The sequence below is a fragment of the Phaseolus vulgaris genome, chromosome 2 (assembly GCF_000499845.2).
Source record: "Phaseolus vulgaris cultivar G19833 chromosome 2, P. vulgaris v2.0, whole genome shotgun sequence".
NCBI classification, from domain to species: Eukaryota; Viridiplantae; Streptophyta; class Magnoliopsida; order Fabales; family Fabaceae; genus Phaseolus; species Phaseolus vulgaris.
In genome coordinates, this window is record NC_023758.2 from 30,059,343 (window position 1) to 30,131,431 (window position 72,089).

The window sequence follows — 72,089 nt, forward strand, 5'->3', positions numbered from 1 at the left end:
TTATTTGTAAACTAAATCACTATCTTCACCACCATTGCAATAAAATCATTACAACAATTAATTTAAAAAGATAATAATAATTAAGTTTAATACTTTCTATAAATTAAAAAAGTTAATGTTATTTAAAATAATTTTTATTATAAATACAAATTAATAAAATAATTTATAAATTTATATATGAAATTATTTATAAATATTTTAATTATTAATTACTTTAGATTCTAAATTAGTCTTGTGATTAATTTAAAAATTAAAATACTTAGTAACTAAAATCTTGTTAATTAATATTAGATAACAATTTAAAAATTATTTTATAAAATTTTATTAATGATATAAACTATTTTAGATACTAATAATTTTTTAATTTTAAAAAATAATATTTAATTTAATAAATAATATTTAATTAAGAAATATTAATTATTTTTTGTTTTTAAAATGTAGTGAAATTAGATCTGTGTTTTTTCATTAGAAGTCTAACTTTTTTATATGGTAAAAAACTAATAAATTCTATCATTATTAATGGTGAAAAATCTATTTTGTCGGATAATAAAAATGAAGGGATATACTTTTTAATAAAAAAATAACGGAAACAAATTATTTAAATCAAAACTCTATTTTATATTTATAAAACTAATGTGATCATTAAAAATTAAAATGAAATAGAAAACAGTTTTTTTAGTTTAACATAGTATGTCACAAATTTAATTTTAATTTAAATATCAATGGGAATTAATCAAATTTAAGATATAATATTTGAAATGTATGAAAAATATAATTAAAAATTAAATGAAATACTCTAACTCACTTAATCTGCCTACTTAATCCATTAATATTGTCATACATGTTCAAATCAATTTATAGTTTTATAAATTTAGAAAAGATAAATTTATATACATAATACAAAAAATAAGTAATAGAAAATTATTAGATAGAAATCAATTTTGGAGACTAAAAATAATTATTTATTATATTGACTAAATTATATACTATTTTAGAGAAAAAAAATTATTTGTTTCTAAATTACTTTCTATTATTGATAAATAGTTTCTAAATCGGTATCAAATTAGCTACCAATATTTTAACTACCACAAGTTTTAATTACCAATTATTTAAATTCTAAACTTTGTAGCAAAAAAATTTGTGACTAATTAGATATCAATTTAAAAACTATTTATTAATAATAGAAACTAATTTAGAAATTAATAACTTTTTAGTCTCTAAAATAATATCTAATTTAGACAATATATCAATTAATTATTTTTTATCTATAAAATTAGTTTTTATTTAAAAGATTTACTAGTAGTGATGGAAATGAGTTGAAAATTTTAATATGTGTATATATAATTTTAGGTGATCTTTAACAATTTAACTTGTGAATCCATTTAAAAAAAAAAAAAAAACTTGTGAATCCATTTCTAAAAGTGATGAGTTACATTTTTCATCCTATATTTACATGCTGTTAACCTAATCCTGCTTGACACGAATTTAGAGCATGTTAACTCTAATCGATTTTCTTTGTATTTGATAATTTATTTATATATTTGACTAAAATATATTCCAATCAAAATTTCGAGAATGAATAAAAAATTATTCTTTTAATTAATTTCTTAATGTGATTATTTTAAATTGATTCCTTTAAAATTTTTGAAAAAAAGCTAACAATATTAGGACTTAGTTGAATGTATTTTATTTTTTAGACTATTTTGTCAAACAATTTTACACTACATCTTTGAAAAGAAAAGAAAAATTGCTTGACTAAAAATAGACTTTTATTTTTGTTCAACTAACTCGTACCACTACCCCACTTCATAAAATAATTGCATATAATTATTTTAAAACCATGTGATTATTTACCCAACTCATCCCCAGACACGAAGAGAAATAACCGGGAAAAAGTGTAAAAGGGATTTATTTGTGGTAACTGCCACTTTCAAATGTTATTAGATTCTGAAAACGATTTCAGAAAATCAAATAAAATAAATAAATAAAAGCTAACACCACCAAATGCAATAAACCAAGAGATTTTTTTTTTTAAGTATTATTAATATAGTCCCACATCAATTAAGAATTGAAGTAAAAAACAATTTATATATACTTTTTACTCATGTCAAATACCTTTTAAAAACATGAACAAAATTTTCATAGGTCTTATTAGAAAAAAAAGAGACACACGTATATATTTTGAATGGTGTAATGTTTGATGTATTATATAGGAATATTGAAGTAATGGGCCCTGAAATGATAGCAAGTTTAGACATAGAATAGGGAGGCTAAAACTGGAGACATATATAATATAATGGCCTACAAAGTTAAGGTTGATAGAGCACACCGACATCACTCACCACGAACTTGTTACAAATTTCGTAGGGAAGCAAAGTACCGAATCATTTGGAGGAAGAAGTTTGAGAAGAAAAGCAATGATTTAATGGAACAGTGGAATTGCATACTTTTGGGTATCACAATGCCAAAATAAACTGGTTTAAATGGTTGTGCCCACTGTTCTGTACGATAAAACACTATCACACTGTTCCACTTCAAATCAGATACTATCCCATACATGCTACAGAGCTACACTTATATTTCCTTCGTTACTTGGGAATTTAATTTACAGTCAACGGAGGATGATTTTGAGTTGAAGTTATGAAGAGCATGCAAAAAGGAATAGTACTATTCTGGACAACAAGTAGTAGGGGTGCTAAAATAATTTTTACACCATTAACTTAAACCCATTCCAAAGCAACGTCAGAGGTAATGATTCATAGACCCATTTCATGAATTGAGTTTGTTTTTATCCACTAATATTGTTGAATAGTAAGTAGGAGGTGAAGCTAAATTTTGTTTGAATTATGTTTTTGGGCAGTTGAGAATGAGCTTAAATGGTTACTTTGCATGCTTTTCCTAAAATAATTGCTTTGCTTTGGTTCCACTTTTTGCTTGCAGCTTTAATTTCACCTAAAGATGGAACTGTAATAAAGCGTAATCTTACGAAATGACATTCCCGCGTGCAAATCAAATATATAAGTGGGTCATCTACACTTGCTTTATGCACAGTTAACTTGATTCCTAGATTAAGACATTCACTGTTTATACTTATATCACATTTCATAACTCCCATTCAAAAAGTAAACAACATCATTTACACAGCACTTCATTCACTTAAACCATAAATTCTTTTAAGACATTACTCACTATCAACTTTCCTTTCATGCTTTACATCTGTTATAAACTACATGTTAGAAATTTCATGTTTCTCATCTCTTAATCTTTTATATAGATTTTATAGCATCATGAGTTCGATAATACATATAATTAGGTCATCTACCTATATTCATATCAGACAATAATGTATTAGCACAAATCAAAAGATCTTGAGTAAATGGTAATATCAAAACCCAAAACAAAAGAAATATGATGAATGTATATATATAACAGAGAATACACTAAAGAAAAAACACATCACTTACTAATCGAGATTGAGAGTCCATTCACTCTTAACAACACTAAATATTTTAGGTTTGAGATCGCCGATACTCTTATCTGAAACAGTTTTATTTATAATTTTTAAATAGCCTTCGAGAAGTATGATTTAACTTAATTATTGACTTTAACGAAGGTGTCTCCATTGTGGTGAATCCTATACACTTTTCTTCTTTCATTTCTGCCTTTAGTATGATAAGAAAATGAGTTTGGGGTTGAATTAAAAATGGAAGAAAGCATGGATTACGGGCCTGTGAATTAATCTAAGGCCATAGTAGATTGTGGTCCACCTGAGGTATAGGCCAGGACCCAATTTCTTGAGATAATAAATTTGTATTAAGCTTGAAAGACACATCACCACCAAGCCCTAAACACCGGCCTATAGATACATGTGTTTTTTCCACTGAGAGAGAGAAGCACTTCAATTTTCAAACACCACCAACATTTATTTAGGTAAGAAAATTGATTAGAGGATTAAACCGGGCGTGTAGGAGGGGAAACAAAGGAAAAAGAAACAAGTAATGATTAGTGAGTGCCCCACTAGGGAAATTTTGAAGGATTCACTCTTAATTAAACGTCTTTTTCACATTGAGAACTAATTATATTTATACATAGTTGTAGAAAATTAAGAAAAATATTGTTTTACTTTCAACTTTGCCTCTCTGTTCTCCATTATTTACATGTGAGAAGAAGATAGCTGTATACCATTGGAATTTGGACGAGGAAAGACTTGAATGAATGTATAAATTCTTGTACTAATTGGAATCGAACAAATTATGGTTAGTATTTGATGAGTCATGTTAATTGATTTTAGTAATCGATCGACTGAATGAATCTTCATTCAAAGTAGTTACGATAAACAGTTTAAGACAGTTGTAAGAATTTTTTAAGAATTTAGAATACATTCTACCAAATTCAGATAACACTCCTGTAAATCAAGAACTTTTCTAAAAAATGAGCTAATGCTAAAATATGATAAATTTGACTCATTACAACAAACTACAAATGTGTAAGGTACGATTTTAATACCTTCTTAATTTATATTTCGTATACTAAGTACTTACTTGATTGTTTGAATATTTTTTTCAGATCAATATACAAGACTTAGAATAAAAAATAAGAAAACAACCTAACAACCAACTCGTTAACAATTCAACAACCAATTTCAGATATTATTTAAATTTATTTTATCTATACAATTCTTAATAGCTATATCTAACTTTTTTTTTTTTTTTTGGATCTCTTGACCTTGATCAACAAGTTTTACAACCTTTGGAATCATCGAGACCTAGATTGAAAACAAAAACAATGAATAGGACGATGAAGATTATGTCATCTCCTTCGAAATACCAAAAACATTTTCTGAGACTATAGCGTTCGAGTGAGTGTAGTTTATTTGGAATAATTTTTCTTAAAATTGGGTTAGACAAGTCAATTTGAAATTGAACTATAACTTTTCTAGCTCAATTTATCCCTTACCAGATTAAGGGTCAAAAAAACCCTGCATATGGATCAATAATATTTTTACAGCCTACACAGAATGGATCCATCATTTCTTACACTATAAAAAATAAATATTATTAATATAAATTACCTTTTATATGATAAGATAATAAAATAATTTCACTTAATTAAGTTTTAAGTTATTATAAATTTAGACATCTTTAATTAATTTTTAATTACAAATTTTCGTTCTATTGAATATTAAAAGTATTTTTTTGTTTTTATTTAAATATTTTTTCATTTAATTATGTTGCCAACTAGATAATATAACGGTTACTTCCGTCTTCTCGTTTCTAAAAATAAATAAGTGATTGCGTGACGACAAAAATTAAGAAATAAGATACTTAGACAAAAAATGAAAAAAATATTTTAAACACTTAATTAATATATATATATATATATTAAATTAAAATACTTAAATTTATAAGATACTGAAAATTTAATTAAATATATATTTTTAATGTTGTGCAGAGGTGTCTATTCTTTTATTTTTTTTTCAATAATAATATAAATAATCGCCAAAATATTTATCAGACATTAAATAATGATTAATGTATTAATGGTGGTACTTGTATATAGTAAAAGATCTATTTTATTAGTGAGAACTTAAATCATCTTTAAAATTATTTTTTCAATTCTGCTTTAATCTTTCAATAACTTTTACCTATTATCGCTAAAAAAATTTAAAAAATGAAAAGATTTAACAAAAGATTAAATATTATCTTATGAAATAAATTTTATAAAATTTAGTTAAATTTAATTTTTTTAATATGATATAAAGTTATTATATAGTAGTGTTTGCTGGAAGTTGAAACTTGTGTCATCCATTACTAAATTCTCCTAATTTAATGTGAGATGTCCAATACTAAATGTAAAAGTGTATTGATCTATTATATTTATTTTATAGAATAACTCCAATAAATTGATTGAACCTCAAAATATTATGTACAACTATTTATTTATTTCTCATAATATTTAATATTAATGAATAACTCAATACCCATTGTGACACCATCCTATGAATCGTGTGAATGAAACCCAGCAGAGTTTCAAGATTATTGCCATCTGCAACAAAGAAGAAACAAATCAAATCTCAAAATTCAATGAAATTGTACGCTTAACCAATACTAATTAAATGGTAACAATGAACAAAATTACTAATTAAAGTATGAGATACCACTAATCAAGTTTTGAATTCGTATGAACTTCACGGTGGTAAATCACTACATGATCCTGAAATGCTTCCAACAATGAAACTTTGATGAAGATCGAGTGATGATTTATTTATATGAGATTTTCTAAATCTCAAATAAGAGTTTAAAGAGATATGAGAGGGATTAAATGAGTACAAATGTATTGAGTTGAATTGAGTAATTTCTGAAATTATATTTATAAGTTTTTGGTGTTGTTAAAATATAAAATATTTAATTAATTTATATATGTTGTCGAATATCAAGTCAATTTCAACATAGAAGTTAGTTTTTAAAGGTGTCCTATTTATTCAGACATGGAGGTACTTAATGTCTATTATTGCAAGTGAATATTATATTCTTAGTATTTTTTTATACTGGATATCTCTAATATGGATATTATATTCTTATTATTTTTTAATTTTGGATAGTACACATATTTTACTTTAATAAAAAATATCATAACATCTAAGTTAAAATAACTCCACAAAATTTAACAAAATCATATATCGATAAATGAAAAAATGTATAAAAAAAATAAAAAAATATGAGAGAAACCAAACTCATATAAAAGAAACAAACAATAATCCAAAATAAAAGACTATACAAATTTAAAGTCTAAGCTCGTGTTTGGATTGGGGGGTGGCACTGTAGTCACAGACGAAAGTGGGGTGTCACCCCGTTTGGATCTGTTGATGGTGGAGGGTGTGGGTGAGGGTGAGGGGAAAGTTGGGCCGAATGAGAGAGCATTCAGAAGTGAAGAGAAAGGAGAGGGAGAGGGAGTGAGTGTCAAGTAGGATGAGTGCAATGTCATTTGTGCCTTCACTAGATTTTTTGACGTATTTGGACATTGGACATGAAGCATGCATGCGCATAACACTGTGAAGAGAAGCTTTTCAGCAAGCACAGGAGATTCCTGACCATTGTTCAGGATTCTCTTTGACCAACTTCAAAGCTCAATGAATGCATAGCCAAGTTGGTGAGAGAGTGGATGAGCGTAATAAAGAGGTGCAGCAGTATATATGTGGTTCCCAACCTCACAAACCTCACACAGTTGAGGCAATTCAGTTCTTCACAAAGCACATACCTAGAGAGCTTGGAGATGGTCATGAGTAAGCATAGTGATAGGAGATTGCACTTGGTTCTTTGTTTGTGACCTCAGGTGAGCTGTGTGTGAGTTTATTTTCATTATTAACTGATTATCACTGAAAATGAACGTATGCCATAATCGATTATGTGAAAAAAAAAGAGTTGATAATTGATGAATATATATTTATTCACACACAATAGCCTTAATCATAGATTATTGGACTATAATAATAAATAAATTCATTGTTTTAATTAATATTCATATAATTGGTAATTAATATTATCTTTGGTAATTTTGTGTTTTTAGGGTAAATTATCTGAAGCATCTACCTTTGTGAATGAGCCAAACATGCAAAAGTCCAAGTTGCTTATTTGAATAAAAACAAAAAAACAAATTCTGAGGAGAAGAAAGAGAAAATAAAAGCTACAAGATTCCAGAAACAGAATTGGAAGCAAATCTTCTGTAAAATAAAAAGAATTATGGAAAGTGGAAACTGTTTAGAAAATCTTAAGTGCAATATTTTCCCAAGATCCTTGGAGCAGAAAAGTCTATAAAAGGACACAAGCATGAAGGAGAAAGGGAGAGAGCTTCATAGGGTTTTCTTAGTTTCTTTTCTTCTTTGTAATTCTTTTGTTTTGCCTCCGCATGGAAGGTTAAACCTTTTTGGTTGATTCTTTTGTAATTCCCCATTAAGTTCTGAGGTTTTTATTCAATAAAAGTTTCATTTTTCAATTTTTTATAACAATTGTTTTTATTGTCTAATCTTCTGGAAAACTAGTTTTTGTGAGAGGTTGTACTTGAACGCATGATTGAGAGTCTTCCTTATCTTAAACTTTGGTTTCTTAGTTAGTTCTCATTGTTCTAATTAATTTCTTGGCGCATGATTCAAGAGAGAGGATATAAGCATTCCTATGGAGTATACGCATGGAACAAAATGTCTATTGATTAAACCAGTAGACGCATGCTTTACTGGTGAGTTTCAGTTGAATCAGATCGGCGCATGTTCAATCTGGTTTAGCTCTGTTGGAGGATTGAAAAAATATTAATCTTTAGAGAACCTGTGAAGAATTCAATGGTGGAAGAACTTGGGATCAACCACTTTTTTATTTTCTATTTCAATCTTTTTTATATTTTTCTTGTAGATAGATTTTGAATTCGGTTAACTGAATCACTATTGGATTCGTTGGGAGACAACTTAGGGTCATCTCTCTGGTGTTAGACAACTCTACGCTAGATTCATATTAATTTGACAGCAAAACGACAACTATAAATAATCGAGCATAAACATTTGGATAATCGATTATGATTTTAATTTCCCAGATTTTTTATTTTCTGTTTTTTGAAGTAATTTTTGCATGATTTTTTTGGATTGTGTTTTTTTTTTAAATTGTGTTTGGATGTTTAGTTTTATTTTGAATTTAATTTGTTTAAATTATTTTAAAGTACTTGTTAATTAGTTTTTGTTAATTAGTTTTTAATTTTAGATGTGAATGTTTAGGAAAATTGATTATCTAAGATTTATATTGTTAATGTAAAAATTTCATGAAATTTAAATATAGAATTTTTGTAACATGAATTGAATTGAATTTATAGATTGAAATTAGAGATCTAAATCTGTTATTTTAAAATATTGTTATTAAAAAAATTATAAAAATTGTTACAGTAATTTAAAACAGAAAAATCAAATATACAGAAGATTTTTTTAACATTGTTAAATAAATTTATGAATGTATACATAGTAATTTTTTTTTTAACTTTGAAGCTGTTAATAAAATAATTTTTTTGATTTAAACTTACAGAATAGACTATTTTTTAGAAATTATTATTTTTACAGAATGTAAATATAATTTTTAAAACAAATATTGTATTAATTAAAAAAACAGAAAAAGATTACATAATAAATTAGAATTTTTAATAATATGTGTACATAGTTATTATTTTTTGAACATTTAATTCTTTATAAAGAAATATATTTATTTATTTGAAATGATTATTTTTACATAATGTAAATAGAAATTTTGAATGCTATATTTTATATTTTTTTTGATATTTTACATACATTGTCATAGTTTACATAAATGGTTAATGTTATTATGAAAAAATTAAAACAAATATTGTAGTAATTAAAAAGAACAGAAAAAGATTACAGATTTTTTAATAAATTCGATTTTTTAATAATATGCGTAGATAGTTAATATTTTTTTAACATTTAATGCTTCATAAAAAAACATTTATTTTATAATTCATTTTAATTTTATATTAATTTTTAAGTTATAATTGAAACTTACAATTATTTTAATTATCAAAATTATGTACAAAATTAATAATTTTTTTTATACATATGGATAAAAGTATACTTTATTATATATAACATAAAGTAATTGAAATTAAATAATATAATATTAATTATTTTAATTAATTTAAATATTCTTTAAACTAATTAATATTTCATTTTTCCCATTTATATATATAGAAGAATAAATTTATAATCTTACCATTTACACTATTCAAAATATATTAAAATACTTTCACAACTATCACATCATTCACACTTTTCAATAAACTTTCTTTACACATCCACTCTAACATCCCTCAATCCAAACATCCTCAACTTTCAACTTTCTCCACACTTTTTTCATATTTTCACTCCCACACCCTCAACTTTCCACTCACGAGTTGATAAGTGTTACAACAAAATATAAACTAATGTAAAACACTAAACCAAATAAATATATTTTCAATCCTAATATTCACAATGTTATGACCTTCACTTTTATATATATATATACTACAAGAAAATCATCAAATAGAAACTAATTTTTAGAGATCAAAATAATTAGTTGAAATAGTAACTAAATTGGAGACCATTTTAAAAACTAAAAAAAATTGATTTCTAAATTAGTAACTAATTATTTTTTGTCTCTAAAATTGGTTTTTATTTCATAATTTTTTTATAGTAATATATATATATATATATATATATATATATAATCACAAATTTATTTGAGTCATCTATCTTAAAGAACTTAATAAAAAGTTTGAGGACTCAAAAAATTTAACAAATAAAAAGTAGAATCACACTTCTACCCAATACAAGAAAATTATTAATTAAAAACTAGTTTAAGATAAAAAAATAATTAGTGATTATATTACTAAAATAAATATTATTTTATAGACTAAAAAATTATTGATATCTAAAGTAGTTTTTATTATTATAAAAAATTATAAATTAATTTTTAAATTGGTATCTAATTATTTAATTAATTTAATTAGCTAACATTTTTAGAACCTAAAATAGTTGATAACTAATTAGATACCAATTTTAGAATTTAAAGTAATTGATAGCTAATTAGATACTAATTTAAAATCTAGTTTATAAATTTTTATTAATAATAAAAACTACTTTAAATATTAATAATATTTTAATCTATAAAATAATATTTAATTTAATCAATATATAATTAATTATTTTTAATTATAAAATTATTTTATTTAATAATTATACTGTATTGACCATATACATGTAAATCTAAAGTGAATAAATAGAATAGTAACTACAAACTCTGCATATGAAGATTTATTAATATTAAAATAAAAAGTGGAACTTTTAATATATTCTTCATTGTTTCCTCTAAAAGTCACTATAATATAATCAAGACAATCTCTAACATTACCATCACTATTGACAAATAAATTAACTTATTAGTAATTAGTTCGTCAATTTAATAACTATATATAGAAGAGAGAAAAGTAAAATTTCATTTAAGAGTGGAGTTGATTGTAGAAATTAAATTACGTATAAAGTTAAGGGAGGGATATCTATTATTTTTTAATATGAATTGTAATTTTAACTTGAGATCTTCCTGTCTAGTTAAGTAATTAATAAGTAGAAAGCTTTATTAAAAAATATATTGAAGTTGTATTAGAAATTTTAGAAAAGTGGATCCAAGTAAATAACTTTCACTTTTAAATTTTTTTACTAGGTATTTTTCTGTAATTTATATATTTAATCTCTTGCAAACGTAACAACTATGATTGAATTGAAGTTTGAAAAACATTTTTCTGAATTTTATGATTATATGGTAATGTCACATTCGAGGATTACATAAAATAACGTAACGTGCAACATGAAACACGATTGTTCTAACACAACTTTCATCCATTCAATTTATTTCTTATATAAATAATTTTAAAATTAAAATTAATAAAATTTCATGGTTACCTAACATTTGTCTAGTTTGTCTGAAAAAAAATGTCCAACAATAAATTAAACTGGGCAAAATATAATCTGTCCATTGAAATTCTTAAAATATTAAATACAGATTTTTGTATTATTTTGTCACTCTAAACTTTTGAACTTTAAAGATATATATTTTAGGTGTTTCAAAAATTTATACATATTGATCTTTAATGGTAATAACACTAGATGGAAAAAAATTGTACAGATGATGGTCTTAATAGTGTTGATTATTATATTTAATAAAAAAAGTGTGATAAAGTTGTCATGTATATAAGTTTATTTTTGTCGTTAGTACTAATGAAATCTAAAAGGTATGTTTAAATTTCAAAGGAATCAAAATAATATAATTTTTTATAAAAGTATTTAGTGTAATTAAATTTTAATATCTCGATTAGAGATTAAGATATTTCATTTTATAGTATATAAGCGGGTGTAACTTCATAAGCTGATTTGGTTTAAACTTAAAGTTCACTTTTTAATATGATATAAGATCCATTTAAAGTCGAACTTAACTAGAGATTTTGTTAGTCTTACCAAACCATCTACTATCGGATCGTTATTGGATCATATATAAATATATAGTCTCATACACAAACAGTCACTCTCCGCGTGAGAAAATGTGTTAGAAAATTCACATAGATTAAGTGCAAACATTACCTTATAAGTCGATTTAAGTGCAAAAATTACCTTGTAAGTCGATTTTATGAGTTAGATTTGAAATTATTTTTCAATATTCATATAAATTATTTTTTTAAGAATTAATATTAAACAAGCAGTAAAAAAATAATTATTATAAAAATATTAAAAATAACCATTTATCTAAAAATATATAAACTAAAAACACTCTTTTCGCAAGAATAAATATGACAGACAATGCCATTATTAGAATTTAGAACACACATGAAGGGGTTGGAGAATAATTTATTAACGTCTGGAGCAGCAGCACCTAGAAGCATTAAATATTCATAATTATTTGTAGTAACAACTATTTTTAATTTTATTGTTCTTTGATTATTATTCCACTACAACAGAATTGATAACCGATAACAGTTTTAAAACTTACTTAGCAACTGTTAAAACTATGGTCATAAAACTACATAGTGAATTTGTAGGCTATGATGAGTTTATATGTCTATTTGTTGGTTGCGGCTCAACCCAACATGTAAATTCGTTTTTGAGCTAAACTCGATTTGGTGAACTTGATATTAAGCACGTAAAATAAAATAAAATAAAAAGCACCATACTATTAAAATCACAAATGATAATAGAATGTTAAAAAAAAATGTTAACTCTTAGTAATTAACAAATAGGTTGAGAATCATGTTGCCCCAACAGGAAGAAAATGTTCTGTAGGAAGTGTAAGAGAAAAAAAAAAATAATGTAACATGAATACTTTTTTTGTGTTGTTAAATTTAAATGAAAATCACAGGAACTTATATGTAATCGAGAACTATGTTTAATCAATTATCTTTTTTAAACCTATTATTTGATTACTTATTTTTAAAATTTATCTCAATTTATTACAAGAAAAATATTATAATAAGTTATTTATAAATATTTTCATCCATATAATTTTGCACTTTATATGCATATAAATGATTTCAAGTTAACTATTAATAATAAATTAGTTGTATTATAAATAAAAAACATTATAGTATATTTATTTTCAATTTAATTTTTATAAATAATTTAATTCTTATGTTTTTAAAATAAAATAGCTTTTTTTTTCAAAAAAAAAGGTTCTTATACTGATAATCATTTAAATTAAAATCTGTTTCTTGTTTGATTCTTTTGAAAATATCAGTCATGCCAATGTGATAATATCCAAATTTTATATAATTTTTCAGTTATATGTTTTTTTCTAGTTATAATTGTTTTGTAAGTTTTTTTTATTTATTTCAGAAACTAATAAAATTTATTTTAAATAATAAAGATTCTCACATGATAAATAAAAACTTCAAATAAAATCTAAGGTCATTGTTTAACAAAATTTACAACCAGAGCAAATCACATTTCTTATATAAGGAATGAAGTTAGTGTAAACATTTCCAAAAATGCTTATGACCAGTTAAACAAATTTTAATTATTTTTAAGAAAATGATTCCGATATTCATGTTTTCCAAGAGTCTACATATGAGGTAGTGACAGAATTGTCATTCTACTACATATAAGCTCATAATGGACCTACTCTTTACAAAGCAGAATTGAACAACTGCACAACAAAAATAAATCTTTTCCACTGCATAGCAACTGCAAAACATATCAATTGCAGAATAAATCATAATCAACTGCATAACAAAATAAATCTTTCCATAATATTGAAATTTACTGTATTTTTCACCTACTACTTCAAATCTAAAATCATCATCTACTGAAATATTTCAAAACAAGCTCCTGGATTGTAAAACAACACCCACTAGTAATCCACTGCCAAGAGTAGAGCTTAAAATATTTCAACCATTTTCCACTTCCCTCCGAATGTTGAAAACATTTGAGAATTTTGGGCCAACCCTATTGACCACCAAACAATAGAAAACTATATAACATGCCACCTGATTCTATTATCTGAATCACAATTAAGAAATCCCAAACTTCTATTGCTCCATCAACTCAAGCACTAAACTCACCTGGAGAAGAATTCACATTCAAAATACAAGTGAACTAGAGTTTTGACTTCCTTATAAGGTACCTCTAGACATGACTTCAATGGTTGGAGTAATACCTCTATATGCTTGTTCTTAAGGGAGAAATCAATCTTGAGCTAGCTTCCAAATACAAGATTGAACCTTGAGTAAGTGTCATAGAACCTTATCCAGCCTAAATTTCGATAATAGAACCTTATATGCGATTTAACCAAGTAAGTGTGTCTATGTAATAAATAAATCATTTTCATGAAAGTTGAAACTTTATAAAATGAACTCAAATTTAAACCATTCATTGACGCTGGCTTCATATATTGGAGCTTATTGCGGAAAATCCTTATTACTATATGACTTTAGAGGAGTTTTACAGTGTAATTACAAGATAGAATACTGACATAAAGTCTCCATAAGATTCAAGTTTTGATATGACCATCCTAAATCATCCTCTGAATGTTGTCAGTAAAATTAACCATAGTTTCAAGACTGTTATCATCTGCAACAATGAAGCACCAAATTAAAATCACAGATTTTCAGAGTTGAGACACATTATATGCACAAAACTAATATTCAAATGCGTCCTGGCACCAGTCATAGTTAGTTACAATGAAAGATCTACAATTTAAAGTAGGAGACACCACTAACCAAGTTTGGGGACTGTATGCCCTCTGGGGTGATGAATCACAACAGGATTCTGGAATGCTCCCAACAAAGCAACGCTCTCTTCCTTCATGAAATCTTTCTCCCCTTCACCACATAATAAGAATAGAAGATACAATACAACTTTCAAAGTTAAATGTAAAGGAAAATTTGCTTAAGCAGAATCACATATGAGGGACTTGAAATTACCAATAATGTGAAGAGATAAGCAATCAATTGGTTTTGAAAATGCATTAGAAGCCAATTTAGGCATTCCAAACTTGTTTCCACCAAACTTGGCACCAGATATCACAATCAAAAACTTGATCTTGTCTACCTTCCCAAGTGCTACACCCTATAAAAGTCATCATTCCCTTTAGTGAAATCAAATGCAGTTTTAACTAATTTAGCCTACTTAGAGCATCTCTAATGCCGCTGTTTACAAAAGTTGCTTAAAATGAATAGCATTGCTCAACAAAAATTGACATATAAGAAACATAAACTATTTTTATTTTAAAAAAATGTACATTTTCAAGTTAACAATCATCGTCAAGACAAAGAAACAAAGCTATACACCCATTTAAAAACTTTAGCATTAGAGTTAAAACTCAAGTATTCATTCTTTGACAATTTAAGAAATAAAACCGTATAAGCAAACCATGCTTCATGCTTCGTAGATACTCATTGAAAACTCAAATATTCATTCATTCTTTCACCAAAAGGGCATCATCAAGGAAGGAAAGATGAACTTAATATATAAAAGAGAAAGTGTAAACAGTAATAAGATGAGTTTCTTGTTCAGTACCTGCGCTTGCATTCCTGGCAATGCAGCCGCTAAAATTGCTCCCTGAGAGACAACATTCCTTATGTGTCAAAATTGTATAAACAAAAGATTACAAAAAGTTCACAAATAACATTGTAGCAGCAAAGTCCGCACCTGAGAGAAACCCAATACACCATCGAAAGGACCATTTTTGAGCATGTAATCTTCTATGTATGCTAAACAGGCTTCGAAGTTTCTATACTCAGAGAAGTCCTGTACATGAAAAGATAAACGTTAGCAGCATACTAGGATAATGTCGGTGGTGGGGATTACTAAGATGGACAGTCTTGTCTCTACAACAACCTCATTGGCTTGGAACCATTCATAGTAAGGAGGATCGAAAATGCCTTCAACGTCAGATCTTCCCTGCGCGGGAAATTGGCCATCGAGGAACACGAGGTCCAATTTTTGTATCACTGGTTCTGGCCATCTTAAGACTAGCTGCTTGAGGATTTCGCCACTGGTTCTGAATCCGTGGAGACACAGGATTCTGGGTTTTCTCTGGGTTTGGTCTTCTTCCATAATGCTCAAACTTTGACAGCAGATTATTGCTCAGGGTGCTTTCATGAAATCAAAATGAAAATTAGTACCAATTTCTTTAGATTTGGGCAAAATGTAAGGGCCGGCGCCGCCGAACCCATCATTTAATAAAATTGTAAAACATTGTAATTTTTAGATTTCATCTTATAAAATCAACTCAATCTAAATAAATAAATATATTTCAAATTTAAATTATATTATTATAATTAATTTTAATTTGAAATATAATAATTTAATATAGAAATTATAATGCATATATATGTTTAAATAAAATAACATTATTTTTATATTTTAAATAATTATTATTATTTTATAAAAAGATTATGTATAAGGCTATTTATAGGCCGAACCTGTTTAAATATATTACAAAAATAATTCAGTTTAATTTATATTATAATTTTTTGTAATTGAACCGTTTGATTATGTAGTTTTTTCATGTGTTAGCTACAAGACACTAGTCTATTTCAGCACAAATAAAAATAATTTATATATCACTCAAAGGATAGTTCTCGTAATTTATTCTCATGAAAGGTGTTTCCGTCTGTTGACTCGAACAATAGTCTTTGTCCCTCCTAACTCCGTCTGAGAATTGAACTTTCTTGATCGAAGAATCTCTCACCTGCAAAGACAAAGGGCGTCTTGACGGTCGTTTGCACTCCAACGCTCAAGTCAGTATAAGGGCAAAGAAAGACCAAGTGTATAAAGTAGTTTCAGTCTTAGAAATTGTGTACCTTGCTAGGATTCTTAGCACCCTTTATATAGGTTGAAACTAGGGTTTACCTTCGCTCATTTACCCATATCTAGGGTTCCTTCGAGAATGTCCCTACGCCGCTATTACATAATCTTAGCGTAATCTGATACATTGAACTTCCCTTAACTGGAGTGCAACGACTAACAGAATGGTCATCTGGGTACCAACTTGTGCACCTAATCTCTGGGGCCATCTATTACGCGGGTGTCTTAAGTATTCACGTGTCATGCATGCAGCTCCCTTCGGAAACCCTAACCCTAATGGGCCTTAGCGCCTCCAAGGACTGTTTACTCGTGTCGCGCCTGAATGCACTATACACACCACCTGCATGGATCCCTCGTGACTTAGGTTTTCCTTATATCTGTCGTTTTAACTGATAACTTAGTATAATTCTAGGGTCCACCTTACGTGGTCATATATAACTGTTCTGACCGTCAACATCCGATCTCTTCCTATTCTGGCAAGGTCTGATATCGATCTCCAACTTCGAGGTCTATGGTACTAGTGTCCGAACGCTGACCCACACCCTGATATGCGTATCTGGGACCCACCTTGTGTGGCCCATCTTTGCTATCAGGCACCGATGCGCGACGTCTGAGATCAGTCTCTGAAGTCGATGACCGATGACTGGTCGATACAAAAAGAAAAATAAATTATTAACATGTAGCATGATTAATCCGGTTATAAAAAAAAATCCCATAAATTGTTACATGCTAATATTTTTTTTAAAAATTATGAAATTGTCATGAATGTTATATCCTCATTTATTTTTTAAAAAAAATTCCTTACATAGAAGTAGGCCATTCAATTCTATATATATATTTGAAATTTGTAGTATATGTTGGTTATTAATTCAGATTTTATTATTATTAATTCTGATTTTATTACCCTTAAACTATTTTACCGTTATATTGCATTAATGGTCAGTTTACAGGCCTGTTAGTATTCTTATTTTATAGCTTCCAGTAATTGTAATTTTATTATATATATATATATATATATATATATATATATGATTGAGTAAATCAAAATGAATAAGATCAGTTTTACAATTTTGTGCAATTACGTTCAATAGTTGCTACAACCTTTTGCCTTCTCTTATTTCCTTCAATTAATTCCTACAACTGGTATCAGAGTCAGTCTGTTATCATAAACTCTACCCAATTATCAGTCCCTATCCTTGATGGAAAAAATTACAATCGGTGGTGTGTGCAGATGAAAGTTTTGTTTGATTATCATGAGTTATGGGATGTCGTTGAGAGTGGAGTGTTTGCATTAGCTGCTAATGCAACTGAGGCACAACGAGTAGCGCATCGTGATCAGAAGAAGAAGAAGGACAATAAGACTTTGTATCTCATCCATCAAGGGATGAATGACGAGACGTTTGAGCAGATAGAATGAGCAACAACTGCCAATGAGGCTTGGACAATTTTGTCAACCAATTATAAAGGTGATGATAAGATCAAAAGGCTGCGTCTTCAAACCCTAAGACGCCAATATGAATTGTTGCAGATGGAAATCACAGAGACTATTTATGTCTATATAAATAAAGTTCTTGCCTTCACAAATCAGATGAAGACCAATGGTGAAACACATTCGGAGCAGGCAAAGGTGGAAAAGATTTTGAGATCTTTAACTCCCAGATTTGAACATGTTGTTGCCGCAATTGAAGAGGCCAATGACATTTCAAAAATGACAGTAAGGTTATTGTTTGGTTCTCTACGAGCGCATGAGCAGCGGATGAATGACAATAAGATTGAAAAACCAATTGAACAGGCTTTAGAAGCACAAGCCTCAATTGGTAGCTCCTATAATAAACATGGTAGCTATTTCAGCAAAGGTCGTGGTGGCTAGAATCATGGAGGCGCTTGGCGCGGGGAACGTGGTCGCGGAGGACGAGGAGACATTTATAATAAATCAAATGTTGAGTGTTATAATTTCCATAAACGTGACCATTATGCAAATGAGTGCAGATCAAAAGGTGATAATCATGCTTCCAATTGTGCTCAAGAAGATAGTAATCACGAACAAGATGAAGAGGACCATGAAGTATTAATGACAACCACATCAAATGAAACTCCAAACAACCAGACTTGGTATTTGGATACAGGTTGCACGAATCATATGTGTGGTCAGAAGGAGCTGTTTGCAGATTTGAATGACTCATTTCGCACAAAAGTGAAATTCGGTGATGGCAAGTTCATTCCAGTGATTGGAAAAGGGCAAATTCTTATTACATTGAAGAATGGTGATCACAGGTACAACTATGATGTTTTCTATGTACCTGACATGAAAAGTAATCTATTGAGTGTGGGACAACTGGCCGAAAAGGGTTACGTGATGCACATAGTTGAAAATAAATCTCAATTTTTTATAAAAAAAAGGTAATTTGATTCTTAAAATCTTTTTATCAAAAAACTGCATGTTTCCAGTAGATATTCATATGGGTGATTTCAAGTGCCTGAATGCAATAGTGAATAATGAATCGTGGTTATGGCATTTACGCTTTGGGCACTTAAATTTTCAGAGTTTGAAAAATCTTTCCAAAAGAAATTTAGGCTTTGTTTGGATTAGGGAGTGGAAATGAGGGAGTGGATTTGAGATGATTTGAAGAGAAACTGTAAAGAAAGTTAGGGTGTTTGGATTAAGGTAAAGAGAGGGGAAAGTGTAGGGAAAGTTTATAAAAGTTTGTGAGTGATGTGATGGATGTGATTGAAATTGTATTTTTTTTAATTGATAAAAATGTAACTTTACACATTTGCCCTTATATTTAAAAAATGATAAAAAAAATTATTTTGATTGATTATTTGTGAATTACATTTTTTTTAAATTAAAATTATTTTTTCGACAATTGAAACATTATTTTTGATACCGTGTTCGAGCTAACTTCGGAAAATTATAAATTATATAAATTTTTTGGATCATATTTATGATTGATAAACATTATTGAGAACAAAGTTGTAATTGTGAATTATTTATTTTTCAATTATAGTTGTATGCAATTAAAAGATTATTTTCGGTATGGAACAAATTATTTCTCATAATGTGTTGGATGTATAATTCGATAAAGGATTTTTTTTTTTAAGAAATAAATATTAATGTGTATTAATGCAGTATTTTAGTTTATTAAAGCAAAATTCATTGATAAATTTTGTGCATAATAATAATGATTCAGAAAATCATATGAATGATACAATGAAATATGTTTCATTCAAAATAGTCATGGAAGTCCTTAATTTGTTTAGGGATTCGTGTCATTAATAAGATTACAGATTCGAAAAGAAAAACACATATGCATAATAAAGTACAACCAAATTTTTACGTAGTTTAGGGATTTGTAGTCATTATCTTGACCAGCTTTCTCATTCTTCGCTCAAGAGGCAGGCCAAAGAGTTGTTTTACCGCATTAGGATGACCACACAAGAAGTCGTAACAATTATCTAACAAATCTCCATCTTGTATGTTCATCTCCACTAACATTTCCCAGATGTCATATTCAGAGTACTGGAAAGTCGATGTACGAGGAAGTGTGCGCGTGTGTTCACGAAATATGGAGTTTCGTTCTTCTTCTGCAACAACATGGCGTCTGTTATATTGCAGATTTTCTTCCGTAGCATTAGCCACTCGCTGTGATGACAAAGCGACAACCTTAGATGAAATGGCTTGTCGCTCAGCAATATGACATAACCTATCTGACTGATCAGTACCCCTCCCAAGGATATCAGTTAATCCTTCAAACCTTGTGTTAAGCCTTTCCAGTTGCAGATCAATGACGTCCACCATAGGGGCTTTTCTTTTTGAGCCTCTAGAAGAAGAAGTACCACCTGATGGCTGGGATGACTGAGGTGGCACCAATGGGGGTGTCAAATTAGGGTCAGGGCTGTATGAATCAACATTAGGATCAGCTGAGCGAGGAGTTTCACATTGAGTAGCATCCAATCCTGGCTCCTCTAGGATGTCCTCCATATTGTGATCATTAAGATCTACATTAAAATGATGAGACTGAGTTCGATTTGAGGACTGCAATGTTGTTCTTCCACCGTGGCCAGTAGCACGATCAAGCCCCCAAAGTCTTCCATCAACTTGTAGTGCCTGATGGGATTAACACGCCATTTTGCGGTCGAGGGCTTTGCCTGTTCATTAATGAAAAGAAATACACTCATAATCATAATTAGTGGTTAATGTATGCGATAAGTGAACATCAAGTTGAATATGTTACCTTTATCAACGAATCTCACACTTCATCCTCGGCCTCGAAAATTTTCGTGCTTGGATTCCAAGCAAAACCACTCAGTCCACTAAATAGATCATGGATCTCACGCCATTTGTCCTTAAGGCTTTTCTGCCTGTTCTTCACATTATTTTTTGTAATCCCTACCAATCCAGTCTGATGTAAGGATTTAACAATGTTTGTGTAACCCTGCGTCGTCCAACTACCATCAATGCGGTTACCCATAGATGCCTCATCGATCATGGCATTCAGCAATCGGAAATCCATGTCGGTAGTCCATTTTTTGTGTTCACGGACAACTGCAGATGACTCTGAAGCAATACCCTTCCCGTGATCCATGATAAAACCTAATAAAAAAGGTTAAACTTTTGCAATAACATAAATAGTTTCATACGTAAATATTAATAAAGGTGGAATGTCAACATTAAACCATGAAATTGTTCTTACAACAATATAAATATAAGTTCACGGATGTTACATAAAATTAATTATTACAATAACCTTTCCACATTTCATTCGCTATAGTATCCCTAATTTGTGACCCGAGCCTGTAGTCATCCTCACGAGTTTGCGAGTGTGACACATCTATATCTCCTTGCATCAACTCACGGTCAACTTCTTCCAACAAAGAGTCATCATTATCCACCCCGCGAAGAAAGTTATGAAGAATACAACATGCTAAAACAATATCGGTCATAGTGTCCACAGAGTAATGAGGCTCTGTTCCGCTAATGATAATTGGAAATCGCTTTTTGAGGACACCAAATGTTCTTTCGATAACATTTCTTAGTGAGGAATGACGATGATTAAATAACTCACGGGCATTTTGTGGACCTCTTCGGGAATACTCTTTTAGATGGTATCGAACTCCGCGATATGGAGTTATAACTTGGGTTTTGAGCATAAAACCCGCATCTCCAAGGTAGTATTTGCCTACAACCATCCATTAATAATTGTTACTTATAAGTGAATTTCATGTCAAAATCACAAGCAGCAAATACGTTTTGCGTTGGCCAGTCTTTTCTTCCACGAAAACGAGGAGCATCAACTCGGGGGACTTTAACACGGACGTGAGTGCCGTCTATGGCACCCAAACAATCCTAATACACAACAACTTCACATTTATAAATAACTTGCATTGCATACAACATGAATTAAATATTTAACTATTGTTTCTCATATTCATACCTTAAAGTATGGGAAAAATCGATTGTTGTTTAAGATATGAGGTTCAACCTCAGTCCCAGCTGGTTGAATTAAGAACTCTCCATGCATCATCAATATTGCTTTCAAAACATTATGAAAGTGACGAGACACTGTTTCCCCGGACCGATGAAAGAAGAACGAAACACTTCGATTCTTGACGTTATAACCAATGATGTGTAAAAATTTAGCCACTTGTTCTTCAACTATAGATCGAAATGCATCTTTAACCATATCCGTTCCTCTTATTCGTTGACATAAATTAATAAATGCTTCCGGACTCATGCGAATAATGTCACGACATCTTTCAGTATGGACCAAGTACGACATCAATTCTTGTCGACGACGCTCTTTTTGTGGAATAAACTCCGGTATAGGATTATTTGTCTCGGTTAACACACGCAATACGTTCAATCCATATCCAATCATGCAAAGAATTGTCATTGCTGCTACTTATGTCCGCAAATTGATTTGCTCTTGTATTTGTGAAACTAGTGTGAAATCAACACCAACTACATCGGGATTCATGTCATTCGTGCTAGACATCTCGACATTTTTGAAATACATAGACCAATGGTTATCGTTATCCATGGTCACAAATCCTTGACAATCATATAAGTTTAACTATTAGGTCTAAAGAACCACCTTTTAGAGAAATAATAATACTCAATTTTTTTTACTTTTAAAAAAAATTAAAATATTATATATAAACTCTGTAAAGTGTTATAATTATAGTTGTATTACAAATTCAAAATAATATTTATAAATTTTTTTTTACTTGATTTTAGGAAAAAATAAATATTATATATAAACTCTGTAAAGTGGTATAGTTATAGTTGTATTATAAATTCAGAATAATATTTATAAAATTCTTTTACTTGATTTTAGAAAAAATAAAATCTTATATGTAGACTATCTATAAAGTAATATTTTAAAATATTTAAATACTTTGTATACTTATAATTATTTTATAAATTCGGAATAATATTTATAAAATTCTTTTACTTGATTTTAGAAAAAATAAAATCTTATATGTAGACTATCTATAAAGTAATATTTTAAAATATTTAAATACTTTGTATACTTATAATTATTTTATAAATTCAGAATAATATTTATAAAATTCTTTTACTTGATTTTAGAAAAAATAAAATCTTATATGTAGACTATCTATAAAGTAATATTTTAAAATATTTAAATACTTTATATACTTATAATTATTTTATAAATTCAAAATAAAATTTATAAAGTCTTTTAGCTGATTTTGGAAAAAAATAAATATTATATGTAAACTATCTATAAAGTAGTATTTTAAAATATTTTGTATACTTATAATTATTTTAAAGCCTGTTCAAAATAATATTTATAAAGCTTTTTACCTGATTTTAGGAAAATTTAAATATTTAAATATTTTGTATACTTATAATTATTTTATAAATTTAAACTGATATTTATAAAGTTTTTTACTTTATTTTTAGAAAAAAATAAATATCAGAAACAATTTAAATATTAATAAGTTTGTTTTAACTATCAGAAAACTCATTCAAACTTTCATTAATGCTCATTAATTCTCATCAATATACTCATCAATGTGATTAAGAAAAAACTTTGAAAACTCAAAAAGGCAGCAGCATTCTATTAATTCTATTAACATAAATAAAATAAATTACAAATTCCTTCCCTCCACATTTCATTCTCATATTTTATTCTCCAAATTCCAAATCTATGTATGAAACTTACCTCCAGAAACCTAGAGAAAACGATGCCACCGCGAACCACCAACGACCACCGAGCACCACCAGCGGAACCACCACCCACCACCAGCAACGAAACCGTCCACGTCCAACGACCACCAACAACGCCGCCTACGGAACCCCACCCACACCTTGCACCTCCGACAACCGCACACCTCCAACACTTACGAACCTCCGACAACCGCTCACTTCCAACGGTTGTGAACCTCCGACAACCGCGCATATCCACCGCGTACCTCCGACGAGCACCTCCGACAACCGCGCACATCCACTGTGTACCTCCGACGAGCACCTCCGACCGCTTCTAAGGGTACTCCCTCAACTCAAAACAAATAACCCACCTCCACTCCTCTTCCATATTTATCATCTCTCTCATTTATTCATCACCCACACACTTGAATTTATCCACCAAACAATGTACGAATCCCTGTTTGTGCTGTGTTTGTGTTGTGTTTATGCAAGGAATCTCATGCGTGAGAATGGAGAGAATATTGGAGTTGCATGGCACGGGCATAGGCAGCTATGGCACATAGGTTAGGTGAACGGATGGGTAATATGGTAAAATGAGAAAGTTTCTCTCCAAATCTTCTCATCTCATCAGGGAAGCCTTTTTCCCTTTCTTTGCTTTTCTTCGCCCCCTAATCCCCGCTAACTCCCAGATACAAACATCAGATTTATTTCCTTTTCAATCCGGGTGAACAGTAATCACCCGGATACAAACACAGCATTAGTGAATGGTTTACCCCATATTCATCACCCTGATCAATTGTGTGAGGCTTGCTTTTTGGAAAGAATCATAGGATACCATTTGTTAAGGAGCCTTGGCGTGCAAAATTTCCTTTGGAGCTTGTTCATACTGATGTTTGTGGCCCGATGAACATATCATCAGTTGGAGGTAATAAGTATTTTTTAACCTTTATTGATGATTTTTCAAGGAAAACCTGGATTTTATGTATTGAAAAGCAAGGATGAGGTATTCCACTGCTTTAAAATATTATATTTAAAGCATTTGTTGAAAGACATAGTGGCAGACAAATTAAGATGGTGTGTAATGATGGAGGGGGTGAGTACAAGTCTAATGAGTTCAAGAGGCATTGTGAGGAACTTGGGTTGCAGCATAACATAACCTGTCCCTACACACCTCAACACAACGAAGTTGTTGAGAGAAAAAATAGAACAATCATGGACACGGCGAGGAGCATGCTTAAAGCAAAAGGTATGCCAAATTATTTTTGGACTGAGGCCGTAACATGTGCGGTATATTTGATAAACAGATCACCCACTCGGAGTGTTCCTAACACAACTCTGATTGAGGCATGAAGTGGATTCAAACCCAATGTGCAGCACTTGAAGGTATTTGGGTCAATTACTTATGCTCATGTTCCCAAGGCAGCAAGATCGAAGTTGGATGATAAGGCAGAGAAGACCATTTTCATTGGATATAAGCATGGGGATACAAATTGTACAATCCAATGACAAAGAAGGTGATTGTTAGTCGTGATGTTACATTTGCCGAAGATGAGGAATGACAATGGAATGCAACAGTTGAAATTGATTCAAAAAAACGATATATTTACGTTTTGAACGATGATGTGGAAGATGGAGTCACTCTTAAAGCACCTACAGTTCAACCTGAAGCTGTAATTCAACCTGAAAATGCAACTCCAATTGCAACTATGATGGAGCGACCAAGAAGGCAACAACGACAACCTGTACACCTTCAAGACTACGAAGTAAATCTTGACGATGAAGTTGATGACAATGGAGATTTAGTTCACTTTGCTTTTGTTGCAGACTCAGAACCTGTGAGACTTGCCGATGCCATTCAACACCCCAAATAGCAAAAGCCTATGAATGAAGAATTGATGGCGATTGAGAAAAACAATATCATGACTCAAATTGGGAAGGATGTTCCAAATCATAATTAAGGGAGGATGTTGGTTATTAATTCTGATTTTATTATTATTAATTCTGATTTTATTACCTTAAACTATTTTACCGTTATATTGCATTAATGGTCAGTTTAATGGCATGTTAGTATTCCTATTTTATATAGGTTCCAGTAATTGTAATTTTATTATATAAATGATTGAGTAAATTAAAATGAATAGAATCAATTTTACAATTTCGTGCAATTACGTTCAATCAACATCTAATTTAAAAAACCATTTTTGCATAGGACGGAAAATAGTTCGCGTCCTATAAGCAAAGCTAAATTTTATTCTCACTAGTTTTAAACACTACAAAAAAAAACTTTTATTAGAAAGGGCCAAAGGCGGACACTAATCACAAAAAGCCCACGCAAAGATGCAATTAACGTGGGCTTTGCCTTCACACAACTTTGAAGCTAATATCCTTGTCGCAAAAAAACTGTCGGGTGCGTGGCGTCGCAAAATGTTGGCTTGCGTGGGCTTTGCCTACAAGTTGCCAACACAAAAAATTACAAATGTTAACTTAAGCGGGGGCTTAGCCTTGGACAGAAAATGAGGGCTTAGGCTTAGCTAGGGGGACAATAAAATTAGCGTGGGCTTAGCCTTGGATAAGGGGACAATAAAAGTAAAAATAAAGCGTGGGCTTAGCCTTGGATAGTGGGACAATAAAATTAGAATAAAGCGAGGGCTTGACCTTGGTAAAGTGACAATGAAATTAGAATGGGCTTAACCTTGGATATGTGGACACCTTTTTTTTTGTATGCACTATTTTTGGCAGCTATTGAACTCCACTTTTAAATAAAAGTTTGGATTTTAAATATTAAATATTAATATTTTTTAATTTGCTTTTTTTTTTGCAATAGCATTAAAAAGAAAAAAACATCAATGAATTGATAAGTTAAAAACTAAAAAACAAAAGTAATGAATAAATTATTATATTGATGAATAAAAAGTGTTTAAGCACCGGAAGATGGACATTAATTAGTTAGCTTGGTTATCTTAGTGATTTCATTATTCTTCTTCTTAGGTTTAAGCTTTGTTGAAATGCCTTCCATTTGCGCTGCTTACTAGTTATGTTTTATCAAAACATATGCAATGAAAAAACTATCATTTTAATACATTTAAGAAACATTGTTCTATAATAAATATTTTTATTATAGAAAGTTATGCACCCAACAGCTGGTTCTCTAGCTTAAGTTATGCTTAAGTTAGTAATTTAGCTGGATGACCACAGTTGTGAATGAGTAGTTTGATAGGCTGGTTCTCTAGCTTCCATGATCATCTTTTCTGGATTCTATGAATATATTGTTTATCAAGTTTCTCTGGACACATAACATAGTATCTAAAATTGGGGATCGTACAACAACAACAAAGGTTTAAGGATAGCTACATACACAAACATTTAAATCATATGGTATAACATCTTGGCTCTTATATGTTAAAGAGATGATTATATTCAAAATTGTATATTGATCACACAGAATCCTCTATGGAGTTACTAATTAAATTGCAGATGTCACTGCATATACCCTAAAAGAGAATAGCCATATTTACAAACTTTTTCTGTTTCACTGTAGATGAAAGAAGTCTTAGGATAGCTCCATATACAAACTTTTAATGTTTTATGTAGATGAAAGAGGCACAGGCCCAAGTCAAAAATCTGTTCAGTTTTAAATTCTAATCAATATCAAAACTAGCTGAAAAGGTATGGATTATCCTGCACACACTATATTGTCCATATCATTGGTCAACATGAAGTTTTCATCATGCATGATGTATGTATATTGCATAAGGAATAAGAGAAAACAGTGTTGAATTGATGACATAGTGCAGGAGGCCAATATAAAACAATAACTCTTGAACAACAAAACAGATCCATGCATAATCCAAATATAAAACAATACCATTTCTAATTTTTGGATTGATTTCCATAGTGAATCTAATTACACCAAAATGAAGAAGTTTGTGATTGAACATTGAAAGGCAATGACACTTGCCAAATGTTTTAAGCAAAGATAGATGTCACAACCCAGTGTGTCTGTCTTCCCAGAGGATGAAAAGAGAACATATATATCTACGTACCTCACAAAATTGCAATATTTTCCCAAAACAGAAAAATGAGAGATACTGCATGAACACACTGCCAATAAGATACTTACCCAAAATTGCAATCCTTTTTTCCTTGCTTATATCACGAACTTTTACTGCATGAACACACTCACTCATCACAACACTACCAAGAAGATAAAAACATGCACATCACAACACTACCAAGAAGATAAAAACATGCTCATCACAACACTGCCAAGAAGATAAAAACATGCAAAGAGTCATGCATGCAATGTGAGTAATACATAAATGACTCAACCTCTCCATGTCTTTCTATTGCATTGCATAAATTCTTGTCAAGGAAACTACAAACCAAACTTAAGAAATGTTTTAAGAAAACTAACAAAATGATGAACTCAAGGCAGGGGTTGATCCAAAATTTGCTACACCAAAACAAATCCAAAATTAATTCACTACTAGAAAACTAAAGATCAATAATTCTCTCCTTAATTTCAATTACACCATGTAAAAGGGTCAAATTTCACTATGAATCCAGGACTGGTAAAAGCTAAGAGAAGCCTAAATTACTTAGAAATGGACAACTTAAAAAAGAGAGTAAAAATTGCGAAAAAAAATGCATAAGGGGCAATAGAGAAAGAAGCAAGAGTTCACTGACAAGTGGCATGGCTGAACAGGGCAAGAAACATAAACTTTTAATGGCCATGATATATTTTCTTTATCTTTTTTTCACAATTAATTCAGTACTTCATATTAAGTAGTTAAAAATTCTGCCAGACAAATCCTCCCCAAATTACACGACCTCTAAACCCACAAGAACTGCCAGACTGCCAGTCAAACTACAAGGTTAGCAATGAATCCAACCAAAACTTAGAATCCAAACAAGAAGTTTAGTCAGTCACAAATAAAGACTCAAGAATGGTAAGGGTAACAAAACCTAAAGCTTCACAAATCCCCTGGGATGTGTTTCCACATCTTACCTCACATATCAGTCTGGAAAAATATGCTCTATCTACAATGTTTCAAATAAAGGGGAGACATCTTCCCTGAGCATTTTATTATTACTAACCTATGATTTGCTAAAAAGAATCAAACAAAAACAATATTCAAATTTATGTTTTTTAATCCCTGCTGAAAAAGAACTAACACAAAGTTACATATGATAGATTTTTGTCATCAAATAAATAACTACATCCAAACTCAAGTAAGCATCTCCTTCCAGTATTTAGATCTCCTACCTCACATCCGTGGCTTGTTTTTCGTGTACACTAGCAGATTTTAATCCTTAACCGGTTTTACATGCTAAAAAGAAATGAACACAAACGAATCAACACCTAGACATAAAAAATTTAAGAACTATATTTAAATTCAAATAGATATTGGTAATAAAGACCAAGAATTTAAGAAAGCATAAGATGAATTGAAGGAATAAAAAAACCAGAGAAATTCAAATAGTCAGTCCCAGTTAAAGACAAAAATATGTGTGGATGCAAAGAAGATCGATAATCATGCAACACAAATTAGGCAAGAACATTGTTCCTTTGCACGAACCAAGTTCAAGTTCAAAATTCATTTGTCAATGAAAGAAACTAATAAAGTATATCTGACAGACACATCATATATTACAAACTTCAATAATCAACAAGAACTATATTCAAATTTATATTTTTTAATCCTCAACTGGAATCATGTTGAAAACGAACTAACGCAAGCACATAAACGGTTACATATGATAGATCTAACATAAAATAAATAACTACATCCAAACTCAAGTAGACATTTGTCATGAAAGAAAGACAAAAAATGTAGGATAACAAAACCTAACGCATCAAGGATCTCCATCCAGTATTTAGATATCCTACCACACAAAGAAATCAACACCTACACATACAAATTTTAAGAACAATATTTAAATTCAAATAGATATCAATAATAAAAACCAAGAATTTAAAAAAGGATAAGATAAATTAATGAATTCAAAAACCGGTGGAGCCTTAGTTGCTCAAAACACGCACGATGAGGTAGAAGATTCAACCCTTAGGCCTTATATAACATACTCCATGATATGGTGCAGGGCATTAAGTGAAAATAATTCAAACATCGAACACAATTCAATCCTTGGAGATCAAGTAGAGAGAAATTAAACAATAGAGAGGAAACTCATCAAGAAATTAGGATATCCTGAGCTGCAGTCGTTTTAAACTCTTTTAGAGTTTAGGGTTTCAAATATCAAGTAGAAAAAATTCAATCATCGAACACCATTTAATCCTTGGAGATCAAGTAGAGAGAAATTAGGGAAACAAAACATAATACTTCACATCATGTCCTACACTACACCACACATCCATTGCGTGCTTTCCCTGTACAGCCCAAAAATTCAAGAAACGAATTAGCTGTACAGCCAAAAATTCATGAAAACGAAATAACCTCTTAATAAAAAGAAGTATAGAAAAATGATAAAAATGAAGATGCAGATGCAGATAAAGACTAAAAAAGACTTGGACAGTTACACAACCAAACACCACTGCAGACAAACACCAATAAACAAATCATAATCCAATCCTTATTTTCGGTGATCAATACCAGATAAATTAAATAATAGAAAGGAGACTAAAACAAGACTTGGATCAATTGGCCTTTCTAAACTATTATGTTTTTCATTTCATCGATAGACAAAACAAATCTCAAAACCAAGTCACCAGCAGAAAAGGGATAAAGGAATTTGATCAAAAGATTCAAAACTTGCCATCATCACAAAGAATCACATTCGGCGTAAATGAATCACAATCCAATAAAAGCACATTAATCACTTACAAATAATTTTTCTATCCCACGACGCAAACATCATGTAATTCTACAAAACCTTATAGAGAATCACAACAATAACCGAAGCAATACTAACAAAACTGATCTTGGATATATATGTAATACTAACCAATGACTAAATCTAATAACCCAGCAACCAGAAACTAAATCTAATAACCCAGCAACCAGAAACACAGTGTTAGGGTACAATCGAGATGGATTGAAAACGAAAGGAAATGCAAAACTTACGATGTTAGGGCACAATCAAGAACACGGTCGTACTCCGGTCGCAATGCTTGAATGCTCAACAGAGAGAGTACTTCGGTCGCAATGCTTGAATGCTCAACAGAGAGAGTACTCCGGTCGCAATGTGAGAATGTTGTTGATGCTGAGGAAAAGTGGAGTGAAGTGAGTATTGCATGGAGAGAATTGCTTCAGAATTGAAAAATGAAAGAAGAAAAAGAAAAGAAGGGATTAAAGTAAAGCAAAAATAAAAATTAATTATTTGTGTGTAATTTGCATGGGCTTAACCTTCTTATTATTTAAATTTAATTTTAAAACTTTTAACGTGGGCTTAACCTTCAAATATTTAAATTTTAATTATTTTTATAATTTTAGTAGCTGCCATTTCAACAACGCAACCATTATTATTATTTTTTTTTTGAAGTTTACGTGAGAATAACACACGCTTTCCTCACACCTTATTTAATTTATTTTAGGTTTAATGGATACTATATAGTGTCCACTTATGGCCTTCAATATTTGTTTGCAGCTAAATTAAGATTTCTTTGTAATGAAATAACTTTTTTTTTACCACCAAAAGGAATTTAGAAAAAACGAGAAATTGAACAATAAGATGAACGATGTGATAAAGACCAAATAAAAATATATTAAGAATAAAATCATTTTAGTGTTACTTATAAAAGAATAGTACACATCAGATTTCTCTGGTTACTGATAATAGAATTTATATAATAAATAAATTATTCATACGAGATTACATAAAACTAACTCAAATTTAACCATAGATTGATGACAGCTTCATATATTGGAGTTTTTTTACGTGAATTTTTTATTATTATTAAGACTCTTAGGACCAATCAAACAATAGAACACAGTTTGAAGAGTCTTATCATGTACGCAACGAAGTACCAAATAAAATTTTGAGATGTGTTACAACTATACCTGGTAAAAGTGGGATAGTCCAACCTCATTAAACTCTTCAAGAAAAAAATGTGATCATATAGACTACTCCATAATTTCAACAAACACCAATTTTCAGGTTTAGTTCCATTCTATATTATAACATTTCATTTTCACTTAGAAAAAATAAATTCACCTCCACACTTACAACTTTATCTACTTAAACCAATTTAATCCAACTACGTGTTAAGAATATAAGTATAAATTTGAGTCTCATTTAATAAATATAAGAAGTTGAATAACAAATAACTATGAATAAATATAAAAAGTTGAATAACAAATAACTAATCTTAAGTTTAGCACAAAACACAATTAGTTCAACTAAAAACTTACAAAAAATATTGGAAGCATCAATGGAGCTTATTGCAATAAAAAAAAATCTAAACAAAACATTGTTTTGTTAAAATGTGCATCTATTAGTTAATAAGTTTATTATAAAACTTGTATTGATTTTCATTTTCACTCAAATTATTTTATTTTTTTATATCTTTAATCATGTAACGACATGTTATATTCTTTTGTAGGATATCATATGAACCCGAGGGATAATTAAGACAAAGGTTTGGATTTCTAAAAATAATATTAATAATGCAAATAATATTAATAATCTAAATAATATTTATAAAAAAATTATACTAGACATTACAAACATCTCACTTATATTGACATTTCAAATTTCAACCACCTCTATTGAAAAAAAAAATTATTAAACAAGTAAAAAAAAATACAAACAAGTACGAGAAATTAAAACAAAATCCATACTAACCATAAAATACATCAAAACTAAACAAGAGAAACATAGTTAATTTATACCTATTATGGAAAATGTTCAAGAATATATTAAAATAATATATTAAAATACAGTCTATTATACCAAATAAAGTCTTACCTATAAAGAAAGTCTAAATTGACAGATTTATCATTACCCCTCTTAAAATATGAAAGACATACTTTTACAATAAATAAGACATTTATTTCATTTATTCTTAATAAATCATCAAGTCACATGAGTCATAGAAGGAAAAGCAAAGCAAACTAATATGATTCACACTCTTACCATAATAAATTATAAACCAATGTAAATAACATTTAATGAGGGATAAATTTTTTCAATAAATAATAATATTTTTTAATTTATTTTTAGTTATTTGTGAATCTCATTTCGATTTGATATTTAATTTGAGTGTCATATTGTCATTAACCAATATTTAATTGTTTTTTCTCTTATTCTATTATTGTGTCATTCCATTTGGAGCAATAGAGGGGCTAGTTTAGTGTATGTGTTGGCATTTGATTTGTTCCTTTTCGGTATGTTCGTACAAGGTAAAATCGTAAAAAGGAAAAATTAGAAAACTGTCTTGTTAGAGTATTGTGTTAGCATAATATTGATCTCAAAATAAGGTTATTTTGTATGTTATTGTTTTATAAATCTCAAAACAAATTTTGCAGGTTCAAGAAAAAGCTTTGGAATATGGAAATTAAATATAAATATTTATCAAAGAATAGAAAAATACTTCAAGTTAGCATGTTCCTCAATTGGAATATCGATCTCAAAATAAGTTTATTTTTGTACTTCACTATTTTATAAATCTCAAAAAAAAATTGCAGGTTCAAGAAAAAGCTTCGGAATAACAAAATTAAATTTAAATATTTATCAAAGGATAAAAAAAAAATTAAAAAAAAAATACTACGATCAAGTTCATTTTCTTGAAAACTTTACGAGCTCTAAAATAAATAAAAAATACAACTAATTATTCAGAAATTTATGAACTTGGAAATTTTTAATTTTCATTAAGAATAATTATTTTTTATGATATGTTATTTGCAATTAATTAATCTAGTAAAAAATTACAATCAAATAACGAGACTATTGATAAATTAAAAGGTATTCGTTTATTTTATTTCTGTAAATTATAGGAAAAATGAATTTGAAAATGCATTGTCTTCTGCTAAAGAAATTGCTTTTGAAATAGATACAGAGTATAAGTTATGTGAAAAACATGGTAGATCTGTTGATAATATAAGTTATGTGAAAAACATGGTAGATGTGTTGATAATGAAATTCTAAAATCTCCTAAAAAATCATTTAGATTTTATGACTTTCTATACATTCAAAGAAAACAATTAACTCCAAAGTTGATTTAAGAATTCAAAATATAAGAAAATATGAAAAATATTTGAAGAATAATTTCGTGATATTGATGGATTATATTTATTTTCAAAATTTAATATCTTAAAAGAAATGACAGAATTGAAAAATAATAACTAATTGACCTTCTAAATCATATAAAATAAATAAATTATTTTCCAAATATATATATAAGAGAGGGATTACAGGTAATAAAATAATATAAATATTCTAGTACTACCAATATAATCAAGAAATTAAGGTGAATGAGAATTTATATTTTTTTTCTCCAATCCATAAAGAAATGTTTTAAAAAAAATCATTATAAAAGATCGATCTATTATAAAGTGGATTTTAAGCTTAACTCAATCCCATAAAACTGGTTTAATCCCATAAAACTGGTTTATAGGGTTGAGGATTGCACCCACTTATATACGATGAAAGACTCTAATCTCTAGTCGATGTAGATTCCAACATCAACCTCAAATAATATTTCTTGTAATTAAGATCAAAACAGTAAACGATTACAATATCGATTGATTTCGTTGAAATGATTTTTTTAAAACTAAAAGTTACTTAATATTATCAACGAAACCCGAGGCTCACCTCTCCTTTGACCATGTTAATTCACAATCTCTTTCACTATGCCATTAAATGAGTTTGGAACAAGTTTTGTCTTTCTCACCGTCGTCATGCTTCCCAAGGACCCATTCACTTAACTCTTCGTGCGTTCCAATGCAAACAAGTCAGGGTTTTGATTTGCTTCCTACGAATCCAAAATTAGTAACTACAGAATGTTGTTTGTTGTTGACTCTACAAATTTAGGGTGGGAAAGAAAAGTTTATATCATACTACTCCACTTCATATGCTACTTCATTTGATTTTTTTATTGGTTGTTCTTTGATGAAGTTTTTCATTGCTGTTGATGTTCTTGGTGGTTCTTTGGTCAAGGTGTCTATTGCTACACGGTGTGTGGGTGAATTTGTTGGTGACTAGATTTTTTTGTTATCATGGGCTGGTGCATAGTTGTACCTTTTTTTTTTCATTGAAAATTTAATTTGTATGGGTGAAATCTAAACTATAAAGATGATGAAATTTGCTAATTCTAGAATACGTTGTGATTTTGCAACTATTTTATTTTACTTCTACTATGTGTGAATTTAGTAAGGTTGAAACCATCTTGAAATCTTTTTTATATTTATTTAAACTATGATTTGACTCTCGCTATTTGTTTATATTTTAATATTAATTAGGACTTAATCCTCTTTAAGTTAGAGTATGTTAAGGTTGCGACCTCTCTAGGTTAGAGTAAGCAAGGTCTTGATCCTCTCTCTAATTTAGAGTTAAAGTTTTCCAATTTCCAATAAACAACTCTTTTACGTTGTTAAGCCCACTCTATTAACGAGAGTCCAATCTACATTATTAGTTTCCACTTAGAGAGGACTTATGATTGTTATAGGTTGACGTAAATAAAAAAGTCATTTTCAATCCGTTCACGGTGTATGGAACACTATATGTCCACATTAATTATAATGTAACGACTTCTTTTTCAATTTTAGTCCATCTTTGACTCATGCTATAGACATTTTTCTTGTAATTTGATAACTTTGGATATTAGAATGAGAAATTTTTCTCGGTCATCATCCACTGAATTTGAGTGTTGGAGTGACTAATAACTCAATTAAGGGAAACTTCAAAATATTAATTCATAAATCACATTTATTATAGATATAAATGTAAATTTGAGAATAGGGAATTATGATTGTATTAAAAAATAAATATTATTTGTGTGTTTTTATAACATGATTGATAAAACTTACGTAACCATTTAAAATTAAAGCGAAATAGGATTAATTGAGAAATGTATCGATTAGCACATGTATGTTCTTTTCAACGGCTTTGGTGACCTAATTAGAAAACGTCAAACTATACTGGCAACCTAACTGGAAAACTTCAAACTATACAGCCATTCCATTACTTGTGGAGTAAGGCAAAAATGCCTTTGTGTTTACTTTTCTAGTATACGTGCAAGTGTACAGGTCCACTAATTTCGCATATGGTTCTTTCATTGGCTTTTTATTGAGTATAGATATGAAATATATTTGGTCCACGTCAAAAAGAAAAAGAATTGAAAGCGAAACCAAAAAGCGAAAAAAAAAGTAGAATTAGAAAATTAAATAAATGTTGAAGTTATTTGATAAAATATAAATAATTATGTTTTCTATTTCATTTCTCCTATTGCATCATATCACGTGACCTATTTATATTCATATTGATTTACTAGGATTAATAGTGTTGGAAAGGAAATATCAATTTTGTTTCTTCTACAACTTAACAATTAACTTAAATGCTTGTTTGGTATTGTTATAAATCTGAGACTTAGACTGAAAAGTGAATTGTGAACTTATGTTTATTATTAGATTAAAAAGTGAGTTGTGAACTTAGGTTTATTATTATAAATTATTTATACTTATTTTATTTGTGTAGTAAGTTACGTGTGTTTTTATTAGTTGAATGGTGTTGGTTATTAATTATGATTTCTATTATTAATACTGATTTCACCGTTATACCGTTATTGTTTCATTAATGGTTAGTTTACTTATTTCCTTCCATTAGTTTCCTACAATTGGTATCAAGAGCTAGTCTGTTATCATGAACTCTACCCAATTACTAGTCCTATGGAAAAAATTACAATCAGTGGTGTGTGCAAATGAGAGTTTTTTTTATTATTTATTATCATGAGTTATGGGATGTCGTTGAGGGTGGAGTGGTTGCATTAGCTGTTAATGCAATTGAGGCGCAACGAGTAGCGCATCATGATGACAATAAGGCTTTGTATCTCATCCATAGGGATGAATGACAAGACGTTTGAGAAAATATAAGGAGCAACAACTGCAAGTGATGCTTGAATCATTTTGTCAACCAATTATAAAGGGTGATGACAAGATCAATAGGGTGCGTCTTCAAACCCTAAGACGCCAATATGAACTGTTGCAGATGGAAACCACATAGATTATTGATGTCTATATAAATAAAGTTCTTGCCTTGACAAATCAGATGAAAAGCAATGGTGAAACACATTCGGAGCAGGCAAAGGTGGAGAAGATTTTGAGGTCTTTAACTCCCAGATTTGAACATGTTGTTGCCGCAATTGAAGAGGCCAATGACATTTAAAAAATGACAGTAGGGTTATTGTCTGGTTACCTACCAGCGCATGAGCAGCGAATGAATGACAATAATATTGAAAAACCAATTGAACAGGCTTTACAAGCACAAGACTCAATTGGTAGCTCTTATCATAAACACGGTAGTTCACGAGGCAGAGGACGGGGACATGGTGGTAGCTATTCCAGCAAAGGTCGTGGTGGCTAGAATCATGGAGGCGCTGAGCAAAATAACATTGGTTTCAATCACATTCCAAGTTCAAATAACTCTTGACGTGGAGAACGTGATCGCGGAGGATGAGGAGGCATTTATAATAAATCAAATGTGGAGTGTTATAACTGTCATAAACGCAACCATTAAGCAAATGAGTGCAGATCAAAAAGTGATAATCATGCTGCCAATTGTGCTCAAGAAGACAGTAATCACGTACAAGATGAAGAGGATCATGCATAACTAATGACAGCCACATCAAATGAAACTCCAAACAATCAGACTTGGTATTTGGATACAGGTTGCACAAATCATATGTGTGGTCAAAAGGAGTTGTTTGCATATTTGGATGACTCATTTTGCACAAAAGTGAAATTCGGTGATGGCAGGGTCGTTCCGGTGACTGGAAAAGGGCGAATTCTTATCACATTGAAGAATGGTGATCACAGGTACATATATGATGTTGTCTATGTACCTGATATGAAAAGTAATTTGTTGAGTATGTGACAACTGGCTGAGAAGGGTTATGTGATGTACATAGTTGAAAATAAATTCTCAATTTTTGATAAAAAATGTAGTTTGATTCTTAAAACCTTTTTATCAAAAAACCGTATGTTTCCAGTAGATATTCATATGGGTGACTTCAAGTGCTTGAATGCAATAGTGAATAATGAATCGTGGTTATGGCATTTACGCTTTGGGCACTTAAATTTTCAGAGTTTGGAAAATCTCTCCAAACGAAATTTAGTGAATAGTTTACCCCATATTTATCACCCTGATCAATTGTGTGAGACTTGCATTTTTGGAAAGAATCACAGGATACCATTTGTTAAGGAGCCTTGGCGTGCAAAATTTCCTTTGGAGCTTGTTCATATAGATGTTTGTGGCTCAATGAACATATCATCAGTTGGAGGTAATAAGTATTTTTTAACCTTTATTGATGATTTTTCAAGGAAAACCTGGAGTTATCTATTGAAAAGCAAGGATGAGGTATTCCACTGCTTTAAAATATCATATTTAAAGCATTTGTTGAAAGACAGAGTGGCAGACAAATTAAGATGATGCGTAGTGATGGAGGGGGTGAGTACAAGTCTAATGAGTTCAAGAGGCACTGTGAAGAACTTGGATTGCAACATAACATAACATGTCTCTACACACCTTAACACAATGGAGTTGTCGAGAGAAAGAATAGAACAATCATGGACATGGCGTGGAGCATGCATAAAGCGAAAGGTATGCCAAATTATTTTTGGGCTGAGGTCGTAACATGTGCGGTATATTTGATAAATAGATCACCCACTCGGAGTGTTCCTAACACAACTCCGATTGAGGCATGGAGCGGATTCAAACCCAATGTGCAACACTTGAAGGTATTTGGGTCTATTACTTATGCTCATGTCCCCAAAGCAGCAAGATCGAAGTTGGATGATAAGGCAGAGAAGACCATTTTCATTGGATATAAGCATGGGGGATACAAATTGTACAATCCAATGACAAAGAAGGTGATTGTTAGTTGTGATGTTACATTTGTCGAAGATGAGGAATGGCAATGGAATGCAACAGTTGAAATTGATTAAAAAAAAACGATATATTTACGTTTTGAACGATGATGTGGAAGATGGAGTCACTCTTGAAGCACCTGCAGTTCAACCAGAAGCTGCAATTCAACCTGAAGTTGCAAATCCAATTGCAACTATGATGGAGCGACCAAGAAGGCAGCAACGACAACCTGTACACCTTCAAGATTGGCGAAGTAAATCTTGATGATGAAGTTGATGACAATGGAGATTTGGTTCACTTTGTTTTTCTTGCAGATTCAGAACCCATGAGACTTGCAGATGTCATTCAACACCCCAAATGGCAGAAGGCTATGAATGAAGAATTGATGGCGATTGAGAAAAACAATATCATGACTCAAATTTGTTTTAATCCAGATATTCCAATTAAGATTTATGTTGACAATGTCTCTGCAATTAATCTTGCAGAGAATCCAGTTTTTCATCAAATAAGTAGTCACATTGATATTCGATATCACTTCCTGCGAGACCAAGTTAAGAAGAACATGATCAAATTGGAATACTACAGATCAGAAGATCAGATTGCAAATATTTTCACTAAGCCATTGAAGATCAATGCTTTCATCAAGTTAAGAAATCTGTTGGGTAGGAAGGTTGCTCCAAATCAGAATTAAGGGAGGATGTTGGTTATTAATTCTGATTTTATTATTATTAATTCTGATTTTATTATGCTTAAACTATTTTACCGTTATTATTGCATTAATGGTCAGTTAGTATTCCTATTTTATAACTTCCAGTATTTGTAATTTTATTATATATATTATATATATTATTGAGTAAATCAAAATATATGATACCAGCTCAACAGTTTTGCAATCTTGTGCAATTACCTTCAATCAGTTTCTACAACATTTTGCCTTCTCTTATTTCCTTCAATTAGTTCCTACAAATGAGAATATAATTAATATAATTATTTAATAAGAAACTTATATACCACCTCAAGTTATTTTGGAGTCAAAATATTATAGGAATGGTTATCAATGAATGATTTACTAAAAGTGGTAAATTTTCTTGAGGTTTTATGAATGTGAAACCTAAATATGTAAATTTTGATAGTCAAAAGACTAATCCCTTTAAGAATTAATATATTTCAATAAAAGTGATTGGATATGGTTTTAGTTTGGAGTCAACAACTTAAAGAGACTTGTGTCAATGTGTAATCTATTCTAATCCACATAGGTTGAACTCCTATTAAGGATACATAAATTTTTAATCTGATCAACAAGCTAAAGAGATTGTATTAAAAATATTTCAGTAGTCTAACAGTGGTTGCGAATTCACGTGATATGTGTAGCTCTCAAAGTAAATAACTTGTTTTCCAAGCTATCCAAAGAGATCAATATACTTGTCTCCCAAGAGATTTATTACTACCCATGTCATTTAGACACAAATATTTATGATATTGGTAAAATTAAAAAAAAATAACTTTACCTACAAATAGTTAAAATATTTGAAATAAGTGAAGTAAATGAATAATATAAATTTATTCAGAGATTATTTATTATGATAAACCTAATTTATTTTAAAAGAATATATGACTAATACATTTTTTACTTACTCAAATATAGTTTAATTTATTTTAAAAAAAATCCAAAAGCTAAAACTTTAGAACATAATATTTTAAATGTTTTACTTTACACGTGTAATCCTTAACTATTTAAATGTTATACAATTATTATAGATATAATAACTATTTTAAAGAAAATATTTTATTTATTTTATACATTTTTCTTACAACAACAAAATAAAAACCATAGATAAATCCCACTCTTTTAGTGTTTTTTTTTTCTTTCTCTTTTCTCAATTTGCCAATTTGCCGTCATTGTTGAAGATCTCACCCACTAATCAAAGTCATATTTGATGTGAATGTTCTCTTCAATTCAAAGTTTATCTTAATATTATGCTAAACTTAGACTTAGTCTAAACCTTACTGACTTGATTTCAACTTTTCTTTATATTTCTTCTTTTTATACATAACTTTTCAAACTTTTAATCTTACACAAAAAGCATGTCATTCTTCTCTGACAACATTTTATTTCAATTTTTCTTGATGGTGTGCTTCATTTGAAATTTCATTTTACTTTATATTTCAATTTTGCTCATAAGTTATGATTGGAGTTTATTCTAATTTTTTCCAGTGTCTTAATATTTTTCCATAGTGTGTTTGATTTTTTAATTTTCTATGCAAAAATTAGTGTTAATAATTGTGTCTAACTTTTCTTGTACTCTGTCCTTTAGTTTGAATGCTTCATCCTCTGTTCTGCTTCTAATTTTTCTTATATTTTATCCTGTGTTTTGAATGCTTAAACTTTTACACTTGTTTTAACCTGTTTTGCTATTAATTGTTGTTTACTTGTTGTGATATAAGGTTTGCGTGATTAGTTAGTTGATGGCATACAAGTAATGAAGAACTTTTAAGTAACACAGTTAGTTAATACTCAATTATTAAAATATTGCAAGACATTTCTTAAAAGTGTTTTATGTTTTATGTAATTGTATTTACCTATAATGAAGTTGATAGCGAAAGAAATATTTAATACTTTTTTTTTCTTTTTTTTTTCTTTTGGAAGGAATCGAGGGATACAAACTATATCTTCATATATGGAAAATTAATTTAGTTATATCAGTTGCTAAGTGAAGATCAAGATCATTTGTTTATTAGTGTGTACGTATTGATGTGTTTTGGGATTATTAAAATTTGACGTGTTTGATAAAGAGTGATTTATTCATAAGTAAACTATGTTTTGGGATTATTAAATTACGTATTGATACTTTTATTTTCGTGAGGGGAATGCATGTGCTGATAAGTTGACTAATTTAGGGTTCATTCATAGATAATCATTTTATTGGTATAATAGACTTCTATCTAGTATGTTCTTAGAATTCTTTATGAATAGGTATAGTCTACCTATGTATCGTTTTTGTTAACATGTGAGTTTTGGTCTAATCCTCCCATATTTTGGTATTTTTTTTCTTTTTTTTAATAATATGTTTTTCATGTGATGGCAGATGATTGTTGTTACTTGAGGTGTCAGCCTAGCTGAGATGTCAAGTTGCATAATGATGTCTAACATGGAAAATTTTATAAAAAATAAAAAAACAAAAAAAAACTATGGTTTTTGTTATTGAGAAATTGTTTTTAAGAAAGTGTTGATTACAAATTACTATTTTTTTTAAAAAAAAATTGTTTTGAACATCGTAACATCTTTTTAATGAAAAATATTTATTGCATATAGGGGCTTTTAACAAGTTTGGAATTGAGTGGAAATTGGTGTTGGTTTATGTTGCAAGTTGATGGTTGAATCATATTCATAGATAGAGTTGGTACTTTTTAATAATGTAATTTAGTATATTATTGATATTTTAAAATGATAAAGAGTGTGTGTATAATCTCAATAATATATGATTTAAATGTATTAAAAATTGAACTTTAAACATAAATCAACTTTAAAAAATCGACTCATAAGTTAAGGTTTGCACTTACTTATATATTATGAAATGTTTTTATCTTTGGTCGATGTAGGATTTTCAACATTTCCCTTCACGTCAAGATCTATCAATTCGTGTGTGAAACTATATATTTATAGGTGGTCAGATAGCAACCGACCTTATAAGTCTAACAAACTCTCATTAGGATAAACTGTAAATGACTCTAATACCATATTAAGAAGTGAATTTTAAGCTTAATTCAATTTTATAAAATCAATTCATAAGGTAATATTTACACTCACTTATATAATATGAAATGTTTTTATTTCTAGTCGATCTGAAATCTCGAACAAAATGTGAAAATATTCAATTTTACAAGTATGATTATTATAATTATTAAATAGGAGAGATATGATTATTAAGATCTCATTACTTGTATTATAAAAAAAACCCACGAACTAAATTTTGTATTGATAAAAACTTGAGGATTGTGGTTGAAAAGGCAGAACAATTGTAAGAATTATCTTTTCAAGCATAATACAAAGTATTTCTTTGTAATTGATAAAAATTTAAACTGACACATCAAATATTTAAATTATATTATTGAAAATGGGTTCATAGATGATTTAAAGAAGTATATGGTACAAGTTGAAAATTTAAGAGGTTTTAAAGCAATAATAATCATAAAATTTGGAGGAATGACGTCCATTCAAAAGTGATAGGATGAAAAAAGAAAGACATGTATGTTGTTTTAATAGACTTCCACCAACTAAATATTTAAATATCTCATCTCAAAATTCTATAACAGAGAATAAGATTAACAATTTAGAAAAGATTTTTAAAAATCTTTTATCTTTTCTTTAGAAAACATTTTTAAAAATCTTTTATCTTTTCTTTAGAAAACATTTTTAAAAATCTTTTATCTTTTCTTTAAACATGATGAGTGGTAATTGTTCTTGCCAACAATGTGGAATCACATCTTCAAGGTAGTCTCCGAACAATCTTTCGGTATTGTAGTCCTTGAGTGCTTGAAGATCACCAAGTGATGAGGGGAGCTCCACTCGTTGACAAGACTTCGACAATCAAATCAGTGAGAACATTAAATATTTCAATGTAGTATGTATTGCATAGAATAATACTTGTCTTTGTTTGGGGACTCATGACCCTTATATAGGACTCGTAGATCCTTTTTTAGGAGTTTGTAATCAGACACTTCCTTTGAACTTTTAGTTACACGATTCGATTTGTTGGACTCGATCCGACTGACCCGAAAACGTCTATTGAGTCCGATCCATTGGACCGAAAACACCCGATCCACATTATCGGGTTCTACCCCGATCTTGACTGAACGATACAGTAATATACAAATTGTAAATAAAAAATAAAAAATATAGTAATTACATTTAATCATCTATAAAAAAATTTAATACTAATATGATATTTTAAAAAGATATTTTTTTCGGAAACACTTGATGATGATGGAAGGATTGAAATTATTCTAATAGTAATGTTTAAACACAGTAAAAAAAAGTCAAGTGATATGATAATGATTGAAAATTTACTTTTAAATACAATTATCATTTTTTACTATAAGATCAATTTTTTTAATGTGATTACATATATTTTATAAATGATGTGGATTTTTATGGCCTGTACACATCATTAATGAGTGAGATAATATGTTTAATCATTTGCCATTTAATTTTTAGTACTTTCAATGAACAAATGAGATTCATATGTAAGAAATTTAGCATCGATTATGACTCATAGGACACAAAATGTATTTCATTGAGTTGAGTGTGGTATTTCAATACCTAATTAATATTTTTTTTGTCATTAGTAATTTGGTATTGATTTAAAATCGAAATTGTTGTTGACTATTAAGATTTATTTGCTTTTGTAACTATTATGTTTTCCTCTTATAAATTTTGTTTATATTTTAGATTATAAAGTTGTTGTAAAACATTGCAAAAACTTTTCTTAGTGGTTTTTATCTAGTACAATCATTTATATTTTAGTGGACTTTTATTGAATTGAATACACCCTACTCCAATAGCCTATGACGAGTCACACAAATTTCATTTGACAACAAAGAATCTATAGGGACAAAAAGTGGAACTTATAGAGAATCTTTAAATTCAAATTGATATTTTGAATAAGTGAACAAAAAGTTAAACCCATTTATTATAGCCATTGTTTCCAAAAATATTTAATAGTGAATATTTGAGCAAATAATGTAGAATGTATTATAGCTAAAGACAAACATCATATTATTGTTTGGTACACGGAAAATGTTATATTATCACAATTATCGGTATATATTAATAAATTTATTCTCAAAATTTTAACTAATAAATTTATTCCACCATTTTATACATGGACTATAATGATAGATTGTTAAATGCCCTTAAAATTTTACATCACACTTTATATAGTAAAAATATTATCATGATATCTATTACAATGAAAGAATGACATAAACAAAAATATTTTGGTATTAAAATATTAACGAAAAATAATAAATTATATGGTATTATTAGTAAAGTAAGGAACTAAAAATTATTGAAGTTTTTGTGGAATAAACTCATACGGAATAATATGTCAAAAAAATTAATTGAACTTAACAATTGTTTTTTATTAGCTATAAGAATGAAATTAATAAAGATATATATTTTAGAGATATATTAACCTTATACAAAATCATCATTATCAAACTTTCATCTTGCATTAAGTCTATAATGATATTATACTCAAAACAGATTAATCATACTAAAAACCACAACATAATCTATTAATCCAAACTTCTTAAAAATGATGTTCTTCTCATATTGAATATATAGTTTTTATTGAAGTTAATAGTAACTCATCATGATTAAAAAACATGTTGTTTAGAGTTAATTTTGTTTGATAGACAATTATATCATCTAACTATATTACTTTATTGTGTAATTCCACTATATTGATATAAGTCTCAATTTGATGTACGGGAAAAGATAGAAAAGAAAGAAATGGGAGGAGTACATTTGTTTAGTTAATTAAAAAAGCTAAATAAATATGTTTAAAAAATTGTGAAACTGTGAAGTATATGATAAGAAAATCTGAACTTGTAAATATTTATAACTAAAGTCTGCAAAAAGTATAAATATTTTAATTATTTATTTGTTAAAAGAGTGAATATGGATATCATGCTATTTAGTTAGCGAATGTTCACTGTCCATTATTAATTATTTTTATTTGAATATATTTTTTAATTAAGCAATTGAGTAAAATTATTAACGAGAAAACATTAAAAATTGATGAATTATTTATAACTTAATTTTATAAATGTATAGTTTTTATTTAGACTTGTGGAGCTAAAATTATCTTCAAAAGATTAATTTTATTTAAAGTTATATTGTGAAGAATTTTTTTAGAATGATTAATTTTTTTCTAATAATAGCTTATGAAACATTTTTATTATAATTATACATTAATATCAATATTTTATCTTATTTTATTTTATGTTTTAAAGAATAATTTTTAAATAATATTATTTTCTTAAAAGAAGGATCCACGTGTATCTATTGAAATAGGCAAGTATTTTAAATAACATTATATTTTTTTAGTAGAAATACTTCTTCATAAGATTTATTTATAAATAACAAGTCACTTTAGATATGGTTATCTCCTACTTCCATATCAATGTAGACTCTTATATGTGTGACGTCATTTATTATGAACTTGAAATGTACTATCTTAAGTGTATCCTATAGAAAACACCATCACATTCAAGTCAAATAATATAAAAATTAAGTAATAAATGAATAATACATATTTTGAGATCTTCACCATTAACTTTTATTTATATCGAGTATCGGTGGTTAAATATGACTTTAGTATTGAGTTAAGATTTTAATAATAAAAATATAGTGTAAGGGAAAATAATGTTAATATTTTAATACTTTTGCGTGTTGAAAGAAAGAAAACAAATCTAAAAATAACTATAGTTTAAACTTCGTTAATTTTAATAAAAAGCATCTTCAAAACCGTATTTAGTAGTATATATAATTGTATTATTTCCAGTTATTTATTTTATTTTGTAGATGCTTTCTAAATTTAAAGGAAGAACCCAGACTTTAACCAAAACATATTTCTATCCAAAATAAATGTATGGTTATGGGAAAAAATAGCCTACAATTGATCATACAATCCATTCATTAAATAATGGAGTACAATACAATGTGCTATAATGAACCCAACAACGTCTTGTTCTAGGTTTTGTATATTCAGTCATTGATTTCTAAATTTTTATATGAATGTTTACAATAATATTTCAAGGTCAAGTTAGTACTTCCTCCGAATAAAGAATATAAAGTAAAAAAAGTTAAGAATTCATTAATTAATACTTAGTTTGAAGAAAAAACATATAATAAAAAGTTATATATTTATTATTTTCAATTCACCTATTTATAACGGTATTCTTCTAGTTAAGAAGAATGTCTTCCAACTAAAGATTTAGTTTAGTCAAAAATAGTTATTTCCAACTAAATTGTAGTTCTGTCTCATACCATCATCTTCCTCTTTTATTTAATAATTATTTCTCTATTATAGTATTTGTCTCATTCTTAGATACATTCTTAGATTAATTACAATCTCGCATATTCAGTTAATGTTTGTCACTTTCAATAAAAAAAATAAAAAAAAATTTCATTATTTTAATAAATAGATCAATATCATAACCGTTTTCATCTATTATTGGAATCGACTTATGATCTCACAGTTCTCAAATTCCAACATAATCCAATGAGACTAATAAGATCATGAAGTAATTAATTATAGGATGTATCTTAAATTTTGACTGAAATCCATACCATTGAGGTTGATGCAAAAGTTCACATATACTATTATACCTCATCTATAGAAATGATTAATTGAGATCCAAATAGACTTAGATGCGCTTAATCATAATTTATATATTGTTTACTTTACTCTACTTATTAATTATATTATTACACCCTTAATTTCACTTTAGAGATACTTGCATCATTCAGTGGTGAGATGTTGGGATATCGAGTGTGATATCGACACCTCATATATTCCGGTACAATGCATTTGAGGAAAATAAAAACCGATCATATGTATAATTTTTTGTTTTCTTCCATGCTTGGTTGTCACTTAGGTCAATTCAGCACGAACCAACATACTCCATTTCATCTTCTCATAAATCGAAGACAATAATTCCAGGAAATGAAAATGGGGTATGTTAATAAAGAAAAAAAATAAGAGAAAATTGCACATAAATAAAATTCAATTGAGTTCTTAAATTACAATGATATTGAAAAGAGTAGAAATATATAGTTAATTTGGTGAATAAACAAAGTAGGTTGGAAAAATGCGATGAAAGCATGATAAGATAGTTGTGGTTGTCTGTGGAAATGCGAAACCCCTCTTTCTTGTTTTGTTTTGCACATATTTTACAAGCAAATCCGACAAACAGAAAGAATTGCATAAGTCCAAACCTACTGGTATTATTTAGACGTTAATAATTGCCAGCTTTTGCCAGCTCCTACTTCATCATTAAAATATAATTTAAAAAAATAGACACAGAAACAGTAGTGAAGACTTTGCTCCTCAGTCCCAAAAAATGACAACGGGATACACTGGATTTCCACACTTTCTCACATGCTCGTCTTTTTCATTTTCTGCCACGTGTATTGTAATGTAGCAAGGTCCCTCTGGTTCCAGCTGCGCAAACCTCACTCTCTTCCTTCATCATCATCATCATCATCATCTTCTACCACTACAGCCACAATAAACATGCATACCGTATTTTTTCTTTTCAAATATTATACGTATACTTTTTGATATTTTATTTCCGTTTGAGTTGAGTAGTTGTTCTCCATTTGCAACGGTTACCTAATATTATTCTCTGTTTCCATCTACCCCATTATCAACTACGTATTGCATATAAAACATTAGCGATAATGAAAGAAAGGGTCATGTATCTGCTTTCTCAATCATTAATGCAAAATTACCGAATTTAATGATGTTACCATTACGAATGGAGAAAGGGTCAAACCAAAAATAAAAAGTGCACCTTTTCAACTGGCGGACAAAGGACGAGACACGAGTGGCATCAACGCGGGTAAAGCACCCCGCGTTTTACTACCAGACGGAACCCATCAACGGGCTATAAAGGACACACGTGTGAGTTCTAGATCAACGGTCAAAACACAAGGGCACTCTAGTAATATCGTTAAACGACTTTATGAGTTGTTGAAAAGTTATGGTCTTTCCGAGGAAAGAAAAAGTAAAAAATAATAATAAAAATGGATTTTTTTTCATTATTTTCATAGTACACATTTTGTTTTCATTAATGGAATTTTAAATTGTATTATTTTTTGTTGTTAGAACAAACAGAGGGCTAGAGTGAAAATAAATTTAACGGGGAGAGGAGAGAGAGTGGGAAGCATATGAGAATAGGAAGATGGGTGGAAAAAACGCCGTACAGAGGGGTGGCGGATGACAGCGACTGCTCACTGACCCACATAACTGACACGTGTCCTGACGCAAAAGGGTGTGGAGGTAATATTGAGCAAGCATAATGGAGAAAAAGGCAAAGAAGGAACACACATTAACAAAAATCAATTGGGCAGAAGATCCACATATGCCAGCTAATATTTTGCACATTTACAGAAAGAGAGGAAAAATTGTAGTAGAGGCGGAAGAAAGTTGAAATGAAGATAAAATAAAAAAAAAGAATAAAGAATAAAAAAGTGGGAATGGAGAGTTAAGTGTTGACCCATTATTATTACTCACATCACACCGGCCTGACCTAGTCCAGGGTATTAGGGAAGATGAGGAATGGGGACAGGCAGCATAGAAGGAGTAGATGCACATCACAACATATAAAAATATTAATATATATAGTAAGGTTGGGAAAATAATGAGATAAAAAAAATTGTGTGTGAGCATATAGAAGGAAATTAAATTAGGACATTGGAGTTGGAGGAATCTTTGAGCATTATTGATGCATTAATCGCCACTCCTTCAACGGTTCATATCTTACCTCTTTTTATATATTCTGTTCCCTTATCATCTTCCACTGCTCAACTCTCTCTCTCTCTCTCTCTAACACAAGCTTCCGTTTTTCTGTTTCTCTTCTCTCTACTCAGAACATGGGTTCTTCTGCAGTACAATTGTTTCTCATCTTGGGGCTTCTGGCTACTTCTTGCATAGCACAAGCCCCAGGTGGCGCACCCACGCAGCCTCCCACAACCACCCCACCACCACCGCCCGCAGCAGCACCAGTACCTGCACCCACTGCACCCGCAACTCCACCACCATCTTCACCACCACCTGCACCCACACCCGCACCCACACCAACTGCTCCCACTCCTGCTCCAGCTTCTTCTCCTTCATCTGCTGCATCTCCCTCAGCTGAGTCACCAGGCTCTCCTACATCTCCCCCAGCACCACCGGCCCCCTCATCTGCACCTTCACCCTCAGTCAGCGAACCACCACCCTCACCCTCCTCCGCATTCTCCGTTGGCAAGGCCTTCGTTGCCGGGTCTGCGCTCGCGGGAACCTTCGTAGCCATGGTCTTGGCTTGAAGACAGACCTGACGGTTGGGATTCGTCCACGTGGAGGCTCTTGGGCCCTTGATCTTGTTTTACAGCGACGGACGGACGGACGGGATCTGTTTCATTTATTTTATCCTCTGGTCTTGTTGAGTAGCGGTTTTCTTTTTCTCTCTTTGGGGTTTTATGTGTTAGTTTTGTTCGTTCGTGGTTGATGTGTTTGTTGATTCGATATCTGGGAGGGTTGGGTGTTGATGATGATGATGATGATGATGATGATGGTGATGGTATTCATGATTATGATGATTATTTTGTGATTCATTGTTCTGGTGTTCACACGTGTACGTAGATGACCTTGATGATTTCATTGTACATCTAATAATTGAAAGAATAAAACAGTTTGTCATTCTTTTTACTTACAATCTTGTTCCTTGTTAATGTGCAAAACCCTCGTTTTTCAGAGCCACCACCTCTAACTTCTTCTCATTCTGGAATATATGCATAATTATTCCGACTTCTACACATTATACTCCACTTTCCTCCTTTTTCAAATTACTGCTTTAATTCGACCATAGATATACTGCCACGTCTTTTAAATTCAAAGCATCTTTTTCTGCTTTTCATTCAGACCACACATCCAAGACCAACCAAATTTTGTCCTCTCATTTACAATTTTTTATTCCTTTGCATTATGTCATTACTCCATAACTTGATATTATTATTATTATTATTATTATTACACTCTTATTTCTTAATGAAGTTTCACACTCAAATCTCACTAATGCAATCTACATTTACCATTTTACATTATCGATTCAAGAAAAATATTTTAGATTCAAGCGTTTAAATATTAACAAATAATCTTTTGGAAAAACAAGATTTGCTTATATTCTTCACAGGGAATTAACTTTTTTTATGGAAATCATTCCACTTTTGCTAATTCGACATTTTATGAGATGCTGCGATAAATCATAAAACCTTTACCTACTTTTATGTTAAAAAAAGCTTTTTTTTTCCTTAAAATTAGAATGGCGTCATCTTTTCCATGTGAGCGTGTTGATGATGAAAGAAGGTTCTAGGTTGTTTTGTAAAGAACGTGGGTTTCCTCGTCTTTTCCTTTCAGTGTTGTGGAGATTTGTTTAATGCCCTGTCAATTCCGCAGGAAATTGACATGTTATGCGACCTTTTTCCTAAATATAATAGTAGTATAATATTTTTTTATGTGAAAGTTCCTAAATATAATAATATTATTATATTTATTATGTGAAAGTGAGAAGCACGTAGTAGGAGATAGATGCCTCCAACAAGAATTTGTATTATTGCAAGCAAGGTGGATCTGGTTAGCAATTGGTTAAACTGCTAACCCCTCACTCACTTCATTACAGGATTAGATCCACGTCTTTGTCACAGGTAAATATCAAGGAGAACCTTTTTTTTAAATTAAAAATTATTTTGGAAAATATTATTAAAAAAAGTAAGATGTTTTCATGTTCTCTGTTTTCTTTTTCTATTTTTAACTATTTTACTAAAATAATGAAAATACAACTTTTAAAAAAGGCTAATAAAACAAACACTTCCCACTGTACTTAGAAAACAAGGAAAAATTTAAAATAAAAGGAATACTTTTGAAAACAATGGATAACAAAGTTTAAGAAAAGTTAGGTTATTTGAGTTAAGAGAAAAAAAAATCCTAGAAAAAGTTTGTAAAAAAAGAATTTTATAGGATCTTAATATATATTATTGGTTTGTGTTAGTAAATATGCATGATCTTTATTTATTTTTTACTTGTTATTATTATTTTGATTATATTTAATTCTAAAGTTTACTTACACTTAAATTTATTATAATTTAGTTTAATTAAAATATTTGAAAATTAATGATGGTTTGTCCGCTCTATTTTGACTCATTTCAAACTTAGTTAGTAAAAAGTAGGTTGAATTAGTCCGTCTTACATAAAAATTGTAGATTAGTTTTGGTAGGTCATTCGCGATCCAATCTACATAAACAAAATCTTCACAAAATACCTATATGTGAATGTCTCGAGAATAATTTTATTTTAATGTTTCATATTTTTCTTGCATTCTATTCTATGAATCTATCATTGACAATAAAATTTAATCAAGCTAAATAAACATAAAATTAACATCTAATTCAAATAAATATGTCAATGTTTAATATTTCATGAACAATATAACATAAAAGTAAATATTATTTTCTAAGCTGAAAAACTATAGTATTTAATTATCATTGTGTCTTGACTTCAAAAACATTATTGTTGTTCTCAATCCACCTTGTCCTATTATTGACAGGTGTGGACTACAAATTTTGTAGGACAAACGATCTAAGTAAATGACAAAATAATACTCAATTCTCTTCACATTTTTCTTGTGGGCTAGTGGACCAACTTGCATTGTGATCTCGTTAAAACATATCATGTTCATCTTGGATATATAAATCTTAAACCCTAAACTCTAAACCTCCATACCTTCCTCTTGCACCTCCATATTTTTTTTAATTCCTACAATATTTTTCTGATTAAGGTTATGAGGATTCACAATTTACTTCAAGTTGCAATAAGAGTTCACTCCATAGAACCATTGCAAGTGCAACAATAATTATTTTTCTTGATAGAACTTATGCGATGTTGCTTGAGGAAAAACTTTAACTACAAAAGACCTAAACCCTCAAGTAAGTGTTGATTTATTTTATGAAGTAATTAAAATATGTCAAATGATGGACTCTTCCCTCAAACGTTGCGATGGAATAAGAATGGAAATTTTGCTGGTGGAAGAGAGAGATATGAGGTTTTTAAAAATGTGGGATTATATTTCATTTAGAATTATTTAAAATTTTAAAAAATATTTAAATTGACTCTTTTTACAGTTAATATGGAGATGTAGTTAGAAGATTGGGAGATAAAGGGAAAATTTGACTTTTTTAAAGTTTACTTGTACTTAAGTATATTTATATTTTTGTAATTTTACATAATTCTTTTATCTTTGAAATAAAAAATAAAAAAGGGACTTTTTTTAAATAATCCGCCATTAATTATCATTTTATGATTATTTTGGTACCGGTCGGCATCAGACGAGTCTGTCTTGGACACAACAACCGGCCCACTAAGTCACAGAACACTCCAAAATCGCGCATTGAATAAGAATCACCAATTACAAGAGCATTTAGTGCGCTGTAACCATATTCGGAATATGCGGGAACATCTTTGCGAAATCAATCAAATACTAATTAACTGAAGGAGGTTATAAACATTCCTTAAACAACATACCTCCCTATTAATCAGAGATCACGATGTGTCAATTGATAACTGATATTTATCCCTCATGCAAGAAAGTCCATAACTAGCACTATAAATTGAACCCTTTGTTGAGGTGTAAGGTATGTTTTACATTCTGCTAGTATACACCTAAAATCTTAGCATTGACTTGAGCGTCAGAGTGTAATCGCATATACCCCTCCGACCGTCTGAGTCCAACAACAAAGGAAGGAAGCTCAAAGTTACACAGAGGATCGTCAAGAGGCACCAACATGTCACCAAATTGTGTTACCTGGGTCCATTTTCCCCCACATAGGTACAATTTTAGTTTATGATAAAAGTTAAAAGTAAATTATTTTTTAAATTAAGAAACTAAAATATATTTAAATCGGAGAGACCGAATTTTTTTAACGTAATTTTATAAAACAAAAGTATAAGCTTTTAATGATTATTTTACATTTCAATTCTTCAAGTTTACTTTTAACATTTCAGTCTTCCATTATCATCGTGTATGTGCTCGGTTCTCCTTTATGCTTCTTTTGGTCGAACAAAATGAAATATAAAAAAAAAAGAAAAAGTGAGAGAAACATGTAAATAATGAGTGAAAAAATATTATTTGATTGAAGACAAATTAGTCAAAAAAAATTATTTATTTATTAATATTATTTTTATACTTTAATTATTAATTATTATTATTATTATAATTTTTTTTTGTCTATTTTCTTCATATATTTATCATTCAATCCGTGACAATCCTCTCCATTTCATCACAAATTTAAATTAGTTAACAAAGTTCACTCATCATCACTTTCTTGGTTTAAAAATTATTGATGGGTAATCAACTTACATAGTACATAAAATTCATCAGGAATGTAATAAAATGTTATATTATTAGCGAGTAGGGATGTGAAAGTGAAACAAACTATAAGTTGATTTAAAATTGGATAATCTCACCCTAATTCACACCGTGACAAGTTTGAAAGTTTCTAACCCAAATACACTAAATGTTGGTCAATTAAATGGGGCTATCTAACTAAAAAATATTGAAAAATTTAAATTGCTAAAAAAATACAGGAGATGTGATGTAAAAGGAACAAGCTCCAGGACCACCTATCCACGGTGTGAGGGAGAATGACCCTTGTGTACTGTAGTAACAATTTTAAAATTATATTAAATTTATATTGAAAGTATAAATATCAATTTATAGAAAAATGCTAATATTATTTATATTATTTATAATTATTAATTTTTTATAGAGGTGTATAATTTTTATTTTGTTTTTGTCTATTCTGATTCTAGTATTTATTGTTTACTATTTGTTTTTCATTATCTCTTTAGTTAGACCTAGAATGAGTGTACTTCTTGTATATATGCAGATTATTTGTTTTGATTTCAATAGAAGGGATATTCATTCTCAAAATTTTTGTCTTTCTTTTTTATCTTTTGTTAATCTCTGTTCTATTTTATAATATGATATTAAGTTGTTTAAAGTCTATCATAACGAGTGTTTGGTGGACTTATCAGGTTACCCGTTATCGGACTACTCATAAATATATTGCCACTCTCAGTATAAGAGAGTGTGTTGAAAATCCCACATGAGAGAATAGATCATTTGATAGTATATAAGTAAGTGCAAACCTCACCTTATATAAGATTGAGTTAAACTTAAAATTTATTAATTTAAAAATAAAAAGGATAAATATTTAATATCTAATTTAATGCTCGTGATTATGCTTTTCCACGGAAAGGATGATTTGTATTAGAGGTGCAGTAGTATATTATTATTATCATTATTATATTTTATTTTTTATTGTATTTGTTCTTACTTTGAGTACGTTTCTAATATAAAAAAATAACTAATGATGAACAAATTCAAACAACTCAGAATTTTTCTTGTTTTTTTAGCGAATGGGATTGGAAATAATAATATTAAAAGTCGCTTTTATAATCTTTTAAAAAGGAGCAACTAGAAATAAATTTTTTGCATGCATCCAGGATTACATTATTCTGTATAAAGATAAGAATTTTCCCTAAAAGTTAACTTTACTTTTCCTTTATTTTCTTTTCCAAAAGCTGATGGTTCCTCCATCTTTCATAGGGATTGGTCACATAAAATAAAAATGTCTTTTAAAAAATAAAAATATGTCTTTTAATAAATAAAAATATTCAAAAAGCATGCAGTCCCGTAATCGGAACAAAAACAAAATTATTCTCTTGATTCTTCTCTTTTATCCAACTTTGTCATTTTATTCTTTAAAAAATCAATTTACTTATTTAAAGTGTGTGTATGGGCACACACAAGTGTAGGAACTTAGCATTTGTGTGTTGTTTGATATTGAAGAAATGCCCACAAATAAAGAGAAGTGATAAGAAGATTAGTTCTTAATTTCATCTTACAAAACTTTTTTTTTTCCAAAAATATACTTATTTAGAAAAAATGACCCAAACAAATCTATTTTACTTTAATTTCCAAACTAGACTCATGTATTCTTGACATGAGTCAAATTTTGAAGAGTGAATAGTACACCACTTTTTCTTTTCCTATTTTTTCTCAATTTTCATTTTTTTTTGTTTGAAAAAACCGGTTTAGAATTTGGCTTATTGAGAATCGGTTTTCAGCAGCACGGGAGTGGATACATTGAAAATTTGGTTGCACTAGAAAATTGGCTCAAATTTTATTTCGGGGATTTGAATTGTGTCCTATTTTTAATTTATTTTTGAAAATTGAGAAACAAGGAGTGAAAGTATTTCACATTGAAATTCCGGTTATTGGGAAGTCGAATTCTAAATGTGAATAGTAAATAAAATAAGTCCAATTTGAAAATTAAAGTTGAAATATGTTTATTTGGGTAACTTTTCAAAATGGGTTTATTTTGGGAGGAAAGAATCCCAAAACTATATATGTGTGAACCAAATATATTTAATTTTATTGTAAAATAATTATGTAATTTTTTGCATAAATAGTTGGTTTAATATAATAAGTATTTACATGTTTTATTTTTAGTACAGTAAAAGAAAAATTATAATTTTATTATAACAACTTTAATTCTCTTAGATTTATTTAAAATTCGATAATAATTAATAATATAATTAAGTAAGTTTGGTCTTTAGTAATTCTCAACCTATGTTTGTTAAAAGAAAAATTAATGTTAATAGGCAATTAGGTTTTTTCTTTTGTTTTATAAATTTCAAACAAAATAAAACTAAGAGACTTAAAGTTGTTGTACTTAAAACATAGTTTTTTTTTTCTTATTATAATAAAAATAAAATATGTTAATAATTTTTAGATTGAATAAATTATTTATCTTAGTTTTTTTTTTCTATTTCTTCTTTTCAATTACAAAATATTTTTTTATTATTTTCTATTCCGTAGGTAACAGTCAAAATTTGTAGATAAATCCATAGATAATTTAACATATTTTACTTTTAAATTTTCAATTATTATTTGAATCTATTTTTTTTTCAATTATTATTTATGCTCATCTTTAGGATTATTATTGACATTGACAATTATTATATATGTTATTAGTGGGTGGGACTCGAACCAAAGTCCATTGGATGACCAAAGAAACTTTAATCATTACACTAAATAAATTTTGTTATCATGTTATGGTTATTATTATATTTATTAGTATGATTATCAATATTAATATAATTATTAATATAAATATTATTAATATTATTCATATATTTAATATCATAAATAATAATTGATAATTGGATGACCAGAGAAACTTTAACCATTACACCAAATAAATTTTGTTATCATGTTATGGTTATTATTATATTTATTAGTATGATTATCACTATTAATATAATTATTAATATAAATATTATTCATATATTTAATATCATTTATATTATTATTCAAATTAATAACATTATTAATTATTATTATAATTTTATTATTACTATTTGTGAATATTAGTTGTGATTTTATAATTATTCATATATATAAATAATTCCTGTTTTTGTTATTCACGGACACACGGTTCGTAGGTAAGTTACCTACAAATTGAAGTGGGTGGCTAATTCTTGTTTTTGTTACCCACAAACATACTGTTCATAGGTAAATTACCTACAAACTGAAGTTGATGGATAATTTCTATTTCTGCTACCCACATACACACTGTTCGTAGGTAAATTACCTACGGACTAAAGTTGGTGGATAACAGAAACAAGAATTATCCATCAACTTCAGTTCGTAAGAATATTATTATTAATAATATTATTCATGTTATTAATATTATAAATTATTAATATTATTAATGTTATAAATAATATGAGTAATATTATTTATATTAATATTACTAATATTAATTTTATTCATATTATTAATATTAGTTATGCTTTTATAATTATTCATATATTTAAATAATATTTTTAATATTATATATATAATTATTATTATGGGAATATCCGTAGATATCGATGTTAAATTTACTAATAAATTCAGGTCCGTAGATAATGCTGAATTTACTTACGAATTCATATCCGTAGAAAAAATCTCATTTGAACATGTAACACCCCATAATTTACATATAACTATTACAATAAAAGTTTTACCCGTTTCTATACAAACTTGGAGTTTTTCAAAACATTCCTAATACATGATTAGAATTTATAGAAATACAAATATTTACATATCCATAACTCAAAATAAAAACTCTGAAACCTTTAAGGCTCTCCTGCACCTATATGGTCATTTACTCGTGTACATAGTACAATCATCGCAGTTCAAACACATCAAGAAAAGCAAGGGTAAGCTAATGAAAAGAAATTTCATATCTTATATATTTTTTGCAAAAAGAACCAATCAAACAAATCATTTATAAATATTTCTTTAAATGTTGTCATATAAAATTTCAATATCAATTTCATCATTCATATAGACCACACATGAATCTATCTTCAATCACAATCATTGGATTTCATTTCAATCCCACTTCATCTTCCGAAAGACTCATTAAGTATGCCCCTACCAGAGACTAACACCTGACCCAAAGATTACCAGCGAATCCAATAGAAAGGATTAGGGTAAGTTCAAACATCCAATACCGAGTGTCTACAGTGGGACTCAATGTGTATGAACTCCCTCTCGGCTTCTCACCACCTGATATCTTAGTCTACATGACTTAGATCACCAGTGAAGCCAGAGGATCTCCGTTAAACATAGGCTTTTCATACTTAATGTACCATCAAATAACAACTCATACATTATCCCAAATGTATGACATCAATTTCATACAATTTTCATCATACAATATCATTCAAAACGCAATCCACAATATTCAAAATCTTATTTAACAGAAAAACAACACTTAAATACTAAACCATCAAAATTTAATATTTTTACTAGTTTAAATAATATATAAACAAACAACACAATATATAAAAACACAACATCCTTGCAAGAAAAATTGAATATTGGGACCACGTCCCTTCTGCATTAAGATCTTCTATCCTAGGGTGCTATTACAAATTAAATTTAGCTTCCCTTACCTCAATTGCTTGCTTTCCTAGCAACTTCTAGAATTTTATTCCCCACAGTCTAGATAAGCTTCAAGATTTACGGGCCTAAAGCAAGTTATCCAAACAAAATAAAAATTCAGTATATAGTAGAATAAGTTGAGAGGATTAAACTTCTCAACTGACCCCACCAAGATTGATGACTAAATCTTAAGGAAAAACTGAGAACAAAGGATATTTAGAGTAAAAATGAACTTACTCTGTTTAAAAATCTGATCGGGTAGAAATGTTCCTTAACTCGCCAGCTACAACGTGGTCCGATCAAATTGAAAAATAGATGAAGATTAGGAGAGAAAATTAAGAGAGAATGAAGAGAAGAGAATATGGAAAGAGAGAGAGAAAGAAAAAGAAGTTTCGTGTGTGAGGGGGGCATGGGGTTTGGCTTTTGCTTCTTTATCTTCTTTTATTTTTACGCTGTTACAAAACTCAGTTAATCATGATTATCTGAGTTTTGTAAATAAATAATAAGTTAATATGTAATTAAGATTGAACAAAGTTTTTTTAATGATGATTTGCATCTAGTTTCTCTTTATACTTCTGTAAACTTTTGTAGGGTTTTCATTTCATCTTGCAGAACAATTTGATCTCCTACAATATCTAAAAGACTTTGAATTATTCTTCTCACATTAATGTGGTTTTTTTTTAAAGGTTGATACTTGTTTAGTGAATAGAGTCAAAAGATTTTCGTTCAAAAACTTTGTAGAAGAAATTTAAATAAAATCCAATAGAGTTCAGATATGACAACTTACATAATATAGAAGTTAATTACAAAACAAAAAAAAAAACTAAATCTCATATCCTAATATAGTCATTATGTAGTACTTTCATAAGAGCAACACATATGAAAATATCACTTTCAAATTTAGGAAAAATAATGGAATTAAAAAAGGATGAAATTGAAGACATAATTTTAAGAGATAAAATGAGTTAATTTCCAATAAATCACAATTTTAAAATTTTATTTATGAGACAAATTCTAAATTTGTTGTGTGAAAAAAATAATGTTATAAACGAGATTTCAAAGGAAAAACAAGAGCATCAAGTTACATAATCGAATAACATTCTTAGATCTAGATTTCTTTTTCTTTCGTTTTTCTTATGGAAGACTAAACATTATGGGTTGATTCTATTGTGATTTTTCATTGAATTTAAAGGTTTTGTTAAATGAAATTTTGTTTTTTAATTTTTTGTAACAGTTTATTTTAATCATTTGATATTTTGAATTTGAATGCCTATCAAAGAAATTGTCTTTGAATATTTATTGAAAATTAATTTAAAATTTAATTACTATTATTATTACTATTTTTATTTGTAAAGATAATTAACAATTGTTATTAGTTATTCCTAACTATTTCCTCATGGTTTTCTTGTATTAATTTTTTATTGTATTACAGTTAATGAAGATGAATATTCCTTGTCTGATGTGGTGCATCAAATGGAGTGCACGTAATCACACGAAATCGCAATAGAGAAAGGGAGGTGCTGATGAACCCTAATTGCAAATGAAAAAGAGACAATGACTTAAGCATGAAAGAGAGAAAAGAAGAGAAAAGAAAATACAAAAGAAATTCTTATTTACTTGTGTATTAGAGAGTAAAATACATTGTGTATATATAAGAAAAAGACTAAGACCTAGCTGAAACAAAAAGAAAGTTGGGCCAAACAAACAAAGCCCAATAACTTAAAACAGAAAAACTAAATATGTTAACATCCCCCTCAAGCTGGGGAGTAGATATTTGTCAGGCCTAGCTTGGATTTGAGAGTAGAGAACTGTGCGGAAGCAAGAGGCTTGGTGAATATGTCAGCAACTTGCATGGCAAAAGTAATGGACAACAGTTTGAGGAGACCAAAGTTAAGTTTTTCACGAACTAGGTGACAATCAATTTCGATGTGCTTGGTGCGTTCATGAAAGACTTGATTGGACACTATTTGAAGGGCAGATTTGTTGTCATAGTACAGGGTTGCAGACTGGGAGAGAGGAAGATGTAAATCCTGAAGGAGGTAAGACAACCATTGTAGCTCACATGTGATGGTGACAAGGGCTCTATACTCGGCTTCAGAGGAGTTGGGGGAGATAGTTGGCTGCTTCTTTGATTTCCATGATATTAGGGAGTCTCCTAAAAAGATGGAATATCAAGTGACAGATTTGCGTGTGGTAGGACATGTTGCCAGGTGAAGTGAGCTAGTATGAGAAAAATATAGTCCTTCACCAAGGGTGCCCTTAAGGTAACGCAAAAGACATGAGACAACTTGTTGATGATGAGTTGTGGGTGCAGATATGAATTGGCTTAAATTGTGGACAGCAAAGGCGATGTCAGGTCGCGTGTTGGTTAAGTAGATTAGACGTCCAAGGAGTCTTCTGTATTGAGAAGTTGCATCAGCATCAAGAGGAGAGCCTTGATCGAGAGAGAGACAGGAGGTATGAGTCATAGGAGTGGCCACAGGTGCAGAGTCAAGCATGCCAGTTTCGTGAAGAAGATCAAGAGTATACTTGCGTTGACTTAAATGAAGACCGGAACTGTTGCAAGCAATTTCCAGTCCCAAAAAGTAAGTGAGATTACCTAAATTTTTTATCTTGAAGTGATGGTGAAGAGATGCAGTAATTGTATTGATTTCCTCCGTGTTATCGCCAGTTAAGACCAAATCATCAACATAAACAAGAATATCAGTGAGTTTATCGTTATTATATTTAAGAAAAGGAGAGTGATCAACAACATAAATAGAGTAATTATTTGATAAAAGAAAAGTAGAAAGTTTGGCGTACCATTGGCGACCAGCTTGACAAAGGCCATACAAAGACCGTTGAAGCTTGCAAACATGCTGGGGAGAAGGGAGGCCAGGTGGGGAGGGGGGGGGGTCATGTATACCTCTTCATGGAGATCACCATGAAGAAATGCATTATTGACATCAAGTTGTTTTAAAATCCAATTTTTGGAAGTGGTTAACAAGGAAAAGGCGGAGGGTAGTGATTTTAGCAACAGGTGCAAAAGTGTCTAAGAAATCAAGTCCTTCAAGTTGGGTGAACACTTTGGCAACAACTCTAGCTTTGTGGCGCTCAACACTGCCATCATAATGGTATTTGATTTTATATACCCATTTACAACCAATAGTTTTCTTTCCTGAAGGGAGAGAGGTAAGTTGCCAAGTATTGTTAGCAGCAAGAGTTTGAAGCTCATCTTGCATGGCAGATTGTCAAGAAGCATGTTTAGAGGCTTCGTTATATGTCTGAGGTTCAGGATGAGAATTGATAGAGGAAATAACATTTCTAAAATTGGAAGATAAGGAATTGTAAGACAAGTAATTATGAATAAGATATCTACTACTTACAGTGTTGGTTGCAGTGTGGAAATCCGCAAGATAGGGAGGTTGTCGGTGAGGACGAGCTTATCTTCTTGGAAATTGGGGTGAGGTGCTTCCTGGAGATGCAGGTGGTGATAATTCTGGTGGAGGTGCAATGTTGGATGCAGGAGCAGAGGCACTATTTATAGGAAGATCAGAGGATAATAAGGTTGGTGGAGGGACAGTATTGGGTGCAGGAGTAGAGGCACATGGCTCGACAGGAGGTGCAATATCAGAAAAAAAATCAAAAACAGAATTATATGCGTTAGAAATAGGGAGAGATAAAGTGTTAGGGTCCTTAGGCAAGCCACTGTCCAATTTATATGGAAAGTGGTTTTCATAAAAGATTACATGTCTTGATATCTTTATGCTATGAAACTTTAAATTTAAGATAATATAACCTTTTTTATTTTGTGGGAGGCCAGGTGGGGAGGGGGGGGGGGTCATGTATACCTCTTCATGGAGATCACCATGAAGAAATGCATTATTGACATCAAGTTGTTTTAAAATCCAATTTTTGGAAGTGGTTAACAAGGAAAAGGCGGAGGGTAGTGATTTTAGCAACAAGTGCAAAAGTGTCTAAGAAATCAAGTCCTTCAAGTTGGGTGAACACTTTGGCAACAACTCTAGCTTTGTGGCGCTCAACAGTGCCATCATAATGGTATTTGATTTTATATACCCATTTACAACCAATAGTTTTCTTTCCTGAAGGGAGAGAGGTAAGTTGCCAAGTATTGTTAGCAGCAAGAGTTTGAAGCTCATCTTGCATGGCAGATTGTCAAGAAGCATGTTTAGAGGCTTCGTTATATGTCTGAGGTTCAGGATGAGAATTGATAGAGGAAATAACATTTCTAAAATTGGAAGATAAGGAATTGTAAGACAAGTAATTATGAATAGGATATCTACTACTTACAGTGTTGGTTGCAGTGTGGAAATCCGCAAGATAGGGAGGTTGTCGGTGAGGACGAGCTTATCTTCTTGGAAATTGGGGTGAGGTGCTTCCTGGAGATGCAGGTGGTGATAATTCTGGTTGAGGTGCAATGTTGGATGCAGGAGCAGAGGCACTATTTATAGGAAGATCAGAGGATAATAAGGTTGGTGGAGGGACAGTATTGGGTGCAGGAGTAGAGGCACATGGCTCGACAGGAGGTGCAATATCAGAAAAAAAATCAAAAACAGAATTATATGCGTTAGAAATAGGGAGAGATAAAGTGTTAGGGTCCTTAGGCAAGCCACTGTCCAATTTATATGGAAAATGGTTTTCATAAAAGATTACATGTCTTGATATCTTTATGCTATGAAACTTTAAATTTAAGATAATATAACCTTTTTTATTTTGCGGGAAGCCAAGAAAAATACCTTTGATAGATCTATCATCTAATTTTTTCCTATGTGCAGTAATGGTACTAGCATAACAGAGACAACCAAACACTTTTAGAAAGGAAATGTTATATGGTTTTCCAAACAACTTTTCATGAGGAGTGATGTTATTAAGTAATGGAGTAGGAATAACATTTATTAAGAAAACAACATGATTTACAACAAATTCCCAAAAATAGGAGGAAGATTTGCTTGAAAAAGCAAAGCCCGGGTTACATTTAGTATGTGTTGATGTTTACGTTCTACAATGCTATTTTGTTGTGGTGTTTCAACACAAGATTTTTTATGTATAATTCTCTTTGAAGCATAAAAATTTGACATAGCAAACTCAACACCATTGTCAGTACGAATTGTTTTGATATTAGTTTTGAAATGATTTTGAACAAAAACAGTAAAGTTAATGATGTGCTGACGCACTTCAGATTTGTTATGCAGCAGAATAACCCAAGTATAACGCGAGTAATCATCAACAATAGTCAAGAAATAACGAAAACCTTGCATAGAAATTATGGAACATGGTCCCCAAATATCAAAGTGTACAAGATCAAAAATAGCAGAGGTAACAGTATTACTTAAACTGAAAGGAAGCTTTCTCTGTTTTGCACGACTACAAGTGTCACATACTTGATGGGTATCAACAGGAATAGAAGAGTATTGTTTGCTTAAGACATGTAATCTTTCAAGTGAAGGGTGTCATAGTCTATAATGCCACAGTGTTTTGTCTATGATATTACAATTAATAAAAGGAGCAAAACAATGCGATTTAGAACGGCTAGAAGAAGGCAAGGTAGTGACAAGGTACAAGTCAGCGATGACTTTAACTATACCAATCCTCTCTTGAGTGAGATTGTCCTGTATAATGTAGTGGGTTGAAGTGAAAGTTAAAGTGCATTTAAGTTGGTGTGTGAGTTTAGAAACAAATATTAAGTTTAATTGAAAATGAGGCACATATAACACATCAGACAAATAAAACTTATCAAAAAAACGTACTAAGCCATAATATGTGGCATAAACAGTTTGGCCATTTGGAAGACTAATTAAGACAAGTTTAATTTTAGTATAAGTAGTAAAACCGTTCAAATAGTGACAAATATGATCTGTGGCACCAGAATCAATAATTCAAGATTCTTTTATAGAAGATAGATAGTGAAGAGAGAAACTTACTTGTTGAAGAATGCTCAGTATTGGGGATTTCATCTGCAGAGAAGGTGCCGACTTGATTAATTTGAGTGTGAGGAGCAGGATCCTCAAGGTTTTGCTGACGCAAAATGTTGGTAAGGAATTGACACTGCTGTGATGTAAGTTGAATCCCCTTTACATCCTGTTCTTTAGGAAAAAGCTCAGAAAAAGTGTCAGTAGTAATCATATTATTGGCTTGGGATGTCCAATTGGTGAATTTGTAGCCAAGAGGGAACCCGTGTTTTTTATAACAGGTGTCGACAGTGTGGCCAAGACTATTACAAAAAGTGCAGACTTTTCTAGTAAAAGAAAATTTTGAGGTTTTAACATTACTAGAAGGAAAACCCACTTTGCGAAAACAAACAACCTCAGTATGACCATATTTACCACAAAAATTGCATGTAATAGTCTGACTACTATTAAGACTAGGGTTTTCATTAAACATTGGCTAAGAGATTTTTAAACCCAATCAAGATTTTGAAAGAGAACATAAAAGATAACCAAGAACAACAAAGGGGGAAATAAAGATCAGAGAGAAGCGCAGCAAAGCTCTTCATTCGAAGAGCTCTGATACCATATTACAGTTAATGAAGATGTATATTCCTTGTCTGATGTGGTGCATCAAATGGAGCGCACGTAATCACACGAAATCGCAATAGAGAAAGGGAGGTGCTGATGAATCCTAATTGCAAATGAAAAAGAGACAATGACTTAAGAATAAAAGAGAGAAAAAAAGAGAAAAGAAAATACAAAAGAAATTCTTATTTACTTGTGTATTAGAGAGTAAAATACATTGTGTATATATAAGAAAAAGACTAAGACCTAGCTGAAACAGAAAAACAAAGTTGGGCCAAACAAACAAAGTCCAATAACTTAAAACAGAAAAACTAAATATGTTAACATATTGAGTTATGTTTCTATCTAGGGTGGACAAAATATCTAGTTTCTAAAACTGCTTCACTTTTGCAATACTCTAATCTATTAAAAATCCATTTATTTAAATCTAATTTTTAGTATGATCCATATTTTATTATATTTTTCATATCAAATTTATATTTTGTTTATACAGATTTTAAAAAATGGATACTCCAAATATTTAGAAGTAGTCTATCTCGAGTACCTCTACCAAAACCATCTTTTTATACTTTCTCTCATTTGCAGTTTCCTCTTTTTCTCCTCTCTTCAACACCTCTTATTTACTTTTGAGAATTTTATTTGCTCCAATAACTTATACATTTTTTTTGGTCGGCAATAATAAATTAATAAATGCGAGCCACTTCAGGGGTGGTTCAACCCTTATACAAAAGAAACAAGAGATACCAAACCAATTACTAGCTAAAATCTCCAAACTAACAAACACAAGCACTAACCGGACATAGACTTAAACTACATCAAGCAACCATTCTCATACATTCCAAAGGTACCATACACCAACTAGAAAAGGGAAACGAAGCGGATCGAGATCTAACATTAATCCAAGACCAAACCTTTGCTTGCACCCGTGCACACACTTCAGACGCATCAGTCACTCCCCTGTTGAAGATAATAAAATTCTTGTGGATCCAAATTTCACCCACCACCCCAACCCAGATCGTGCGCCACACTTCATTAACCGACTCTGAAGACTGGCACATCCTAAATTGTGCAAAGTTTAACACTAGATCAACATGGGACACAAACGTCACCCCCAACCACTCAAGGCAAAGGCACCAAACCCGCCAAGCAAATCTGCAATCGAAAAACAAATGGCGATAAGACTATTCCTCCTTCCCAAACAAACAACACAAAGGGCTACCAAACAACACACCTCGCCTTTCCAAATTGGCCCTAATAGCGATCTTATTCTCCAACACCCTTCAGGCAGTGACTAAAGCAGAAGGTACGACTTTACAGCTCCATAACTTACTGTAAGTCGGAGAGAAAACCACCTTACCATCCCTCCTAAGAAGAGAATAAGAAAAACTAACTGAAAACGTCTGAAGACCCCCTGCCTTCCAAACCCACCTATCCGCTTCTCCTAGGACCAACCTAACCTCAAGTAAAGCCTGATATAACTGATCCACCAAAGGTTTCTCCCATTCAAACAAAGATTTACGCCATGCTAAATGCCAAACCCACACACCATTAGACCAAGACCCAATCTCAGCCACCTTTGCATCTTTGGTCGAACACAGGGAGAACAGACTCGGAAATACTCTCTTCAGCGCATTTTGACCTAGCCATCAGTCCTCCCAAAAAAGAACATCCTTTCCATCACCAACTTTCCAACTAATCTCGTCTTCAAAACTACTACCCCACCCCTCCGAAACCCACACCTTTTTTAAGTCTTTCCACCAAATAGAGCACCTACTACTTTTCTCTTCCTCTCTCAAACTTCTCCAACCACCATATTTGGAGACAAGAATCTCCTTCTAAAGACCATCCTTATTCGAACCCAACCTCCATATCCACTTGCCTAACAAAGCCACATTAAAAGTCTTTAGATCAATGATACCAAAGCCCCCAAGTTCGCGAGGTTTACAAACCTTTTCCCAGGAGGCCCAAGCGATCTTCCTTCCTTCAGATCCCCAACCCCAAAGAAAATCCCTTTGAATCCTGACCAACTTGTCTGCCACCCTAGAAGGCAATTTAAATAGTGACATAAAGAATAACGGGATGGAAGAAAGAACAGACTTGATCAAACACACTCTCCCTGCCAACGACAAGCACTTACCTTTCCACCTGATAAGCCTAGTCTTAACCTTCTCAATCACCCCATTCCAAAAGTCACCGTGCTTATGACTCCCACCAACAGGCAAACCCAAGTAAACAAAAGGAGAACCCATTACATCACACTTAAGGATATCTGCAAAACTTCGAAGCGAGCCATGACTCAACCCCGTTCCGCCAATCCTACTTTTCACAAAATTAACCCTAAGCCCAGAGGTAAGTTCAAAGCATTGCAAAATCGCCTTAATATTGAAAATGCTTTTGGTGTTAGCTTCACAGTAAAACAAAGTATCGTCAGCGTACTGTAACATATTAACCTTCATTCTATCCCTGCCAACCTCCAAACTGTCAATCAAATTCTTTTCTTCAGCCATCCTTGATACGCCAACCAACCCTTCTGCCACAATAAGAAAGAAAAACGGAGTTAGTGAATCACCTTGATGGAGACCCTTCATTGGAAAAAAAACTCCTTAGTTGGGCATCCATTCACAAGGACTGAAACAGACGCGGATTCTAAACAACCTTTAATCCAACGAATCCACAGGTCACAAAAGCCCAACCTCCAAAGCATATAATAAAGAAACTACATAATAAATAGATCTAATATTTTCAAAGTTTAATTAAAGTATTATAGGTAGGTGTATTTTAATGTTAAAAATTTATATATTATGTTATCTTTAATTTTTTTATATTATTAAATTATAATTTTATTATATTTTCTTAATATTTATATAATATTCAACTTTTTTTACATATTATTATATTAATATTATGTTAATTTTTTAGAAAACATGGATTATTTTTTTTATAAAAATATGAATTTTGATTTAAAATCCAATCTAAATATTTGGATTTGAATTTTCATAAAAAAAATATGAATTTAGATTATAAATTTGATCCAAATATTTGGATTTGAATTGGATTTAATTGATGAACACCCTTACTCCTATCTTATCTTATGCTTTCTATAATAGTAAATACTGTAATTATCATAAAAAAAGTTGAGTACGAAAATATATTTTTATACTGATTTTAAATATTGTACGAAAGTTTCTAATAGTAAATTGAACTTACTATAACAATTTTTTACTGATATAAAAAATTAAACTTTATATATATATATTCTTTATCGAATGCGTTACATAAATATATTTATCGTTAAGTATGGTTGATAACATACACTTGTTTCTTTCTATTGTCTTGTAAATACATTTCCATACATAATGAAAATATGTTTTTTTTTCTAGTTTGGGGAAGGCACCTTTTTTAAAAGACAACAAAAAATGTTTTGTGTATGTATTTTAGAAACATGATTCTCTCAAGAATAATTTGGAAAAAATAATGGAAATTATGAGGTAAAATAGAAAAAATCAGGTGGTAATAATAGAGCCCAACTAAGCTCAGTACCAGCCAATAATACAAATCTTGGATTGGGCCTTCAAAGTATAGACTGTTCTGCACCTCTAAATTCTTGCCACACCTCATACTAAATACGAGAATATATTTTCTTTTAGTACAAAAAAATTAACCTTTAAAACTCCACGCACCTTTTTCACTTCTTTTTATCTCACCCTGACAATCCTGGTGACCTACATTATATCTTGCATTGGTTTGCCAATGTTTTGATTGTCCTTTATTTTTTTTTTAATTTTACAAATATTTTGAATTAATTCAAAAAATATTTTTAGATTTGAAAGTGTTTTTCGAATTTATAAAATCTATAAAAATTTTAAAATAAATAAATATTATAAATTACATAATTCAAAAGTTAATTTCAAATTTAAAAATAATTTCTAAATTATGTAATAAAAAATATATTTTAAAAAAAATATTCAGATTACATAATCCAAAATTCAGAAATTTTTTTAGATTTAAGATTAGTTTATGGATATGTAATCTAAACATATTTTGGATTACATAATCTAAAAATTAATTTATACTAAAAAAACTTCTGAATTAATTCAGAAGCTAATCTACAATCTAAAAGAAAATTCAAATTATATAATTCAAAAATTAATTATAATTTAAAAAAAATTTAAATTATATAATTCAAAATATAAACTACACCACATCGTAAATTTCATATATTTTAACTTTACCATAAAAAAAAGACGTTTTTAAAATATACAAACCAATGGAGGTGCCAAGCAAAACTGCAAAAATCACATTGAATATAGCCTTGTTAAAATACTTGAATTTTTTTTATAGCCTATATTAAATATACAAAGAATCGTTAAACAGCTTTTTACATTCTTGACTTATATTATTATCACGTGAATACGTTTATCTATGATATACGATATACGATAATATACAAAAATAAAAAATCTATATTTAACATGTTATATTGTACATATCATAACTTTTTATCATATAAAATAAATAAATAAATATATTTTTAGTTTCTATTGTAACACCCCATAATTTACATATAATTATTACAATAAAAGTTCTACCAGTTTCTATACAAACTTGAAGTTTTTCAAAACATTCCTAATACATTATTAGGATTTATAGAAATACAAATATTTACATATCCACAATTCAAAACAAAACTCTGAAACTTCTAAGGCTCTTATGCACCTGTATGGTCATCTGCTCGTGTCCATAGTACAGTCATCGTAGTTCAAACACAACAAAAAAAAGCAAGGGTAAGCTACTGAAAATAGAATTTTATAATATACACACTTGAATCCAAAGAGAAAACCAAATTACATTATCAATTTATCAAATTATTCAATTTTCTTCAAATCTCAACAATAAAACAATCACATAGATCTCACATGGATCTACACATCCAGAATATTCAATAAACAACGTCTTCCGGAATACCCATATTAAGTAAGTCCTACCAGAGACTAACACCTGATCCAAAGATTACCAGCGAATCCAACAGAAAGGATCAGGGTAAGTTCAATACAACCCAAGTCGTGCATCTCATATGTCACGGTGTGCATGAACTCCCCCATCAGCTTCTCACCACCTGATATCTTAGTCTATGTGACTTAGATCATCAGTGAAGCTCGGAGATCTCTGTTACCACATAATCTTCTATCCTAGGGTGCTACTAAAAATTAAATTTAGTTTCTCTTACCTTAATTGTTTGCTTTCCAAACAACTTCTAGAATTTTATTTCCCACCGTCTGGATAAGCTTCAAGATTTACGGGCCTAATGCAAGTTATCCAAACAGAACAAAAATTCAGTATATAATAGAATAAGTTGAGATGATTAAACTTCTCAACTTATCCTACAAAAATTGATGACTAAATCCTAAGGAAAACAGAGAACAAAGGATATTTAGAGTAAAAATGAACTTACTCTGTTTGAAAATCTGATCGAGTAGAAATGTTCCTTAACTCCTCTGGTACAGCGTGGTATGATCAGATTCTAAAATAGATAAGGTATGGAGTGAGAAATTAAGAGAGAAAGTAGAAGGGAGAGATGGAGGGAGAAAAAAGAAAGAAGAAGAATGGTGCGTGCAGCAGGGTGGGTTTCTGTTTCTAAAAAAAAGCATTGTTACACCTATTAATTTTAGTTTTGATAGACAGGTTATTATCTAGTTTTGTTGATTTTTCTTGAGACATGTTAGGGGTGAAAGTATATGATTTAGAACTAACATGAACCAAACTTGGATTTGGAGTTTGGCAACTATGGTAGAGAATTCAGGAGTTGGGGTTGGAACATGTTCCACATTAATTAGTGCCCACTTTGCTTTTTTGGATTCAAAAATGGGAGATGGTGAAGTTTCTACGTCAAAATTTATAAAATCCAAATATTAACATTAATTATTCATATATTGCATAACTATTAAAGAATATTATTATAATAATCAGAGGAAATTATATTATACTCGTATCGTCTATTTTTTTTTTATCTATATCTAAAAGTCTCATTCCTTTATTTTGTTAGGGAACTTTCGAAAAAAGAGTAAAGTTGTCACATGAGGTGGATATGCATTTTTCATACATAAAATGAATGCTTAATATATACATTTGTATACAAATAGTTATCTATAGACAACTCATTCAGATTATGATAAAGATGCGTTTGTTCAGTGCAAACAGATAAACATGTTATTGTATTTTAATCTAATTATAAGAATGAAAAGGATATTAACACATGCATGCCAACTTCACATGATAAATAAGAAAATTAAATTATATTTAAAACTACATATATTTATTAAAAATTCATTTTATACTATTAATAAATGTAATCACATAGCAAAATAAAATAATGCTAGTTATAATAATATTCTTTTCCACTATAAATTTATATTACATATAAAATAAAGATGATTCCTCTTTTCTCATTTTATTATTTTATTTTATAAATTTCAAAATCACAAAAAAAAATATTTCATCATTCTATATAAATTATTAAAAATAAAATAATTTTTTATTTTTTCAATTAATATTACTAAGCAATTTTTATATGCAAACGGTCAACATTCATTCTTTCCTTAATCTACCAGTCTATCTTTAATTTCTTATTTTATGGAAGATGTTTGTTTAAAAAAAAAACAGA

General features: G+C 29.9%; 3 protein-coding genes across 4 annotated transcripts; 1 reads left to right on the forward strand and 2 right to left on the reverse strand.

Moving 5' to 3' along the window:
• Positions 1 to 14,463: 14,463 nt before the first annotated feature.
• On the reverse strand, positions 14,464 to 16,258 carry LOC137811335 (rhodanese-like domain-containing protein 6). Of its 2 annotated transcripts, XM_068613026.1 has the most exons (6): positions 15,905 to 16,258; positions 15,716 to 15,814; positions 15,584 to 15,625; positions 14,989 to 15,133; positions 14,785 to 14,886; positions 14,464 to 14,635 (listed from the first exon to the last, which is right to left on the reverse strand). In XM_068613026.1, exons 1-6 carry the CDS (start codon positions 16,121 to 16,123, stop codon positions 14,577 to 14,579), a joined length of 666 nt encoding a protein of 221 aa, XP_068469127.1. In that variant the 5' UTR covers positions 16,124 to 16,258; the 3' UTR covers positions 14,464 to 14,576. The 2 variants fall into 2 exon arrangements, 1 of the variants encoding a protein (XP_068469127.1); XR_011081052.1 differs by lacking the exon at positions 14,989 to 15,133 and having other exon boundaries at positions 15,905 to 16,237.
• Positions 16,259 to 20,875: 4,617 nt separating this feature from the next.
• LOC137809347 (uncharacterized) lies at positions 20,876 to 22,770 on the reverse strand. Its single transcript, XM_068610472.1, has 5 exons — positions 22,312 to 22,770; positions 22,112 to 22,223; positions 21,625 to 22,056; positions 21,133 to 21,470; positions 20,876 to 21,025 (listed from the first exon to the last, which is right to left on the reverse strand). The coding sequence occupies exons 1-5, from the start codon at positions 22,768 to 22,770 to the stop codon at positions 20,876 to 20,878; spliced, it is 1,491 nt and encodes a 496-aa protein (XP_068466573.1).
• Positions 22,771 to 48,556: 25,786 nt separating this feature from the next.
• On the forward strand, positions 48,557 to 50,569 carry LOC137811336 (classical arabinogalactan protein 4-like). Its single transcript, XM_068613027.1, has one exon. It carries the CDS (start codon positions 49,753 to 49,755, stop codon positions 50,185 to 50,187), a length of 435 nt encoding a protein of 144 aa, XP_068469128.1. The 5' UTR covers positions 48,557 to 49,752; the 3' UTR covers positions 50,188 to 50,569.
• Positions 50,570 to 72,089: the final 21,520 nt, after the last annotated feature.

Bases quoted from the DNA above. Each gene is read 5' to 3' on its own strand.
- LOC137811335 (XM_068613026.1), bottom strand. From the start codon at position 16,123: ATGGAAGAAGACCAAACCCAGAGAAAACCCAGAATCCTGTGTCTCCAC. The intron at 15,134-15,583 runs GTACTGAACAAG...TGACTTTTATAG, and splicing joins TGCCAGGAATGCAAGCGCAG to GGTGTAGCACTTGGGAAGGT. The intron at 14,887-14,988 runs GTAATTTCAAGT...TATGTGGTGAAG, and splicing joins CTTATCTCTTCACATTATTG to GGGAGAAAGATTTCATGAAG.
- LOC137811336 (XM_068613027.1), top strand. From the start codon at position 49,753: ATGGGTTCTTCTGCAGTACAATTGTTTCTCATCTTGGGGCTTCTGGCT.
- LOC137809347 (XM_068610472.1), bottom strand. From the start codon at position 22,770: ATGACAATTCTTTGCATGATTGGATATGGATTGAACGTATTGCGTGTG. The intron at 22,224-22,311 runs GTATGAATATGA...GTTGTGTATTAG, and splicing joins GATTTTTCCCATACTTTAAG to GATTGTTTGGGTGCCATAGA. The intron at 22,057-22,111 runs GTGATTTTGACA...GGATGGTTGTAG, and splicing joins GCAAAACGTATTTGCTGCTT to GCAAATACTACCTTGGAGAT.